The sequence below is a fragment of the Lutjanus erythropterus genome, chromosome 22 (assembly GCF_056507025.1).
Source record: "Lutjanus erythropterus isolate fLutEry1 chromosome 22, fLutEry1.hap2, whole genome shotgun sequence".
In the NCBI taxonomy this organism is placed as follows: Eukaryota; Metazoa; Chordata; class Actinopteri; order Lutjaniformes; family Lutjanidae; genus Lutjanus; species Lutjanus erythropterus.
The window spans coordinates 16,360,179-16,419,500 of record NC_139338.1 but is presented as its reverse complement, the minus strand read 5'-3'; the positions used below and the strand labels follow the sequence as shown (position 1 = coordinate 16,419,500).

General features: G+C 38.9%; 1 protein-coding gene across 3 annotated transcripts; it reads right to left on the bottom strand.

Moving 5' to 3' along the window:
* Positions 1-1,708: 1,708 nt before the first annotated feature.
* Positions 1,709-59,086, bottom strand: ptpn12 (protein tyrosine phosphatase non-receptor type 12). 3 transcript variants are annotated; one of them, XM_084710582.1, is made up of 18 exons: positions 58,299-59,086; positions 36,445-36,553; positions 33,842-33,918; positions 33,013-33,108; positions 31,479-31,517; positions 30,077-30,148; positions 29,866-29,925; positions 29,217-29,359; positions 27,262-27,328; positions 27,068-27,145; positions 25,524-25,622; positions 21,238-21,323; positions 14,093-14,267; positions 12,060-13,023; positions 6,974-7,045; positions 4,789-4,845; positions 2,653-2,736; positions 1,709-2,286 (listed from the first exon to the last, which is right to left on the bottom strand). In XM_084710582.1, the coding sequence occupies exons 1-18, from the start codon at positions 58,398-58,400 to the stop codon at positions 2,225-2,227; spliced, it is 2,442 nt and encodes an 813-aa protein (XP_084566708.1). In that variant the 5' UTR covers positions 58,401-59,086; the 3' UTR covers positions 1,709-2,224. The 3 variants fall into 3 exon arrangements, with proteins under 3 accessions (XP_084566708.1, XP_084566709.1, XP_084566710.1); XM_084710583.1 differs by having other exon boundaries at positions 2,649-2,736; positions 58,299-59,085; XM_084710584.1 differs by lacking the exon at positions 6,974-7,045 and having other exon boundaries at positions 58,299-59,084.
* Between the last annotated feature and the right edge of the window lie 236 nt (positions 59,087-59,322).

Below are 59,322 nucleotides of genomic sequence, written 5' to 3'. Positions count from 1 at the left end.
CTGATGAGTTTGGCCATTGCTGATGTGTTTTCCGGGTAATTTTAACTCTGGAAATAGCAGAATTCTCACTTTAAATGTTGTATAATGCAGGTGTCTGACACAGTTTCTGCTTTTTTCTAACTAACCTTTGCTTTTCATTGTGAAACACTTACAGTACTAACACTAGAGAACAACACTCTTTGGCAAATCACAGCCATATGCAACCCGTGGCAAGTTGAGATGGCTTCGCTTTAACAGGCCTGCTATAAGCAGCCACTTCAAATCTTTATTCGTCCCCTGTGGGAGCAATCAACACAGACCGTTTTGCTTAATTCAGTCAATCAATAAAATCCTATTACAACTGCTTACACCCTCTCACCACATTTCATCATCTACTGAACTCCTTGAACTACTTCACAATCATTTAATGAACTCCCTAGTTTCAACTTTCAGTATATCTGCGTTCAGCTTTGCTTTCTAAAGATGTCAACATGATTATTAATGTCCACTCCACAGAATGGACAAATATTTAAATTGACAGTTTGACATTTCGGGAAACAAGCTTGTTTGATTTTTTTTGCTGGAAAGTTAGATGAGAATATTGATACTACTCTCATGTCTGTGCAGTGAATTTGAAGGTGCTGCAAGCAGCTAGTTATCTTAGCTTAGCATAAAAACTGTAAACAGCTAAGCTAAACAGCTTTAGGCCCCATCTCCATATTTATCTCACAGTCACAAGAGTAGTTTGAAACATCTTGTCTAACTCTCGACAAGAAAATTAGTAAGATTATTTCCCACAAATGACAAACAATATCTTAAACTTAGCTTTGCATGAAGACTGGAAATAGGGGAAACCGCTAGCCCAGCTCTGTCCAAAGGCAATAAACTCCACCTACAACTCACTAATTCAGTGCAAAAAACAAGTGTAAAAATAAAACTTTTTGAGGCATTATGAGCCAAACTATTTTATGAGGAAGTCACTGCTCCCTGCTAAGAAATAGTCCAGCCTATAATCCAGCATAAAACCAAAACCTGTGGTTTTTACTTTTTGTTTTTTGTGAAGATTTAACAAATGAGACACATTTGGTGAGCTTTAGAGGTGCTGGTAGGCAGATGTTGTTACCTTTCCATAGAGCTGGGCTATCAGCTCCCAGCCTTTACGCTAAGATAAGCTAAATAGCTTCAGGCTCCAGCTCCAGACATGTGAGTGGTTTGAAACTTTCCCTGTAACTTGCAACAGAAAGTGTTAAACAGTACCTTAAACATCTAAATGCTCTTACTGACCAGTGCAATGACCAAACTACATCAGTCTATGACTCTGGTAAACAGGGAGGTCAGCGTAGAAATATAAAGCACTAGGGCTGACATTACTGCAGCTAACAGGATGGTAACAGTCAGCTCGAGTGCTTCTGTTTCTATGTTGATCCTTTGTAATGTAGCACCAGCACACAGAAAGAGGGAGAGAAAGAGAGAGACAGAGAAACAGAGAGAGAGAGCACCCTGGCAACCTGTACATACCCAACAGAAAAGGTTGCATCATGGGTAACAGATTATCTAGCTTTGAAGATTGTTGTTCATTCAGTAGGAGGAAGCAGACACCGTCTGGGAGTTCAGTTAAACCTCAGGAATCAGCTTCCAACAGTAGCTTTTTTTCTGATTAAAGATAATTCCTGATTTATGATGAAAAAACATTTTGTCTCATTTGGTTTTAAAGAAAATGTTCTTCCTGTTAATTTAACACTTTTTATTTAACATTTACACCTACATCCGTCTTCATTTAGCCTCAGAATGGACAAATATCCATGATGTGTCTACAGCTCAGAGAGGAAAAAAAAATCTGAATCTACTATCAAGTCACCAAAAACAAGGGGAAAAAAACAGGAATTATCCTTTAATCATTAACAGGAAAAATAACCAGACGAGAAGTCAAAACCTCTAACATCAGCAAGCTGAGCAGGAAAACGTGGGCTTTGTTCTAAAATGGACAAGCCACTTGACCGGTAAGTGTTCTTCTGCTTTGCACAGTGGCACTTTGAAGGAAGGAGGAAGGGGGAGAGGGAGGAGGAGGAGGAGCTCAGTCTGGAGGAGGTGTCGGCACAGAGTTACACAGAAGGTGTTTCTATGTAAAATTGTGCTGTCTGTCTGTGTAGCATCTATCAACTTGGTTTTTGGACCAGCCAGGTGAGATCGGTAGAGTCCATCTCCTGACAACACTGTTGGTGGACGGGGCAGATGGATCGTTCCATCATGTCCACTCCAGGGGGGGTTCCCGAGGGCCTTTGGGCTGAATGCAGCGGTTACCGAACCCTGAGAGAAGGGGGGGAAAGATGCTTTCAGCTGGGTTTATTTTGCTTTTGAATGAATGAAAAGCACATACAGAAATTTATTTCCCTCGGAGGGAAATGTGCCTTTAATTCTTGCCTGGTTATAAAAAAAAAAAAACATCAAACATTTTCTGCACATGTAGCCCAAAGGTAGGTTTCCAATCAGCAAAAGCAATGCCACACAGAAAAAAAAAATGATGACATTAATAGAAACTATGTTTGTCAGCAAAGTTTTCTGCTCAAAAATCATTACGTGTGCAAATAATATTTGTTGTCTGGTGGAAACCTGTACAGCGTCCAGTCACAGAGGCATGTACTGAACAAGAGGGATGACAGCAGACTTACCCACCCAGGTCTGCCTTGCTGTCTGTTGCCGTGGTGCCAGCAGATGCAGGGTCAGCTGGAGATGTCTTCTTAACACACTCTGACACATCTACACACACAGGCAAATACACACACAGATTAATGGGGTGGAAGTATTGTGTGAATATCAGTGGTGTTGTGTAACAGTTATAGTGATGTAAGACCTATTCAAACTGCAATGATGTCACTGAGGGAGGTCGTATATCTGTTAAAATTTTAATTATTACTTTAATTTTATTATTACTATTGTTTCTATTTTAATATGAGCATTTAAAGGGAGAGTTCAGATTATTTCAAGTAGATTTTTATGACGTACAGCAGTAAGGCTGGGGTCATTTGTCAACGTAATCAACATACTCTTTTACAGAAATACATCAATTTGCATAACATGCGTCACAATAACTGCGTCTTGTCAAAGCATGAATTCCCCCACAGAGCAAGCAGCAGCTAACAGACCTCAGCCATGATTATCTGTGTGAATATTTTAGACAGGGACCAAACGATGTGGTGCTCTGAAAGCTCTGCAAATTGGGCATGGCTTAACATTATCCCAGCAGCAGGCTACAACTGCTCTGCAAGAACACTTAAAAGCACTGGAGGACTTTGTAAAGACAGGAGCGGCAAGACAGCACCTTCCTGTGAACTTTTTGTCCCCAACCACGCATGATATATTAGGATTATATTAGGATTAACACACTTCAAGTTTTAAGTCAAATACTGGTTGTCAGACAAAGCATTGACACAGTAATTAAACTGATCGGCGTGTGTCACCACAATCTGTTTGAATTTGAGGTCCGGTATATTTCTGATCAGGCAGCTGAAAAACAGGGTCTATAAAATAGGGTGGAAATTAGATTTATATTAAAATATGCCCTGGAAAAATCTTTACAATAATAGATAAATATGATGATTAATTAACTAATTGAAAAAATAATTATTAGATTAATCAATTTAAAAATGTCGTTAGGTGCAGCACCTAGTCAGCCCATCTAAAAAAAATCAGCATCAGTTTACTTGTCCCATTGCCAGTGGAGTCTGGTTGAGCGGGAGAGAGCAATATCTGGCTTACATAATGTTCTCATGGGAAGAGGCTGTCTGACGGCAAGATAAAGCGCTGAAAATATTCTTAAAATGGGCCTTTTTTCAAGTGGCTGAAAAATGTTTTGCTGCTGACCGTGTCCACAGCAGTACAGTACTTAGCTTTCATGCTGGCACTCCTGTCTGCTTCTCTAACCTGGGGGCATGTCAGACACCATCTGCTACTGACTGACCGGTAAGTACCTCCCCGCTTCAAATAATCTGAACTATCCCTTTAATTTCAATATAATTTGTAATGACACTAGTAAATGTTGGATCAAACCCATTTCCTACTCATATGTCATTTAATAATCATGTTTGACTTGATATCTCTTTATCTGTGATACATTTTTGGCAGCTGGTTGGTTTCACACATGTTGGCCTCAGGCTACACTAGCCACATTACACCCACATGTAAGAGGAATATACACATTGATATGTGTGAAATTACTATCAAAAAATAAATTCTGCCAAGAAACTGGCATTGCACATTCATGACATTTAAAGGCTGTCTATCAGCAGGAACTTGAATGAAACCACAGCCTGTTTTATTCTATATAAATGCTCCTATTGAGTTATATTCAGTGCTGGTAAAAAAAAAATCATTACAGAATTCAAGTTAAGCAGTTATTCCCTTTCGATTATTCTGTCTCTGTCACACATACACACGCAGTAAAACTACTGAGGCAGTAAATTGGCAGTAACCATCACCACTCAGCATGGATAAGCATATGCACACTTTTCATTTTCACCTCTCTATAGACATGTTTTTTATCATTTTTCCCCTTTTCTCTCTCTTTCTGTATCTCTTTCTCTCTCGTTATTACTCGCTCTCTCGCTCTCACAGCTGCCCTTTTGACAAACGCTGTCAGTCTTATCGTGAGCAGGCTAATTTGTAAAACACTGAAGGTCTGTTTCCTGCTCTGCTCTGCTGACTAACTACCTTGAAGATGCATAAGCACGGAAACTGAAGAAAAGAAAGAGACTCCTCTCTGCACACAGATAACACAAACAGGCAGTTAGGTAGGATGCGTATGTTTCATACCTTTACTATGTGAACTGCTCCATTCAGCTGAGGCTGACGTTTTCAGCTCCAGAGGGTCTGACAGAGAGGGAGCAACAGAACGAGTGAGTTTAACAGCTGATGACAAATTAAGAAAAAGTTACAGACATGAAGCAGAAATCCACTCACATTCACACACTTCATATCGTCCACAGTATCTCACCATTCCTCTTCCTCATTCAGTCGCCACCATTAAACCACCTTTTACCTCCACACTTCAGCCTCACAGTGGGGACACTTACTTACTTAACTAAAGTCTTACGCACACGTGTATTTTAAATTAAGCCAATACACACAAGTGAGAGTTAAGACACTTCTTTGATCACATCAAATCATAAACAGCAGATTATGACAATGAGGAAACAGGTTAAGAAATTATACTGAAGTGCCAAGACACAGTATTCAGTTCCTCTTTTGTTGCAGAGCCCTTATTACATTTCTCTATCTGTGTGAATACGTTTCTGAGCCACTACAAAAACAACAAAAAGATTTCTGTGTCCCAATTCACACAACACACCAACTGTGTATAGTGTGTACCAGAGGTGGGGACCTGAGTCAGGAATTTCTCAACTTGACAAAACTAAAAAAGACTTGCAACTCGACTTGGACTTAAACATCAACGACTCATGTCTTCATGTGGACTTTAGCCTTTTGACTTGAAAATACTTGATACCTTCCCCCAAAAAGTGTACCACATATCTATTCATTCCCCTTCTTTTGCTTCAATAATTTGTTGTATAATTTTGTTAGGATACAAAAACTACAATGCAGTCAACAAGAACTGAACTGCAGTATGCAAAACATGCAAGCTTAAAATTACAGACAACTCTAGAAACTCATGTTTCTAGTACACTTTTTTCAGTTAGTATAGAAGAAATCAACAAATTACACTGTTTTATATCATGAGGAAATGAATGAATACATGCCAGTGACAATACAGTTTCATATTTTCTGAGGTGTTTCTGAAATTGTTTCACCACCATCCAGTTAGTTGTTTTTTTTTCTGCTGTGAGCAGCTCCTCAATTTCCTGTGTGCATTGCATTGTGGGAGAATAGTGTCAATCAACAGCACACAATAAGATTGAGGAGGCTATTTAGTATGCATACTGTCTGGTTTTGAGAGTACTTTTCAAACTGAGACTGAAACCACATATCCAAATGTCCACGGTCGTGAATCACAATTCCTGTCTTCCATATTACAGCATCCCACCGATATACGGTCTATATTATCCACTAGATTGGTTTTAGGAGTGTTTTTATTTGTATTCTTAAGTACACTGGTGGTATTGTCTTCAGCAACGTTTATTACTAGTTAATTTATATGAAGTTAATTATTAAATTAATCTACCTTGATGGTGTTCTTGATATTCTAAACTGTGGTTGATTTAATAAAAACAAGAATAATTTTCCACATTTTGTTTGATTCAAAACTTGAAAACTGTGGCTCCTAAATCAAGGTCTGAACTGAACTGTGGATGTGGAGAATCGTTGAAACTCCATTATGTATGTGGTATGGAATGAGACACAGCTTGAGACTGACCATATTCTCTTTCAGAGATGGTATCTACAAAAGCACTACAGGGCTGAAATACTGCCAATGTCGCCCCCTAGTGTTGTTAAACTGATAAAGCCTCTCACAAAACAAATGTTCTCCCTTTAGACAAAACAGTGAACACGTTTTAACTCCTTTTCATCTCATGTGCTGTGATGTGGTCGACTATTTTAACGCTCCGTTCTTCCGATATCAGAGCACCACGCAGGAGAAAAAGGGAAACGGCAGAAGGCAGCGGGGTGGCCGAGCTATTTAAGAGACCATCCTGTGTAAGAGAGACCAGATACCTGCAATATGTGAGTCCATCTGTCTGTTTGAAGTCAGGATGAGAGAGAATGAGGCTCTACCTGTTCACACACTGTGAGCAAGCAGATAAAATAGGAATAGAAAATCATATTCCTCCTTTTTCAGGTCATATCAGAGGCTGCAGACTTTAGCAAACAACTGCTGCTGCTGGTTTCAATCACACGACTACACACAATTACCCACAGATCCATCCACCTTCTTCACCAGCCATGAATAAATAAAAACACCAGAGGATGTCTCCAGGAGGTGACCCAGTGAATCCACAGCGACCGGAAACACACCTGTGAATCTTGACCAATGCAAACGCACCTGTGGCCAGTATGAAGGACTCGGGGGTTCTCGCAGGGAGGGGGGGAGGGGAGTCGTCACTGTCCCAGCAGTCTGGGTTAAAAAGGTCAGAGGTCAAAATGAGAAGCAACGTTAATAACCAATGGGATTCATTTTTTTTTTAGAGGTGAATTATTGTTGTTTCAGAAATCATCAAAGTACTGAGCACCTCATGAAGTGGCTTATCCAATGCATGGTACTGATTTGAGTACCTACTAATTATATTGTGTAGAGTTTCCATCAGTAAATCATGAAAAACATGTTGATGTTTTTCTTATTGCTTAAAATAAGAGCTCCAGTGATTAATCAATTAGTTGCCAACTATTACAATAATCAGCAACTGTTCTGATAATCTGTTTGAAAAACTATTTTCTGGTTTCTTTACTCTTCTATGACATTGAAGTGAATATCTTTGGGTTGTGGTGAAAACAAGACATTAGAGTACGCCTTTTTTTTTTTTTTTTTTTTTTTTTACCATTTTCTGTTATTTCATAGACCAAACAAGTATTCAATTAATTGAGAAAATAATCGACAGAGTAATAGACAAAAAATGTTAGTTGCAGCACTACCCAAGATATATATTTACTTATTTGTTACTTTCTTATTTTTTATTGATGTTTGTGTTCTTTGGTAAGTTTGGTAAGTCTGTTTTTAACAAGTTAAAGCTGCTGTTGCACTTAAGTTTTAAAAGTAAGCTACTCAATTTTCAAACTTGCTAAATATTACATACATGTACTGTGTTTTCCCCTCTTTTATTCTTTGCTTTGGCGGCACTGTATCTGAATCTGGTCATACCAACAAAGTTCTTTGAATTTTAAAAGATGACATGAAGCATGATAATCTGCATTTCCTTCATCTTTCTCCTTTTCTTTTGATCTGTGAGGTACAAGAGATACTCATTTCCTCAGTGGAAGATGTTTATTACCCATAACCACATGTAATTAAAGGTATTGGTCATGGTGTCTGCCACAAACACAAACGGATTTGTATATGCTGAACACTGAGAGATGCATCAACACCGATGCAAACTACGGCGGTTTAACTCTGTTAGTTTCAGGACTAAATCTGACATGTAACTGCTGTGAACGGAAATCTCTACATTATGTAATCATAGATAAGTCATTCACATGGCGTGAAAGAACTGAGCAGCCTTGCTTCTCACACTCCTCAGGTACTGCTAATATAAATTTGTCCTTTCATTCTGAGCCTTTTACTGGCTGATATTAAATGTGCAGTCTGATTTAGTAACTGTCATGGCAGACTGAGTTGCAACTTAAGTCAGACATGCTCTGGAGAGTCATGATCGTATTTCCTTACATTCTCCTGATCTTATCCTCCTCAGATTAAGCAGTATTTGACAAGATCCACCTCTGATCGCCCATGGGTCATTATCCATTAGGATTAGGATTAAGATTAGGGTGTATGATGAAAGGGGAGATGTAGTAAGGAAAAGATGATTCTTGTTTTGACTTCCACCTGGTTCACTGACTGTGACTATTCAACTAAAGCAATTCAATAATTGTCTAGTTTTTTTTACAGACCAATTCACAGAACCTGTTCTCCTCAATAGAAAGCTACCTTTAATCCACCGTACAGCTAAAATAAATGTAAATGTTTTAATTCAAGGACAATATTCAATAAGTCATTTTGTATTAATAACCTTATTATAGAGCATAACTGTGTCTGTCTCTTTCTTGCTGACCTCTTAATTTTATTTTCTCCCAGTTTCTGCTTACAATACTATATGATAGTGAAAAACCTGTCAGTGTAACACAATATAGTTCAACAGGACCACAAACTGCAGCCTCCAAAATGATTATTACATTAAAAAAAAGAGTTTCAACAAAAACTGAACATTATAACCTTTATGATGATACAATTTACTGCAGGACTGACATTAAATTTGGTCAGGTGTACCTAATTAACTGGCATCTGAGTGTGTATATTATCTATGACTGACTTGGTTTCACCTTACCATGACTGTGTCTTATTTAATGGCTTTAGCTGAACTCTACCAACTCATATTGCTAGAAATTCTCTACCCCAACGGCTACCCATTTTTATTAAACCATTTTTAAATCCATGTCCAAAGAAGTCCGAACCACTGGGAATTACTCATTTGAAGCTGAGTGTTCTTCCTACTGCATTTAAGAGTGCCTTAGGAAAGCCCATAAATCAGCCCAGATTAGTGTAAAATTAGTCTTAATGAAGGCTGGAGTTAGATGCTAGTTCATCTTTTCATTCCACCACGTTCAGGAAACCATTCGGTGATTGGACAGCAGGTTAATGTCAACATAAATGATGAGGACAACGTGATGTTGCTGTTCCTGATTTAACTTACGTGTTGTTTTACAATGCAATTATAAACTCCAGCTTCAAAAAACAAAGATAATAGAGTAAAATGATGGGTTAAGGCTGTTAATCACTTATGGTCAGTGCTGCTGTTACTTATAGAGGAAATGTTCAGTCCACTTGCTTCTGCTGTGATTTTTGTTGTCTTTCAACCAAAAGGAACTGAATTATCTTAACAGGTTTCCCCAATATGGCAACAGTGGTACGATTAATGTGTTCAGCTCATAACAATAATAATGATAATAACTGAATACTGATTATTAAAACATCAATTACATTAACAGCAAAGCATACCTTTTGATTGAGATTTTCAATATCTATTTAATTGTTGTATTTATTTTGTATCCTTTATCATTATTAGATTTTTCAATTAGGAGAGGGAGAACTTAATTTATCCTGAAATTTTAATCTTGTAGTTGTATATATTTGTAATAATTTATATAGATAATTCTAGCATTTACCTCAAATTTTGCATGCATTGGTTCCCCACTGTTCTAATTAGTTTGCCACTGACTGATAAAGTCTTTTGAACCTATGTAAAATGTGCAGTGTACTTCGAGTTTGATTGATCCACTGATCAATGCAGCCAACCAGCAGAACAGGCAGCCACCAGCGTCCTCTCGACCAACCACAAAGCAGCAATTTGCTCAGTGCAACTCATCAACAAGCAGTTGTTAGATTCTTGCAACCAATCAAACAGCAGCCATCAGCATTTCATCACCGATTACAAAGCGCCACCACAGCCCAAGTAAATGATGTGCCAGAAAGCCAAGCAGACCAACAGCCCACTTCAAGACTGTAAGGCAAATATTCCTGCATTTAGTTTAAAATATTGGAAATACTTCAGGAGTGCATGATGTATAATGGGAGATGTTTAAATAGCTACCATAAAGTTTTGAATGAAACAGTGTCTCAAACTATGTTTGTCTTGTGGCTTTTTGTGTTCCTTTGTATAAATGAGGACCACAAACAGCGTCATGTCAATTTAATGCTCTTCCTTCTCTATGGTTACTGAAGTAAGCAAGACATCACAAAATGCTGACCACTAGAATTCAAAATAAAATCTCTACATCTGAATTAACTTACTAGATTAAGGTAATCAGCCATATAAAGTATCCTAATTTAAAGTCAGATAATGCTGTGTGTGGGACACTGAACGAGACTGCAGACAGAGGCAGCAGCATCACAGCCAAAAGAGAATATTATTCAATTAATTTTTTAATTAACAAGTTCATAATCGGTCTGTTCAGTCATTCAAAAGAATTCTACTGCTAATTGATTCACATTATGCACCCTTACAGTTAAATCCAAATATTTAAAAATGCAGTTAAGTCTTATTTCATCAAGCTTTAAATCCATTCAGTATCCAAACCGTTCCAGCCAAAGTCCAGTCCAAACCAGTCCACATCAGCTCAAATCACAGCAAGAATCAGATTTCAGAATCTCGTGATTTTGAAATCAACAAAGAAGGAGCGATCTCAGTCCCAACCTCATCGCTGCAATCATGACAGTGAGGCCATACCGATGCACAAACAAGTGTGACGCTGCTCTGTTCAACCCAACGTGCACAGAGTTGACGAACGTGTATTTATCTGTATCATGCAGTGTTGATCCTCCACCATCCAACATGCACAAACAGCTCTCTGCAAACACTCACACACACATAATTGCGCTGAAACAAAAACACACAAAAACAGGATTTCATTCGCCCTTCCTCCCATTCGCAAAATTCACTCACTTAGACAAACATACACAAGCTGAAAGAGAGAGAGCTGAGTTGTTTTGACAGATGTTTGCCTGTTAACATTTGCAGCATTCCTCACAAACCAATTAGTCATACAGCCATGCTTCATATGAAACTAAAACTATCTCAGTTTGTTTGCTTATTTTCATCGTCTTCCATTCTTTCTCATCTCCTGTTTTTGACTCCTCGTCTCTGTCTTTACCCAGCAGTGACAACAGTATAATACACTGTGCGTGTGGTGACAGATACAACATGTCATTAACATGTGGTCTGTCTGAGACCTGTGTCCTTACTGACCTGAAAATGACTCTACCATGTGGTTTCCCTGAGCATGTGTGTATGTGAGTAGATTAAAAAAAATAAAAGACAGGTTGGAGTATTAGGCTGGCCTGGGTTGCACCAAAAAGGATTAATTTTTAAACTTAAATTAATTTTTCAGCAAGCTAGAAAACACTGACATTTTGTTAAGGAACAGTTTCCCCTCTGTTATACTTACTAGGTCCAGGCAGCACTCACATTTATTTATTTATTTTTTATTTATTACTTTGGGTAAGCAGGTGCCTCCATACTGATGAAATTCAATTCTGGTTTATATCAGTGAACCTGGATTTACTTCATGTAAATTAGTTTTTAAATTGTGCAGCAGAGCTATGCTTAATTTTAAATCTGGATTAATTCATTTTAAACCTAGTTTTGCTAAAGTCTGATCAGAACTAATCTTTTATTTAATTAATCTTTGTTGGGGCAACCCAGTGTCAGCGAAAAGAACTTAACTAAACTCCTCAAAATTGAGCTGAAATGACCTTCAGTGTTTAGTTAATTAAGTGACGTCTAAACCTGATTTATTTAGCTAATCCAGACGTCTATTTATCTGACTTCCTTTATAGTTGTTAATTGCTTCTGTCAGAAAAGCAGCCAGTTAGTTAAAAGAATTAGATTCACTCATTAAATAAAAGCAGCTGATTGACATACTTGCTGTGGTTGCCGAAGGTGACGGAGAGCTCTGCCCTGCGATTGACATGGGCAACACCTTCCGGACAGGCTGCTGGTCTCCATGGTGAGGGGATGTGGTTACCATGGCCGTCGCTGTGGATACATTAGTACGATAGCCCTCCTTTCCTCCAGACATCTCTCCGTCCCCCTCCTCGTCCGAGTTGTCAGAGTGCAGGGGGTTGGTGAAACTCAGGGCAGTCCTTACAGGGGTGGACGAGGAGGAGGAAGAGGAGGAGGACAGGTGGGAGGAGGAGGAGGAAGATGGAGCGACACGGTCTGAGGAGGAAGAAGAGGAGGAGGTTTTGGGGAACTGTTTTTCCGGGCTGTTGCAGGCCTGAGCCCACGCTGCGTGGCCAGCCTTCGCCTCCACTCGCTCCCCTCCTGGCGTCTCCCCCTTCTCATTCTTCACAGGGAGGTGGTTCGGTCTGGCTAGGACGCCTCCATCTGCGTGACTCTCCCCACATCCGCCCGCACCTCCTCCACCCTCCGTGCCCGAGTCCTCCGACAGCGAGGAGCTAGATGTCAGCAGGGATTGGCCAGTACGGGCTTTGAAGGCATGGCTTCTTTGCAGAATTCCTGCGCTATTGGCTGAACTACTGCTGATCCCGCCTGCTACTCCCATGGAGGAGGAAGTGTCAAAACTACGAGGTCCTTCCTGTAACGGCACCTTTTTAATCTCAATGCTCAGCTTCCTCTCAATCCGAGGAGCACCAGAACATTCAACGACAGGTGAGAGGGGCGACGTGGGAGTCTGGCTTTGGCCTGATTCTGATTTTGTCGACGCTGAAGATAATTTGTTGTTGTAGTTCTCGTTGAGATCCAGATTTGAGACCTGAGTCTGCTGCACTTTACTTAGTAGATCTTGGTCTTTCTGCTCTGAGGGACTCGTCTGCTTGTTTGGGCTGGTTTCTGACTGGTTCTGCTGCTTATCTGCTTCTTTATTCTGAAAGGAAAAGGAAATGAAAAGATGACACATCACCTAGAAAACAACAGAAATCTTCCATGTGTCTGACAGGGAGTCAGAGTCAGTATTTAGACCAAGTTGATTCAGCAGTTTCTTCCCCCCAAATAATAAAATTCCCAGAAAATTCAGCCTCCTGGAACATATTTCCACACAGGGCCAGGAAACCAATCACAATATTTCATTTTAAGACAGTGTTACTCAACTTAAGGCTGGTGATAGGGTGCTGGGTAGCCACTGATCTTTTTAGTACTCATAATTCAAATAATTGGATTCACACTGGTAATATTTTTGTTCACATCAAATGGCAAATGTTCAAAAATGTCCCCTGGCTGTTGCTTGGGAATTTGGATATTAGCCTACACACACACGAAAAAGAGCTTAAAATAGTAGAATAAGTATGATTTTTTTGTTGCTGTCTGTAAATGGCAGATCCAGAAAAACAGTCAATTGTTGAGTCTCATCCCCATGACATCAAATACCAACAGTTTGGGTTGGTAAAGTGTCCTGAGCACAGCCAAACAGGTATGGGTGGAGGGCAGCAGGCACCACTACACACTTCAGGTGGGTTGGTGAGTTAGGATAAAGAAGGGTTATTTTTGTATGAGTCTATACATTGTTTTTTAGGGGAGAAATCCTGCGTATTTTGGCTTTAAATGTGCTATTTATTCCAACATTTCAATAAAATTGTATGATGGAAGACGTTCCAGTTATGTTTTCTGTTGTATAGACTCTTTCAGGGGGTGTTTGTCTTTTTCTGTTGTCATAGTCATTCTAATATTATTTATCTATTTTGGAAAGTCTTTATTTTAGGACAGAAGGTTAGATTACAAACTATATATCAGCACAAGAGCAGTATCATTACCTCTGCCTCTGTATTTTGTTTTTTAAATGGCATTGTTGAAAAACGCTGAATATAGAATAGTTGTGCTCTGCCTGTGTTTTTACCAATAAATAAATATAAAAATATTTCGGGTTGTCCCTGAAAAAAAGGCACATGCAGATCCAAACTATTTCTAATCCAAACCAACTATCTGCTCCAGCTCCTCACCTGTGTGGTAGCCAGGACGTGTATGACAGGTTTGGGGTGGTAGCGGTCGTTGTCCTGCCGTACGTTGGTGACAGTGGGGAAGGCTGAAGGCGGAGACGGGGTCAGAATGGGGGGCACGGGGTGAGGCTCTGGGGGCTGGAGTATCTCCTCCTTCACATCACCTTCTGCCTGGGAACTTAAGACAGACAGAGAGAGAGAGAGAGTGGGGTCGGTTACCAGCAAAAAAGAGACAACTTTGATGTTCTTTAATGTGACATCTCCATCCCACAGAACTCAAAATGTTACAGAGACACTATGATTAAAACACCAAATTCAAAGCCAGATAGACTGAGAGGTAAAATTTGGTTTCACACGCCAACACATTTGGCTTTTTATGCTATAGAACAAGTTGTTTGAATGTCAATGTAAAAACCTATTTGCTTTAGATATAAAGACACAGGATTGAAGGTGCCTTTGAGTGAAGTTTTGAAGACTGTGGTGGTTCAAATGATGAAAAGGGAAGAATTTCATCATACTGGTCAGACAACTTCCAGACATTTGAACATCCAAGTTTAAATTATTCTCTAACAAGAAATGATGAAAGTAAGATGATGAAATGAACTTACACTAAATTCACTTTAAGAAAACTAAAAGGAAGTTTCAGTTCATCTTGTGAAGCCTTGTTTTCCACCACTAGGTGGCGGAATTTTAAAGAAATCTAGCAACATGCTCCCTGTATGTGACATAAATTGCATGTCCTCAGGTCTCATTGTAGGTTTCCCTCTGCACATACTTGGTAGATTTAAGGTGGACAAGATGTGTTGATGTTAAGCAAACTGAAAACAGACTGAATCACCCCTACAGAGTTTAACCTTCTGAATATATTGTGCTTTGTGTCTAACAAAATATTAAAGTGTTGTACTCTTTTCTATGACGCTAATGAACAATTTTTGAATATGTCACATTAATCTAAGGAACTTCTCGCCAGCTTGACTGTTCACAAGACCCCCCAGGCATTATACAAGCACACACTGTAGCAGAAACTCTTTCAACTGTTCTAGTCTCATAAATATATTATTATAACATATCAAAAGTTTTAAGAAATCCAAGTGGGGAAAAGTATTGAAAAATATTGGAATTTGCAATGCCATAATTTCCCATTGCTGCTCCGTGTTATAAAATGATTCATGCTTGTCATCTTTGAAGCGTCCAAACAAAAAATTCAGTTCTGTCCACAATCAACCAGAAACTGTCTTTAACATGAGGCATAGAGTTGAATGCAGTACAGTGAATGTGCACAAGGAAATTCTTAACTTTTAGATGCAAAGGTGAGTTTGTTTTCTTGCAAAATCTTGGCAGTGAAATCAAGTTTTACTTAAAAGGTAAAAGGTAAACAAGCTTTGTGCATAATTGCCAGCATTTATGTTGATTAATGCTAATTTGGCAGACATGTCTATTTTAGAAGTAACATAAAACTGTTATTTTAAAGTTCCCAAATTTCATTTATGTTCCCAAATTTCATTTATGTGCCACAGGCTTTCTTGAGTTTACTCGGTCAATATTCCACAAACTAAGCTAATTTTTTAAAAAATAAGCTACATATTTCTGGTGGTGAACAAATGTTTGCATAGGTCTATTTTTTTTTCTATATTTTTCTACACTGTGCAGCAGTCTACTGAGGGCAGTGTTGGTCCATAGCAAAGTGTTTAAAAAATACAACACATTTAAAAGTCTTGTCAGACACCAAAGACAAGATCTATCAGTTATTTCACTGTACAGTTGTGTTAGTGATAATATCTACATTCCTACATGAAGTGTGATTTCTGTTGTACTTAATGTTCTTAGTGTTCAAGTCTCCCACATGTACAGAACTGTGTGCTCTGGTAACATTCATATAAACTTCATATAAACATATAAACCAACCTATAGATAAATTCAGTGTATGTGCGTGAATTACATACAGGATGCTGAGGTTGTAATAAAACCAGCCACACAGTGATAGAAAGTAAACAAATAAAGGTTTTGTTCCACTCTACAGACCATACATTTACATATGCATGCAAATATATACACACAGAGAGAAAACTGTGAAAGGATGTGGTGTCGCGCTAAATTAAGTGCATATGACTGAAGCTGAGCTGACATAGGACTGCACATGATGCTCTGACTGTGTGAGGGCACAAAGCGAAGTTGCAAGTTAGAAATACTGGGGATTTCCTTTTCTTGATCAACTTTGGAGTTGCAGTCACAGACTAGAAGGCTTCCTCATAAAGCCTCGGCATCGCAGTATAACTTCAACTGGCTGACAACATAAAGTTGTTTCTTAAAGGGCACTTATTGATCATTTCTGGCCTCCAGGTTAAACATTATCTAAACAAGAACATTATTATTCCTTTGAAACTTTCTTTTATGAAGACATACATTACCCATGAGGATTTCATCTTCTACATTTCTTCATTGCCTAAGCAAGCACAAAATGTATTTAATAATAACACAATGATTCCCACTGGTGCTGACTGTTTCCATGGGGATATGAATCATTCAGAGTTTATTCAGGCCCTCTAAGATAAGATAAGATGAAACTTAAATGATCCTAAGGGGGAGCAGAGCTATCACAGGAGCAAACACTAATAAGTCAAAGAAAAACAAATAAGCGGGAAAGAGATAAGGAGGAAATTGAGGTTACAGGCACAAATTTATGAAAAATGCAACCATGTTATTAAGATAAGATGAGGGTTTACATCATGTGAATAAGCAAGAAGTAGCAGCAGTGCTTAGCTTTCACTAACAAGCAAAAGAAAGCTCTTGAACTGTGGAAAAACTTGCAGAATAACTACACTCAACTTCCTTTAACTTTTGCCAAAAATGTCCGTTCATTTACAAACAGAAACTGACAAACCCTACTGATTCTACCTTTAACTGATTCCCTTGACTTTTATAAACCAAGAGATGTGATACAAGATGTAAACTCTTTTTACATCTATTTTAGGTGTAAAATGTTTATATTTATTGCTTCCTGTAGGTAAAAAGACAGAAATATTTCAGTAACACTTTCTACTGTAGTTTTGAGGAGATATTAAGGTTTCTTAATGTATTTGTCAACAACTAAACAAGTCCTGCGGGAACCAATATGTGGCTCTGAATGGGCATTATTAAATGTTTCTTCTTAAATATGATGAATAGTTGGACTTAAAGTGCTGCCTGATGTTTTTGCAGTTTGCGTCAGATTTATTCTGATTCACTGTGAACGACTTGTGCACATAAAAGACACGTTCTCTAAGAATCTCCAACTGTTTTGAAAATCCTAAATTTTAAAGAGCATCGTACACAGCTAACCATGTACTAAATCGTTCCACTTTTGCCCTGAAGCATAAAAACACTACAACCTCCATACTGCTTTAGCATGCTGGTGACACAGTTAAGAGCGAACCTTGGCCACACAAACATTATGCACCCATATACGCACGCACATACAACCTACACACAAACACACCCTCATAAGAACTTGGAATTTATGCACTAACGCCACCCACATGCACATAAATGCACACACACAGAGAAAGCTCGCTATGCCCTCTGCACGTATGAACTCCAGAGGGAAGATGCTGCATTTTTAATCAGAGAGTTGCTTCACAGCGGCAGGATGCTCTAGTCTAGAAAGTGATAAAGCTTAAAGAGACACTTCCTGGTTTCAGGTTGTGCTGAGGATAGACTGATTCAGACAGCCAAGAAAAGTAACAAAGGACACACGCTCAGACCACACAGATTTAGATCACTGATAAAACAAGCGTGGCAGATTGGATGATTATCAGTTCGACTGTTTCCAAATGACGAGAATTAACAACCTCAAAATGACAAGCAATGGAAAGTTGCCACGGGAGAAATGTACAGGGTTCTCACACCTTTGCCGAAGTCAAATTCAGGCACTTTTCAGGCATTTTCAAGGTTTCAAGGTGGACATTGATTGACAAAACAAGGCAATAAAGGCAAAAAATATTGGAAAAATAGTTCCATATGTTTGAACCTATTTTTCAAGTGACAATGACTCATTAATCAATTAATTGCTTTGAGTCATTTTTTAAGAAAAAAAGACCAAATTCCCTACTCCTACTTAAATGTGAATATTTTCTGTTTTCTTTACTCCTCTCTGACAGTAAACTGAATATCTCTGGCTTGTGGAGAAAACAAGACATTTGAGAATGTGATCTTGTATTTTAGGAAACACTGATCAACATTTTGTACCATTTTCTGTCATTTAATAGACCAAACAACTGACTGATTAATCAAGAAAATAATCAACAGATTAATTGACAATGAAAATAATCACTAGTTGCAGCCCTACATCCTATATAACCTGCAGAGCCAATATAAAACAATCAAAAAAAGCGTGACTAGTCAAATAAATTCAATTTCAATAACAATGCTTTCCTTTCTTTCTTTTTTTTAATTTTAAAGCAAACACTCATTGAAACCGCGACCTCCTGGCATGTTTCAAGCACAAGCACTTTTCAAATCTTGAAAACATTACATTCAAATTCAAGGATTTTAAAGGACTTCCGGCACCTGTGTGAACCCTGAATGTACAGGTATATATACAAATGAATGTATATTTTTAAGTATTTAATTAAAATAATACATACTACCATACACTAAAGTAGCGTAAAATAAAATGTATAAAGCAGTCTGTCACATCATGCATCACTTTCCTCCTCTGTTTCATTTATATATGCAAGGAAGGTGCACTGCTGACAGTTCAATTGTGTGCACAGTTGCCAAAGAAATGCAGTCAGCCATGTTTTTTGTTTATGTTTGGCATCATCGAAAAATTAGAACTGGGAATTTCTGAACTCTGACTTTCACTGGAGAGCAGCATAAGAATCTGACAAAGCCTGAAATGCCACCCACCTTTTAGAAATGGGCAGTTTTCATTATTTGAGATGCTACACACAGGATATGAGTCTTCAGGGCGTGGCAGTGAATACATGTGTATGTATGTAAGACCCATGACTCAGACAGTGTCTGTAACCTTGATGCCAACCTCGATGGCGTTCAGCACTGTGTTTCTTTCTCTAACACACACACACACAACAAAAATTCCCCCACACACACCACATTTACACTCTTGAAGTGACCCACGGGGAGTGTGGCCAGCAGAATGTGGACTATGTTGGTAAAAATAGCTCCTACCATCACTAGAATACTCTCAGGCTTAATCTAGGCCTTGACTTATTTTTCTTGTAGGAAACTGAGGGATGACACAGAGAGAGAAAGATACATACTGAGAAACCCACATATTTCTGACAGTCGGGCTCTGTCCCACTTCCAGGAAAGCTTCCTATTTTGGCAGCAGATCAAATTTGTAGCAGGAAAGAAACTTTTCAGTAAACAGATCACTTGCAGCAACATCCCAAAATTAGGCCCTCTGAAAAATGTTTGCTTTCCCATGAAACCGGCTGGTGCAGGAGACAAATTAAGCATGGCAAGAGCACGATAATTTTAGCAGTGAGAGAACAAAACAAAGGTCACATTGGCTCAGAAAAACAGGTTTTTCTCTGGTGGTACAAAGGTTTAGAATTGGTCATCAAATTAAAGGGATGGTTCAGATTATTTGACGTAGGGCTGTAAGAAGTATTTATCATGGGAGGTCCAGGTCTACTTCCGCCTTGATTTGTTTGTGTGTCTGTGTTATTGTGTCACTTTGGTGTTTTAAAAAGCTATTTCAGATTTGCAAAAGTCACAGAATAACACAAACAAACTAACAGATTGAGGCAGCGGCAGAGCAGGAATTGCTGTGTTTTGTGAGGTAAAATGACTGTTTTGCCTATGGAGTTTGGTTGGTTTCCCACCAGAAATGACCGTCTGTGAAAATATTTTCAATATACATACATATACATACAATATGCACACTTAAAGTGATACTGATGTTTTTGCAAGGATCTTTTTTAAAGTGGCTAAAATACCTTTTGTGGCTGACCCTGTCCACAGGAGTTCATTTCTTAGAGCCCATGCTGGTACTCCTGTCTGCTTCTCCAAACTGGGGGCATGTCAACCAGCATCTACTGTACCTCTTACAACCCTCTCAAATAATCTGATCTATCCCTTTAAAATAAAGAGTAAAGAATGAAAATGTCTAAATTAAATCACTAGGATAAGAACGGAGCAAATGATTCACACGCAGGCGCACAAAATGCTGTCAAACTGGACATTTTTAGACAATGCTTCTAGCAACAGGTAATTAAGTGAAACAGTCTCCTGGCAACAAGACGTCCTCTGTGACATTACAGCAACAGTAGCAAGGCAGCCTCTGTCTTGTTGGCTTGTTTTAAAAGTTGCACCTCCAGCCTTGTGTGGATAAATCATAAGAAGAGGGACTGAAGATAAACTGGCTGAGGGAAAATGGAGCACAACCCCTGCTGGGCAGCAAAAAACTAAAATCTGAGAGGAGAAGGAAGATAAGCGAATGAAGCTTTGCAGTTGTAGAGGAAAAGAGAGAGGGGCCATCTATGTGTATTTATGCATTTGACAGATACAAGATTGTTTGAAACCCTGGAAGTGTAAAAAAGCGCATATTTGTTCTCAAAGAAGAGGGAGATAAAAGATATAGCAGTTCTACTTCAGCTAGCCCTCGGGTTGTGGCGCATGCAAGATTGTGTAGTGTTGCAGAGTATTGGTTAAGTGTTGCAAAATGATCTATAAATGCAGCTCCTCCTCAGGCCACAACAGTTTGTTAACAGCCAAACAGAAGTTAACTTCAGTGAAGTGGAGGCCGGGTGCATCTGTGGGCTGACAAGGGAACATAAGTGTCAGAAAAGCCGCAGTTCGTTTGAGGTGAAAACGACGCCCGCTGCCTCTGTTTGGTCAGTTTAATATGTTTTCATTGTGCGCTTCATACAAACTGTTGTGCTTTTTGAGTTCCTCCTACCAAACACAACACCCACTGCGCTCAGTGACGGGCCACTTCACACCTACTGCTCACTTCTGTGTGAGCTTGTTCATTCATCCGAGTGGAGGATGAGTTATTTTATTCCCCTGCTACATCCATTTGTCAAACGTTTTGTGAACTTTAAGAAAGCGGAAAAGAACAGATGAGCACAATTGAGTATTTACGCTGCAAAGCTAAAAACTCTACAAAAGGTCAAACTGTCCAAACATAAATTATGTCTTACCTGCGTATGCGGGGAGGTTTTGGAGGTGGCGTGTCCCATCTCTCATCGTCTGACGGGTGGCCTGCTTTATCTGGACTGCTTTCATCCTGCACGCACAAACAAAAATATACACACACACTTTTGAGTTTAATGTGTAGCTCAGGTTTTCATACACAAAGAGCCAGAACGGCTACACTGCTCAGCTCAGCCACTAAGGAAAAAAATTTAAGTATAGAAATACCAAACATATGTCTATGGTCATTTTTAAATTCAAACAGTTTCTTCATTACATAATTTGTCCTCCAGAGAGCACTGACAGGCTTATGTTTCAACTTTAAAATGTCTCACTCAGTACATATCTTAGTCATAATTATTTAATAACCAAATTTAAGGGATTCAAAAAGAAAAGGTAGCACTTTACAATAAGACTACCGTTGTAAATGATTTAGAAATGTTTAACATGCAGATTATTAATTAGGTTGTACACCAGATATCATTATACAAATCATGATAAATAAATAAATAAAGACCAAGTTATAACAGTTTTCACACATCGATGTGGGCTCACTATTTGGCAAGATCCAGTTACTACTTACTGCTAATTAAACTTATTAACGAGTTACTGATATTTATTAACGACAAACAGAGCCTTATTGTAAAGTGTAAAATATATGACCACTCATTCATCATAATTATTAATGAATGATGTCATAACACCTGTGATAATGAGGAACACTGACAATAATATGCCGAAAATGTCAAGGTAAACAATATGGTCAAAGCCTTAGTGTATGATGGAGAAGACAACAAAGCTAAGTAAGCAATGAGATCTGAGGCTCAACAGTACAGAAAAATGTGGGCTCACATTTCGAAAAAGAAAAAAAACAAAACAGGTCACTGTTGCCCTTTTTATCCAATGTGATGTAACAGCTTATTAATGATTTATAGTCTTTACAATGTAATTATAAACCATTTATGAATCATTCATAAGGGTAGTCTTACAATAAAGTCGTACCGAAGAGGAATGTTTATGTTATATGTTTATGTACAGACCATGCATGCATTGTTACCTGATTCAGTCAGGCTCTACTGTTCAGCACTAACTGAGGTAATGAAACAAAACAATATTTATTGCACAATAAATGAAATTGAGTTTGACAGGTTCTCACGGGTAAAATGGCTTTTTAATTACCTAAAAGTAGCCTGATGTCTTGCTACTCTGCAGTGGGCACCCAATGGCCACCTAAATTATTAAAATTTCAACACAGACTTCAGCTCCTGATTACACTATTGCTCAGGTCAGGAAAATGCTTTGTGTTTACTTGTTGTTTAGAGGTACTTTTGAGCTTGCTCCTGCTTAGCCATGAAAACAACATATTTTTGACAGCTTAAACAAACACATCTGAACAACAATGAGTCTACTGGTATTTTCAGTCTAACAACATTCTAAACAGGATTTTGTTTTTCCATCTACTGCTAACCTCGCAAGCTTTATGTGTTCTGTGTATAATAAAAGAGAAACATGCACAAACATGCTCAGTGGAACTGACCTTGATGTCATCTATGTAACGTCACTATACACATTATTTTGTGGATGCATTCATGATCAGCACGTCATCAGCATCGTCAGATAAAGGCTTTAAGAGGAAATATCATATTGGATAAAAATGCAGATATTTCTGACAGTATGATGATGCTTCAATTTTGTGTTATATGTTAAAAATGTTATATTTTATGTTGAAAAGCATTGTATTTTATTTTGAAAATCACTGTATTATATTTTGAAAAACCGCTGTATTTTATGTCTGCATCTGCCAGTGGGCCAAGAAGTTAAGAGGAGGGAAAAAAATATGTTAATTCTAGAAGAGACTTAATAATAAAAATATGTGCATACATCAGTATTGGCAATGGCCAGTGTAAGTTGGAAAACATCTGTATCAGATATCGGCAAAAAATCCAATCTTGCGCATCTCTAATTATTTTGAAATAGCTTGTTTTGTGAGACTGCATTATCCAAAATCCAATTTCAGCTAACACTGCAACAGCAGTTTTTATAATTGCTGCTGAAGTTTAAAGCTCTTCTCTCTTCTTCTCCTCTACATGTTTCTGTATCAGAGGTAGAAAGTTGCTACAAAATTGCCTCACTTGAAGGATCAAAATTGCTTCTGAAAGAACACTCTCCTCCTCCCGACTAACACTCTTTCTCTTCTTCTCAGCTCTCATCTTCCTCCTCCTCTCCTCACTTCCCCCGTGACTCATTAATCTGACTCTCTCTCAACTCTGATAATGAGACGATGACAGGACGACTTCAGTAAACTCAAAGACGGGGGGGCAAATCAGGCCACTTCTGCTCTGTATGAACATGAGCACATTCAGCGTACATGAAGAAGTAAAGACACAGGTCCTGATTACATCTCCTTCGACTGTATACGTGTGAGTTGTGTGAATCGGTTTGGGTAGCAATACTTCCTGCGAACAATGGCGCCTGCGTGCAAGCAGAAAAACGTGTGTGGGATGTGTGCATGTGTAGGCTTATTGTTCGTACTGCCATTGAGAGCACCTATGTGGGTGTTTTAGTCACTAACAATGGCTGACTGGACATGAGTCAATGTGTGTATGGACTGAGTCAGTACACTGATAATGTTTTGCTTACCAACCTTGTGTATATACGTGTGTGTGTGTGTGTGTGTGTGTGTATATGTGAGTGCAGTGTACTCTTGGACTTGTAACTTTCGTAAGATAATGACAAGGTTATAATCAGTAGCAACAAACTTGTGCTGGAGTTGTTGTCTTCCTCCACACACGCCACACCTACGCTTAACATATGACTAATAGTACAAAGTTTGTAAGAGTACAGTACTAGAGACACCGAAAGCTATTTTAGAATTTCAGCTTTCGAAAGTGTGTCACAGTGTTTTCTGATGTAAACATGGTTGCGTGTGTTCGTGTGACCGCCTCTTGCCAGGGTCTCCCTTTCCCAACGGATGTCTATTCTCAGACTCAAAGTGCATTATGGGACAGGGCTGATGTCATCAGAGCTTCCTAAGCAGGAAGTCAACTCCTGGATCGCTGCCAGCGCACTCTCTCATCGTCTCTCCATGTCCTCTGTGTCTTTAGGTTTATCACTGTTGCACACTGTCTCATTGATCTGTCTTCCCCCTGGCTTTCTCCCTGCACATACTGAATCTGCATAACAGTGTTTGGGAGTAAACTAGTTTAACTACATTTTCCAGGAGGAGTTGGGTAGAGCAGTTATTTTTATAATCATCTAACCTTTCCAGGAGAGACCCATTTCTTTTTTCACTAAGTAGCAGTAGAGGGGTAACACAGCCAAATGCAACTGCATGCTATTTTGTTTTTCCTTTAACATTTAAAAGCTCAGAATCTATTGAAATTTAGCGCAACTACCATCGTCTTATGTTTCAGGCAAGAATCAATCAAGTGGACTCCCAAAAGAAGTAGGGTGCTCCCTCACTCTGCCTCATTTTATCCACAAAAGTATTAACACTAAAACAATAATAATGCATTTGTTTATTACTTTAATCAACAGCGGATGCTTGTTACAACACTTGAAGTGAAATAGCTGCAGTGTCTGAAGCTACTTGTTCGTAGTGGCTTGTCGTAGGAATGCACACGATTGGTCAACTAAACAATTAAATGTCCATGACATTAGCTACACTTTCAAAGGAGTTTCCCCAAGACTGCTACATAATGATGTAGGATGCAGGAGCTATGGATTGGATTTCAAAAAACATAATGATCAACATTTGTTAGCCTGGGGGAGCACTGTACTTAAAACCTAAAGTAAGCCACCGAGTTTTAGTGCTTATTTGATTTTCTAAATATATTATTTTTGCAATAAAAGTTAACTTTTTGGTACTACTTCTCGTGCAATTGGAGGAGGAACAGGGACAATTAAGGACACCTCATATATTGTGTGTTTGTTGGTGTGCGTGTTTGGGGGCAATGGAGGACAGTGTGGAGGAAATCAGAATGAGGGCAGTGGTGACTGACAGAGCTCTTTTAAATAGGTCTGACTATATTCAGTCCTCTGAGACGACCCTGTAGAGGAGAGATCTTTGTCTTTCTGGCACCAACTCTGTAACTGTCTGTGTAAAGAGCAAAGTTTTCTGAAGGCCTCTCTTCCCCTCTCCTCTCCCCTCTTCTCCTCCTCCTACCCTCTCCCTCCCCTGTGACTAATTATTTGTGTTTTTTTTCCCCACTCCGACTGTGTTACTCAGCGACATCCTGTCTTTCTCTAACACCAGACAGCATGCACAATATATGTGTGTGTCTGTGTGTCATACCATGCCATCGTGTATCTGCGTGTTGGTGGGGCTCTCCAGTAGCTGCAGTTGTTTCTCAAAGAGCTGAGCGATGGCTCGGTGAACTAACTCATACTGCTCCTGTAGAAAGAGAGAGACAGAGAGAGGAGAAATGAGGTGAAGGAGAGGGAAAAACAACCAGTATAAAAGCAAAATGTTCTCTTTTCTATATTCAAAAACATCCATTTACAAGGCATTTACAACCTGTGTGAAAACAACAGGAGGACCTTCACTAATGCACACTGATTTAATCTCATTACTTTCCAGGTAAAGCAGTAAGTGTGTTGCACCACATTTTCAGAGATGATATTACAGTTACGGCTTCTAGCACAACTGTGCTCTGAAACACTGAATTCAAACCTGTGTTAGTGTGTATCAGTGTAATTCTATAATTCATCTAACAGGGCTCATTTTCCCTCTCAGAGGCAGGACACACGTGTGGGAGGAAACATGATAAATAAGGTACAAAACGAGAGAGGACACTGTGCTCTATGAAACCAAGACGCTCTCATTATTTTGAATGTGTGCTACTTAAAAGTACAAGTAAGGCTGGAAAATGTTAAGTTACATCCAGCTGAGAATCACCTGTCCACAGCAGTGAATGACACAACAAACATATAAGCACACACACCCATGACAAAATTGCAGCAGGACAACCTCAACCAGTCACAAATGGTGGAAATGTGACAACCTCTGCTAAACCGGCTAAGATTAATTTTCAGCCAGGCGTGTAGCAATTAACACAGGTTGTGTGATGGAGGAAATTCTGCAAACAGAATATCTGTCACTCATAAAAATTCTGAACAACATAAAGAGATGTCACTAAAACCTTTGGTAACTTTTTGTATATAACTTCTAAAATACTGACAGTTTACAAGTTTATAAGTAGATGTTCATGTTTAAAAACGTTAATTTCCTACCCTGCATTTGACAACCACAGCAACACAGATGTCCAACAGTCACATGTCAAAAGTTCAACTCAGAAACTCAGAAGCGGGCTTCTTATTATTAGCTCAAGCTGTCCTGGCAAATAAAGGCTGAAAGCCCAAAAAACAACCTTAAAAGAATCCTTCCAAAAAGCTGAAAATAACTGAAATATTTGATTACATGTTATGCATGGTGCAGCTAGATGTGTATTGCTTTTCATGCAGTATATGGAACGTCCGTACAGGTTTAGTATTACTTACACATACTTACATCATTACCAAAACCAGAGTTGCAACCTCTGAGAGAACTCAAACACTCAAACAACCAGCTGAGTCACTTCCAGCTGGGAATCTATTCATCTGACTACCAAATATCACATTATGTTGACCTCTTGTGTGAAGCCATGGGAAAATCTGGCTGCAGCAGCACTTCTGGGTAGCTATATACATTAGAATCCAATCACTAATAAACATTTTTTTATATATTTTGCATACTGACAGCTTTGTATTAAATAACACATTTCAGACCTCAAAAGCAGCAGGAATGCAAAGTACCATCCTGTATCTATAACGAAAGACAAATTAAAACCAAAGACAAACCTTGGTCTGAACAGCAGAGTGTCGTTGCGTCCTCATCTCTTGGATCAACCGAAAAACATTAAAATCTTCTGGTATTTTCTTGAAAGGCACAAAACACAACAAATGGGTTAATTCTCACTTAAAATTTAGTGTGTAAAGTGTGTGCTTATGCAGGTATGTTTTAGGTATGTGTGGGAGAGTGTGTGTTCACATACCCCAGCTTTGAGGAGGTTCCATGTGTAGTCGATAGCACAGATAGCACCCGTCCTCCCACAGCCCGCACTGTACAGTCACAGTCAGACAGATTAGATTCAGATTAGATTCAACGGAAAACTCAGACACACACATCTTCATCACAAGTATCAACTCTGGATTTCTATTCTTGAGGTGAAAAACACTTAATCATGCACGCATTTGTGTGCAACAACACCATACCCAGACAGGATGGAGACAGGAGCTACACAGACACTAAGACTGGGGCATCACATCTGACACATCAAATCATAAAACTTCATCTCACGCTGTCGGAGAGCCTCTGTTACTCTAACAAGCACAGCTACTCCACACACATACAGTACAGTGAACATCAGCCTACACACGGCATCTTTACAGGCGCAGAGACACAGCTTTAAGTCCTGCTGTGTTACAGAGGAACCAGGAAATGTCCTCAGGCTGCTCATTATACCTGATTACACACACATGGAGACAGTGAGTGTGTACTGTGTGTATACCCAGGCATGTGTGCAGCAGAGGACCCGAATCTAGCCTCATGAATCAGTGTTGTTTGTTTTCTTGTTAACTGCTTCATCATTTTAAGTGTTTTATTGGAGGAAATGGTGCAGTCATCTCTGAGACAGATAACATTTAAATTCTCACCCTACAGCAAGATTATCTAATCACTACAGCTGTAATAAGATATAGGTTATATCATGATTACACTATAATGATACATCACCATACAGAGGTTCTATTTTGGCCTGTTGTTGTCAGAATGCTGGCAACATTCGGAGGAAAATTACTGATGCAAGAGAGAGCCCGGGTTCCTGTGGCTGTGTCTTAAGCCGGGCTCAGACTACAGGAGTTTTAAAATCCTACCTGATTTTGAAATCGGGTTGCATCACACGCGAGGTGAAAGGTGAGGGCGACTTCACAGATTTTTTTTCTCTAATCTCAAACATGCACACACTACATGATTTAAAAATAATGGTGCATCACACACTACAGGATATTATTGTGCCAGAGGGAGCACAAGCTCATGTGATCTCATGGGGAAGCAGATGTGAACAAAACGGAGACTGACGTGGTGCAACAACCTGCTGTGGCGATGCTTTGCAGTGAGAAATAACAAAAGCTGGAGCCTAAACAAGTCTGGATGAGAAAATGTTTGGGGAGATGTCAACATGGGTTGTCTATACTTCAGCATTAGAGGAAGAGATTTTAATGGTCAGTTCTCTTTCAAACTTTGCTCAGTATCTCAATATGGGAGGCGCCTCCTGGCATGACCAATCCAAAGGGGTTATTTTGGGAGTCATCATAGTGACATACCTCACTCAGAGATCCAGGGGTATCCTGGTAAGTAGGGTGGGGTTTAAGTGCTCAGTACCTTTAAGGTATCAATTGAAGTAACCCAGTACCAAGTATTATCAAAACATCTCCAGTCAAATGATACCTGATTCAGTCCTTTCTAGAGATCTAGAAGTCTGAGCCCGGTTTCAAGTACTTAATGCACTTATCAATTATCAACAAGGCTGGTCAAATGACACAATATAATGCTGAATAAAACAAGTCATCCAAATCTACAGTACACAGAAGCTGAATTTTATACAGAAAATCTGGCTATAGCCAGGCACAGATGACATGTGTATCTGTGCAGAGTTTAGTTATTACTGCAACATTTCTCTGCTGTGGTGAAACTTGATTTCAAAACACACAAACCCATGCTGGCCACCTGTTGCACATTCTTCCTGCCTGCTCACAAAAAAACAATCCCATGAATCATTCAAATTGAGAGCCAAAAACAGCTGATTCTAGGGTTCATTTTATGCATACACTGTACATTACTTGATCTTATCGTCTCTTTTTCTACATGTTGCCTTAGTTACAGTACTTGCATACATGGGTGGATTTGTGTTGGTGTTCTGTACAGTACATCTATACTGTCTGTACCTACCTGCAGTGCACACATATAGGGACATCATCATTCTCTTGGTATTCTCTCATCAGTCCAATCATGTCCAGTATGGAGTCAAACGATGAGGGGACATCATGATCTGGCCAGTTCATATAATGGAAGTGTGTTATCCTCCGAGTTTCCTGCAGGGACACACATGGGCTGTATTTTTAAATACATTTTTAAATGAGCTAATTCATTAAAAAATTAATAAATACAGTATTGGAAAATTAAATAAAAAAGGGTTATTAATATAGAGGTAAATAAATACAGACGTAAATATCAATTTATGTAACATTTTATAAATTAATTAATGCTCGCATGTATTTTTAATAATTTGTTGGTGTGTTTAATGGCATATTAAATTATTTATGGAGTTATTTATTTATTTATTTTGGCAAATGTGGAAACGTGGCAGTTGATGTTCTTGTTTTTTATAGGCAAATAGTTTTGGTTTTTCCTAAAATCGTATTATCGCTTTAGACATCAATGTGATTTTTATGTGACTTTGCATATGTTTGCCATTGTGGGAGATAAATATGAGAAATTTACCACTATTACCATCACAATACTGAATTTGATTAGTGATCTGACCAAAGAAACAAGCTTAATAAACCTGATTTTATAGATAAAATAAGTCAGAACTTACATTATCATACTCAACCATCAAAGTCCTGATGAAGTAGTCTGTTCTGGCCTGCTCGGATTCCTAGAAAACAGAGAACATTTATACAGTCCTTGACTAAAACGGTCATTAGAACAAAATGTGAGAAATGCAGGGGTCCAACACCCCCCCCCATCATCTCCTTACACACTCTTTACACACACACAGCTGTGATATTAGAGATCTGTCTACTTACACAGGAGATTCTGAAGGGGCCAAAACTGATGGGCTCCTCCCCGAGCTGCGGGAAATACCGCTCACACTTTTTCTAAACAGAGAAGAAGAGAACAGGAGTTAGCTTTGGCTGAGAACGAAATACCAGACAAATACCACAGCTTCCTGTGCACACACACTTTCTGGCTTCAAATAAGCAATTAACGTGACATGTAGAACATCAACAACCACATTTACAGAGAAAGAATGACTTAGATACATAAATATGTAGTATGCTTTTCAGACCTATGTGTGCAAAACACACATTTATAGAAGCATATTATATGAGTTACCAGTCACACGTAATTATTACAGTAATTCAAATTGACTGGAGGTTTTGGTTGGTGCCTTTTTTGACCTTACAGTCTTTTCACAAATATGTCTCACGAAATAGATGTGCGCAGTGTTTTTTTGTTCCTAATGTATGAATAAGTACATTTATTGTTAGGTTCGTCTAGCAATGTGACCCGTTTATTATGTTCATTTATGTATGTGCATTCACACTGCATGAATTTTTTTGAAGCCTTGATGGCTACTATCACTACTCATTTTCACTTTTTTCTTGAGTTTAAGTTTCCTTATTCAACAAACAGTTATGCCAGACAACACAATATCAAATGGGACAAATTACTGCCATTTCTAGACTATTGACTAATTATCGATTAATACATTTTTAACTGGTTATATATTATATTTATATATATATATATATATTATATTTTGTTTGTGCATTTGTACTCTGTAAAGTACTTTGAGTATGAAATGTGCTATATAAAGAAATGTTATTTATATTTTTTAAGAATGCAGTTTAACCATTTACCTATTTAATGTAAGCATTTTGTGGATACATTTACAATTGTAATTGTAGTGCTTTATTATTTTTCTAGCTCTGATTTAGATATTGTAGGGTGTCTAAGAGTTAAAATGTTATGTCTTCCATTTGTATGTGGGGAATGTGATTGGTTTCAATCACTTTCTATTTAAGATGGCTTCACATTGTCACAAGCTGCTTGTCTGATGAGGGTCTATTACTGTAAATACATGTATTATTGCAAGTGTGTGGGAGTTCATTTGTAACAAACACAAATATGCAAGCATACTTACATAGGCAATAAAAACAAAGAATACTACAAATGCCTCCACCAAGTCCAGACAATCCTCTAAATTTGTTGTTTTACATGTCAAACTAAGGAATCAAAGAAAGAATTCATTGAACAAAAACATTCTTAGGGCACAAACAGGCTGAGAACATTCTGTAACCTTGGCGGAGATAATAAAACACAGATGTGTGTATGTACATGGACATACACATATATACACTCGCATGCATGCACTGACGCGAACACACAAACATACACGAGGAGAATTAAATATCACAGCCTTACCCTTCCCATCTCAAACTCTCGACAAGCCATTACAATAACCTGCAGAGACACAAACAGGAAGGATTACAATCAATATTTACACTCACAGCTAAATCTGTCATTTCCAAACATATTCATTCCTATATGCTCTATTTATGTAACGCTGTAGCTGCCAAAATGAGGTCCAGAGACTCCGAGGAGGAGTACCCTGCAGAGTACAAAAAAACTTGAGAATGACTCAGATCCTTTTTGATCATGTTTCACTCTTACATCGATACCTCGTATCATTCTCTTTGATCCTACGGGAGTAATTATCAAAGCTGCAACCTCAAGCTTTCCAGAGTGATAGTTAAACCTAATCACAACTCCCTCTCTCTCCCTCCCCTTCATACTCTGTCCATCTGGTTCAAGCATAAGCACTCCCCATCTGTCTTTTAATTCCTGACAACCATATTAAATATTTATTTCAATTACTTTAATTACTACACCCACTTTCGTGAAAATGCTTAAGTAACAGCAGCTTTCTGTTCCCATTCAGTAGTGGTGTAACAGAACGTACTTGATCCATGCTGATCCCAACCAAACACTTCAGCACAAATGTGAACCGCAGATTAATTGCAAAATTTAACCATCAAATGTGAAATATGGTTTTACTGCCACTGTTGTTTTCAAAAGTAATACTTCCCTGCATTACAACGCACAGTTGCAGTGAAACGACAAGACAGAGGCACACTGGGTTTCACTCAGAAGCGCAATGGTTGAGTAAAGAAAGAGTGACGGATATAAAGTCGTCTCTTTTATCTCCGCTGAGTGAAAGATTGTGACTTTGTGCATTTTCAGTGGTGTAACTGGGAGACATGACATCCTTGTCGATACAGAAGTAGGTTATAGGATTGTGATGTTAATTGCAACTTCAGCAACATCTGCTGCTTCCCTTTAAAGTCCTGTACTGGGCCAGGTGCCAGCCCAGGTAACTCATGATTCATTATCCTCCAAATACACGATTTGATTCAATTTTGATTTTAAGGTCACAATTCATTTAAATTCTCTGTTTCAAATGTTTTTTAGCACTAATGCCTATGCTACTGTTACACTATAATTACTGACAAAGAAAACTCATTCTGATTGATTTTCTATTTAATATTGAAATTGTGACACCCCTAGTAAAGGGTAAAAATATGTAAAATGGGTGATATCAAGGTGAAAGTCGGTGAAGAATATTAAATTGTAGACAATACATTGTTGAAGGACAAGTTGGAAATTTGCTGCTCTCAGAAACTGTGAGAATAGCGGTCAGTGGCTTAGCTGCTTGTAAAAAGTGCCAAAAAGTATTAGCTTTTGATAGCCATAAGCTAGCAAGACTGGCGCTGAGGAAACACATCAACAGCTGCAGGAGCACAGGTTCTGCACCAACTGAGAACGCCAAGTGAGTGACAAGTGAGTGACTGTATATGTGTGTTGAATCACAGGGAACCTCGAGTATGTCGTTTTTACTCTCCAGCCTCTATCAATCTGTTTCTCCCATTTTTCCACCTTCCCAATTAGCCATACTCACAGCAACGTTGTACTCCCAGTTCATCCTCCAGAAGTCGATGACAGTGTTTGGCAGTGGGCCCTGAGTTGCAATATAGGCCTCTGGGCCATCCATACCCTGAGAGGAGACATGAAGGAAAAAAGGAGACAAAACAAGATCACAAATCCACATAGCTGTTTAAAATATATATTCTATAAAGGCACTTCAAAGGGCCTCCACAGTGGATGTCACTATGATTCCAGGGCTGTACTGAATGACATTTCATGCTTCTATTAAGGTTTTCAAATGCAGCCTTAAATGTCTGTCATCAAATTTTAAGATATGATCACCATAAAAAAATATTTAAAGTCCTCAAACAAGATCCTCAATTTAAATGGAGAATTATAAAATTAATTTAGTTAGTACTTTTTATTGAATCAACTCTTCAGTTTTCTTAACATAAATAATTGTTATTTATGGATCTTGTTAGACTGCTGTCAGGCAGCCCCATCAATTCATGTGCATGCCAGTTTTGACCACACTGATGTTGTTCTTAAAAAGCTAAACGCCAATAAATATGGATTGAAGCATAATATTACATTAGATAATAACATATTGCGAATTTTGGAAATGTTTATCTTTTACATTTGTCAATTATGTTTGACTTCTGGACTTAACAACCCTCTGGAGTTATGGGAGTAGGACTGGATTGGTTTGGATCGCACATGTCAGAAACAACCCTACACAGCCACCACTGGAGTCTAATTCTACACAGAGTATAATACTAATAATATAAGTGTAGCCTAATCTGTATCTGCAACTGTGCAGAAATACCAGGTTTAAACAGAACAGGATTTCAGCAGGTTTTTACCTTGATGAAGTTAGCATTGACGTAATCTGTGTCCTGATTGGTCGTTTTTAACCCCAGCTTCACCCTGCTGTGATCAACTAGGGAGAAAAAAAAAACATTAATCAAGTTACATCTGAATTATTTGCTTATTGCAAGAACAAATGGGAGAAACAGAAAAGAGGAACTAGTGGATGAAAAGACGGACAACTTTACAGAATGGGATATTGTGAGAGATAAAGAGAGCAAACAAGGACAAACTAGAGAGAAATGGGATGTAAAGAGGTTAATGGACAAACAGCAATATCCTCATTCCTACGAGCAGGGTGTGCATGTGTAAGTACACATCTATTACGGATGAACCAGTTCTTCTTTTGTCTTATCAGCAGCTCATTCACTAAAAGCCTTAATACATGAATGAATGGATAAATGAATGGATGGATGGACAAAAGAGTAAAAGAGGATAAAGGTATAAAAAAAGGTAGGGCAGATGCTGGGTCAGGGAAGCTTCACTTGAGGTCATTAAGTGCAGTGAGAGCTCAGAGACCATTACATGCCCTGTTACAACACACTGGATATCTGTATTTGCTCTAAATGTTATATGTGGTATGTTGTGTACACATATTCTGTCATTCCCTGTCTATCTCTACTCAACAGACTCCTCTTCATATGCTATTTTTTTTCTCTATTTCCCTTTATGTAATCAGATAATCAAAAGGAATTTTTACCTCAATTACACAGTGGTAGGCAATATCATTAAAAAGTCATGTTTTTGACATTTTACAAATGACATTTCTCATGATGTTGACAACATTTTCCACCTTTGATTGATTTTTCTGGCACACAAAGTACCTTATCTTTAAAGCTAAAGATATACTGTACATACGTGATGCTTTAAGGCTGCTGTCATGCAGGACAAAAGCTTTCATACAGATTATATCAGTCACGCATTTGCATTAGAATTGCATATTAAACTTAGTAGAATTAAAGTGCTATAGTTATTAATGGAAGCACAGAAAGGTTATCACTGTGAATCAGCAGCAGGCGTGTGAGCAGATAGTTACTGAGGGCAAAGTGGTTGCTTGATAACATTGCTTGATAAAGGTTTGTTGCTGTAGGATCATCTTGATACATTGGGAGGTAGATGACAGAAGATAAACAAAATAGTAACAGAAAATGGGAGTGAAACAAGCCACTGATATAGTCAGCCATGATGGCATTTCAAACATTTGTAATCACTGCATGTAATGTGATGTTGTTCACGCCAACAGTTCCGTTTCATGCTCCGTCAGTCAAGCAGTAAAAAAGGGTACAGATACCTTGCTTTTAAAATGTGCTTTAGCATAGTGTACGGATAAGCTTGCATGAAATAACAGTGTGCAAGTTCTAGCGACTAATATGAATGTAGCTAAGACTAAGGCAGTCGTATAGAACAATCCTGCAATGAAATTTACAGCTTTGACAGTTATAGTGTAAAGTCTGATGCTGAAACTATTAAAAAACTGCTATGACTGAAATACACGTCTGCTGCCCATTCTAATCACCTGGTGCTGCTATACCGACCGCAGAAGCCACATGCACCTGCATGGGCATCACACTGCTTAACTATTTTTACACAGCTGGAATGTTTTTTTTTTCTTTACGTGTGGTTATGCAGCCCGTCAAAAGATAGAAACTACACAGAACTGTCTCAAAAACAAGTACAGTCTGTTCAAAAAATGATGAAAATTAAAACCAATGTGATGCAGCAGAGCAACCTTGAGGGCTTTATATTGTAAATCAATAAAATTAATTTGTATCCAGGATGTGTAGTTAAAATAGTCTAGTTAATTCACTACCAGCTAATATAGCCTACTCTTCCAAACTCTGCATAACCACACAAATAACACACAACTCAATACGCACACAGTGAAGCTGATCATCTACCCTCCTTTAAATTTCCTCAGAAAACACAACTGGCACATAACCAAACTCTATAAAGGAAGACTCTGTGGAGCAGGTAAAAAAAAGCCTATAACCCTAACCCCTACATAAAACAAATAAAAAGCAACAGCACCACAAACTACACCTCTATACACCTCCAAAATTAACCTTAAGATTAATGGCACCTCTTGAAAATAATTAAATCATGCATGTATGATCTCTTGCAATACTGTTGAATTAGACTTAAGACTAGACTGACTTGATTAGTGTTAGTGTAGGGTAGGTATACCTAATAAACTTGTAACTGCATGTATTTTTTGCCTGCAACTGAAGTTTGAAATAAGCTCGTGCCTCAAATGTGCCGATCCGGTAAGAGCCGGGTTTGATGTGGAACCTATTACATAAAGTATGCTGTAATTTGCATAAAAAATAACACTGCACCTTAAAGTCTCTCTCCTTGTCTTTCCGTCTGACAGATCAGACAGATCAGTATTTATATGAACGGATTTTCTCCCATTTTAACAGCAGAAAAAGCACAGGTGTCGCTAATCATTAATGATGGCTCCATTAAATTTAGGTTTGCAAGGAGACCATAAAAGTAAGCAAGCATGCACATCTAAATGTAAATGCAGACATTATTTGTTATTAGATACACCTGTGTATGATAAATCAAAATGTCATCATCTGCGCAGTGTGGGACTTACATGGCAGTATGTCTTTATATCTGTTCTTCTTGACATTCTCCTCCCTCTCTCCTACGTTGGTGGGGTAGATCTTCTCCGTCCGGTATTTGGTTGATAACCGCCGTAACCTCTGGAATAAACAACATGACAAGAGAAATGTTTATGTTAATGATATGGACCTACAAACATGGGTTACACTCTGTCACTACTTTTATTTAACAGAACACAGGAAAAGAGAAAAAGGAAAACACATATATTACCAATTCTAAAACATTCACACGGCCGCTAATACCACAACACTCCAATCAGACACTGTTCCTCTTTGAGTGACAGCACATAAAGTTCACTGTAACACCATCACTTTTGACTGAGATATAAAATAGCAGTTACGAGGAAAGACGATCATGTGACCAACAATCTAACGGGAAACAAAAAGGTCACCACGAACCACTTAAGTCATCACTGAGTGTTAATTTTTTTCATCAGTGTCCACAGTGACGGTCTTCTTAAATGTGAGAGTGAAAGGTGTGACTTTTTTGAGATCAGCAACACGTTTGAGTTTGTGTGGTTCAGATTTCTATGGTATTTGGTGTGTGTTGAGTTCATAATATTCAATGGAAGAGGTTTCATTTCAACTTCACAGGCATCCTCTATGAGAAGAAAGAGGCCTCAGCTTCAGCCATTGATCACAGTTGGAGTGCTGAAAATGTTTTGGTCATCAAATACCGTCCACACTGCTAAATGTTACCATCACGACTTAAAAGAGCTGGGCTGATGTCCCTCCTCTTATTTTTCACATTAGACCAGTGATTCCCCAAACAGTGTTTTGTGCCACAATGGCATACAATAAGAACTGTACAAAAAGTTCTGAATTATTAAATAACTTACTATATCAGTCCTTTGTTTGTTCTCATTTCCCAATACAGAGGCATTATCCCAAAAAAATTCCTTTAAAAAAAAACTTTTGTCGAAGCGTACCCCAGTTTTCAGCATTTGTGCAGTTGCCAGATGGCATCATCCCGCCACAGGCAGCCAAGGAGCTTGCTGTATTTTCAGAACAACTTCACACATTGAAAGAAATGTTTAAGCACTCCTTTCCATTGGTGGCCAATGTCAAGTTCTATGATTGGATTTGAGACTCATGTAATCAAGAATTAACAACAATAAAACTCTAACTCAGTCCTAATTTTTAATTTTGCGACATGATTGGTGCACATGGGTGAGTGCTGATGTAAATTTATAGTTTCAAAGTAATTCTTGAATTAGTTTGTTACAAAATAAATAACTAGTAATATGGTTGTTTGTCAAATTTTATTTGACATTATTGAATAAAAATAAATGTTTACAGAGTCATAAGATTGGTCACATGTGCTTCCCTATTTAGTACGGATATGAATACTGCTGCACCTTGAGATTTCCAGTTTCCCTTTGCTGTGCCTTAGGCACAAAATGTTTGAAAATCACTGCATTGTATATTAAAGTCTTTAAATTTTAAGGCTTTACTTTGGACCTGAGCGAACCCTTTAAAACACCAAAGTCAAACAATAACAGAAACAAACTAGCCGATTGAGGGAGCAGCAGACCTGTAACTCTTGTGTCCTGTGAAGTAAAATTACCGTTTCTGTGAAAGGAGTCTAATAGCTTTGAAGAGAGTATAAATGGATATAATGGCTTCAGTTCCCTGCCAGAAAAGGCTGCCTGACAGCAAGGTAAAGCAGTGAAAATATTCTAGTGTACACTTAAACTGATATTTTGAGTGGCTAAAATACATTTTGCTGCTGACCCTGTCCACAGTTGTACACTGCTTAGCTTCTGTGCCAGTACTCATGCCCGCTTCTCCAAACTGTGGCATGCCAACCTCCATCTACTACACTGACTATGAGTAAGTAGCTCATAAAACCCCACTTCAAAAATCTGAACTATCTCTTCGAGACACTGACTGGTCTGAGAGTAGGAGCTCAACTACAAATAAGGGGACTTTCTGAAACTTCCAGTAAATTTCATTGTGTGATTCTTCTTCATTCATGACTTCACTGTGGCCTCGAGTGTCACAGCCAAACTTTTGAAGAAACTTCAAACGAACAGCGAGACTTTTGTACCATAAAAAAAACTCCTGCTGCTCCACTCTGATAGCATTCACATGATATCGCTCTCAAGAGCCATTTTTTATGATTCTCTCAGTTGGTTCAATCACTTTCCACTCTCTGTCTGAGACAGTGAGGAAATTAGACATCACTCCACTTTTTCTGCCTCCCTCTGACTCCCCCCTTTCTCTCTCGCACTGACTCTGAGAAAGTCAGCGTGGGCGTTCGGCTGCTGGAGCCTCGTGTGAAAAATGGTCCCACCTCTTCTCTCTGGCACTGACTGCAGGCTTTCCTCGTGTTACTGTGACAGGGACACATACTGTACATCCTGATTTCCTGAGACTCTCAAACATCAAGACTTTTTATCCTGTCCTTGTTTCTCTTCTCACTTTTGTCACAACATCACTTTCATGCTACTGCAGAGACATTTACAACAACTGAACGGTGTCTTTTTGATACAGCACTTCAGTACTTTGCTGCTGTGCTCACTGAATACACTCCTGACACACACACACATAAACAGTTTAGACTGGCGGCACAGAGGCACCCTAAAGACATAATGAGTTTTTCACCTTTCATTTTGCATCACTCATCTTTGTAAACCACAAAGACAGACAGAAACCGAGGGAGAGGAAACAAGGGAGAGAAAAGGAGGTACACGCAGAGACTGTGGGCGGCAACACAGCTGTGCTTGTGCGTCTTCATTTGTGTCTGCGTGTGTGTGTGTGTATTTGTGTGTGTGTGGTAATAGCATTAGAGCTCCTCCAGCCTCATGTGAATTACATTTCCAACAGAGGTCTGCTTCTGTGCTGGGCCAGAGCCCGGGAAGACACACACACACAAACACATACACACACGCTTAGACACACAATGAGGAGAGAAGGCAGGCAATAGTGATTTGTGATTCCCTTAACCCACAAAACACATTATGTGGAAACAAACATGCACACAACTGTGCCCTCAAACACTGTAATGATGATAAGTATTTTCCCTTTGTAGCCCATTTCACTTCATTTACAGCAAACTGGGGATGCACTAGTCGATTCTCCCATTAAAGCCAATGAAAGTTAACATTCTCCATCACCTCATCAATGATTTCATGACTGAATGTCAGCTGGCAGCTAGGAAAAGATTTCATGTTTTTACAAGGTCATAACTTGTATAATTATGAGGTCAAATTGCAAAGAATTAGCCACACAAAAAAACCTGAAGATAACATCTTATGTACCGTGCTCAAGACATTTCAGCACTTGTAATTCCAGGTTTACCCCACCCTCCAGTCTCAATTCAAACAGATTAAACAAATGCATCTTGATTGTGGAAGAGGTATTTTGGTGTATTTTTAGGAGTATGTTGCAACTGTCCAAATTTCTATATCCATCAGATACAGAGTACAGAGGCTGTTTTAAAACAAAAATTGTGAAAAGCTTGGCGTGTTTTGTCTCCATTTGCACTTATGAAAACTGCAGGAATAAGGTGACACAAGATTAGTATTTGTTTCAGTAAATGCATCAGTGCAACCTTATGGTTATAGCAAAGCAGAGAGAATGGGATCATGATGTGAATGGCAGTGAGAAAAGCAACGCATTGTAGGATTTTAGTGAACCAAGGATAGAGTTGTAGTAGAGTTGTGATAGAGTTGTGAGCGTTTGCTTTATTATCAATTTTCATAACCATTCTCACGACCACCAAGGGAAAATGAATTGCTAATAGGGTGCACCTTAACTCGCTGAGTTAACAAAGAAGCGTTGCATTTGTTAAGATGAAGAAACATCACCGTCAGCAACATTTCCTGAGACATTTGAGTGTCTGGAGCATTTTCACACAGACAAGTTATAGATCAAAACACATTTAACTATTGTGTGTTATTCCGCTAATGCCGCATACATCCTAAAGAAGGACAAGGACATGGTTTTCCTTGACAAGACTGTGTCTGTGTACTGTTAAAAAACCATCTAGTTAAACTGACTGACACCTTGGACATAAACTCCCTTGTGATGTAGACTGCATTAACAGCTCTATTCATTTTACGTATATTCATATAATATATTCATATATTCAATCATTTCCATATCATGTGTTAGCATTTTAAATTACTCCAATTCTGAATGTCTTTATTTGTGTAACATGATGGGTTAGCGATAGCTTGCTGTAACTTAAGCTCCTTTAGATCAGCATATCCCTTTTTTTGCTTGTATGAATCAATCTTGTTAATTCCCTTCATTTTCTCAAAGTAGCACTCCTTATATATCCAATCCAATATATCCCTGTAAACATTATAGATTGGACCTTTAAATGTGGATTGGTTGTTTTTTTTGAGGCTGGGCAAACAGATGTTTACCGGCATCAGTTCAAAGCACCTTTTATAGTAGAATTCAACCACTCATCATGCTGATAACATATTAGTGCCCATAAAAATACACATCTAACATATATAAAAGCAATATTGTACTCAAATTTCAGCTTTTATAATTGGATGGAGACCCAGCTACTGTCTGTCTCGCCCTTTTTCTCTTTACTTTCCATTGTCCCACAGACAGACCCTGTTTCTAATTACTCTTATTTCCCCTCTTACGTAAAACACACACACACAAAAAGACACATACAAACATGTGTGTGCTCTCTCACAAATAATGGTTAAGCCTGGAGGATACAAGGGAAAGAAAGCAGAAGGAGAGCAGAGTCCTAGCATGCTGCACTGTCGTCTACCAAGCAAACTGACAAGGGAGGTGGGGTGTAAAGAGAAAAAGAGATGAAAGAAGTGGAGGAGAGGGGATGTGGCTGTTTTAGATAAAGGGGAGAAAATGGGTGATTTGGAGAGAGAGGGGAAAAGAGGGGGAAAAAGCAAAGGGGAGGTAACAAGGGAGGAAGGAGGGAGAGAGAAAAGGGGAGCTCAGGAAAGAGGGAGAGCCAAGGCTTTTAAGAGGCTCTTGGTAACTAAGCTAATGGGTTCTTTTATTCCTTGTTTCTGTCGTTCATTCACACGCTCCCTTTACACACTCTGTCGCTTCGCACTAGCTTCTGTTCTGAATGGAGGGGGGGTGCAGAAAAAGAGGGCAAAGAAAAGTAAATACCCTTGCTTGTTTCTATCACTTCTCAAGTGCACTCCTCTATTTAATTCTTAACTGTCACGCAACAATTTGTGGTGTATCAATATCTCCAAAATGACAATGAATCTTCAACTATTCTCATAATAAATTGACTGTTTAAGTAATTGTTTTCAAGCAATAATGCCAAATATTTGGTGACTCTAGCTTGTCAAATGTGTGAATTTGATGTTTTTATTTATCATGTGTGACTGTAAACTGAATGTCTTACTTTCAGATTGTTACTCGCACAAAACAATCTATTTTAATGTATTGCCTTGGCTCGGGGAAATTGTGACAATTGTGACATTTTCAGTTTTCAATCAATGAAATAATATTACTATAAAAATAAAAGTCCCCTTCCTTGACATCTTCATGTTGACGATTTTATTTGATAGATGTAACATATTAGTTAATTACAATCCCATAGATATCACAGAGAAATAGGTCAAATCCTCACATTTGTGAAGCTGGAACTGCTCACTTTAAACATTCCTGTTTAAATATGAATTTAACAATTAACCAGTAGTCAAAATGGTCTCTAAGTAGCTATTTTTTCATGGACTGTTTGTATTCTCATTTAATTGGTTGGCAGGAATGTACCAATAAAGGTCCAATAATACAACATTTATAATTTATAATAATTTATAATATAAAGCTTAAAAATATGTACGCAATTATGCATGTAATGTTATCTTGACTTTTTTTTATCACAGCATTCAATCTATTGTTACATTCCTATTTATTAAGATTTTCCAGAGCCAAAGGTGGCATCACAAAATGTCTTGATTTGTCAGTGTGAAACCAAATATATTTAAATTTTATTTATACAAGAAGATACATTTGAGAAGCTGAAACCACTTAAAGTTATTCAGTTCTGGTTAATTGTATCAGTAACTATACAGAAAAGCTGGAAAAGATTTGTTAAATTTTTAACAACTGAGCATAACGATACAAGTGCAGTCAGTTTTTGTTTTACCCCCATCACTTGTACCTTTTTGTTACACACAAAAGCATAAGTACAAAACATCACAGGAAACACTCCTCTTCACAGGAAAGGGAAGTTACTGAAAGATTAGAAAACTCTCAAAAGGTTTTCTATGGTTTTCACACATCTGAAGACATGAATGCAGTGAAACACCTACGCTGCACTGTTGTGGTTGTGTCTGCAAAATGTGTGAAAAATTTTACTTTTAATAGCTGATGGACATCTGTTAATAAGTGTTCACTTGCACGTTCATCATGTTCAACTAGTGTCAACTTTTCATACTGATAAACGTGTTGTATTTTCATGCAGGTCTTCCACCCACACTGGTTTTATTAAATTACACTCGATTTTATTCGTTTTGGATGAAACACAAATGCCTTCCTTTACTTACTTACTGTATAGTACCTCACTCACTCCTACGGCTGCAACAATACATTTATCTTCCAATTCAAGACAATCATGATTCTTCCATATTACATATTATTGCGATTTCTGTTTACTTTTGTAACACTAGACCATGGGAAAAAATTTAATCATACACATCTGAAGGCTGTATATCATAAGTCTAAAAACAATGCTCAATACATGTCAGTCAGTCTCTTTTCAGCATCATTGCTATAATGTATATAAAAATAGTAAATAAACTGCTTTTCTAGTAAACTGTACTAAGTTGTTCCTGCTCATAAATATAGTACCATAAGAAATTAATAAATATAAGATAAGATGTTAGAGAACCTGAAAGCACACTAAACAAAAAGCCTTAAAATTAACATTCCTTCACGTATGATTTTGAGTTTGAGTGTTTGACCCTTTGAGGTTGCTGCAGATCTTAAATGTGGAGTGTTGAGATCAGAGTAATAGATTCAGCAATGGGAAATCTGGAGTTATATGTTCATTTCCATAGACTATATGAAATATATACCTGAAAGTGTGAGCTTAGATGTCGTTTTATGTGTGAAGCATTTTGTAAAGATATTACCACGATCATGATTCTTATTTCTATTAGCACAGTAATGGCAAGCCCATTATGTGTTAGTGGTAGTTAATTATATATGTGTGTTCAGCATTTTAAAAATCTATTCAGGAATCTTAAAAAAAAAATCATAATACTTAAGTGAATTGTTTTTTTCTTGCACCCTTACTTACAATAGTGTTTTTAGAAAAAACTTTCTCACATCACTCATGTTCCTTCCACATTATTTTCTACCATTCTATTCCCTTCTGTTTCTTACTTCCTATCAGTCAGGAGTAAAACGGCATGACTGAGTTGGCCAGTTTCCTGTGAACGCTCGACTTCCACTGCCACACAGGGCGTTGCCCCCTAAAAGCCCAGTGCCGACTTCACAGACCCCCTTCAGGGTGCAAACGAGTCATGTGTGCTCACAGACACATTTCCTCAGAATGACTTGACTTGGCCTAAAATGACTCCAGGATGCCGGGGCAGTTACTGCGCAGACAGAGAGACAGATGGAGAGACAATGAAAGAGAAGATTAGAAAGAGAGAAGAAAAAGAGAGTAAAAAAAGGAGATATAAAGAGGGCTAGCGAGGTATATGTGGGTAGAGAGGGAGGTAAAAAGCAAGCGATGGAGTTGTTAGTGGGTCTAACCTACTTTCTGTCTCCTGGCTGAATAAGTCAGCATCGCTGTACTTCCCTGGCACACTGAATAATTCACACACATACACAAATACACACATCGAGAGAAACACATTCTCTTTCTTTAACTCAGCACTGATTGGCAGAAAATATGCCCTTCCTGCAGAAGCAGTGGGAAAAAGGTATTAGTGTGTGTGTGTGTGTGTGTGTGTGTGTGTGTGTGTGTGTGGCCAGGAAGTGGGGGTGTCGAGCACTAGTGGCAGAGAGGCTGTACTGACGGTCACCTTCCATGCAGACACACACACACACACAAGCTAAAATAGGTCACCCCTTACAATGCTCTCAGAAAAATCCATCTCCCGCGCTGCGAGCATGCGGGGAAAAAAGATGCACTGCTACAGCACAGAGACTAAAAGGGTCTGTACGAGTCTGACGCTCTGTTTCTCTCCCTCTGTTGATTCAATAAGCCTGATTGACGCCCTCGCCGCCTCTCCTTCTCTCTGTGTGGCATCGGAGTCCCAAATCAGCAAAAAAAAAGCTGCAAAGTCATATTTAGTTCTACAGAAAAAACATGACTGCACCAAATGTGCTGAATGCATTATATATTGATCAAATTAATAAAAAAATGTGTACTAGCTCTATCTCACACCTTTATAGGATTAATATGCAGGTGGATCAACCAGCCAATTAGCTTAACTTAGCATAAACATTGTACACCAGTGGAGACTCCACAAAGTTACTGCTGCGGGCTGAGAAATACTCTGACATTAATGACTTAGTAAGAAAGCAAATTATCATTTTAAAACTTCAGTTTTTGTACAAATCACCATGGTTACATGACTTGCCCATTGCCCCACCATTGTTTTGCTTTTTATAAATAGAAATAAAACTCATTCAGTTAATTTTCGAGTATCAGTGCCCATGTTCATCAAATAAAAAAAAACATTTGTAAAATACCGGATACTTAGACAAATGGCAGAAGCTACAATTCAGAGCTGAAAATGTTGCTCAATACGGTGGCAGAGTAGTAAGCGGTACAGAGTAGCAGGAGTCAGATTTGGTTTCTCACGTGATGAAAGTGAGGAGAGTTGACTGACAGACGATAGCAAAGGCTTTGGTGTCAATGTGAAAAGCAAAAGCGCCTATTTGGCAATATTTGTAATTTAAACTCAATGCTAATAGGGACTAGGGAACCTGATAACCTTACAACAACACCTCTAATCTACACACAAACTGTCAAGTGCACCACAAGAGTGTGACTTCCGAAATGGAGTTTGCAGGAAAGCTTGTCCAGAGTTATCAAAGTGGTCTACAGATACTGAGCGTCATTGACAAATATTTTTGTCATATTGCAAAACGTCTGAGTAATCATTTATCAGTGTCATGACAAGTTTATTAACCGGTGGAGAAATTTCCTCACTGTGGCATCCCAACTTTGGATGCTAGCTGCATCACCCTTTTTCTAGTCCTCATGCTAAGCTAAACCTAGCAGCTACTGGCTGTAGCTTCACATTTACTGTACGGATGTGACGCTCTTATCTATCTATCTCTGCAAGAAAGTAAAACCACGTAATTCCCAAAATGTTGAGCTATTCCAGTAATTGATTTGTTGACAAAGTAAAAAAAGAAAAACAATCACATTTCTCTGAGAACAGGTCACCACGTCAGGTGTCCAATGTTAGTTTAACAGAGCTAATCAAGCACAATCACTAAGGAAATAATATGAAACCGCACCCTGACCAATAGCATGAGTCAGGGGTCCGGACTGTGTGTGTGCCAGACCTCCTCATTAGCTAAAGATCTTCACAACGATAATGTCTAACGATCAGCATCAGTCAAGCTGTATACACACATGCAAAGATGCACACACACATGCATTGTGCAGTCATTTCCACTTTATGGCTACTGGCGAGTGTAGTGTAGGTCAGTGGAGCACTGATAGCATGACTGGCATGAACACACAAACATGTAGGGCTCATCAGCAACAGCCCATCGTTCACTGGCTCAAAGCAGAATGAGCTCTACAGTAATTAGCCATCAGCCTTCCCTTTCTCTCTGTCAGTCACTCTGTCATTTTCAATTCTTGAACGATCTGATTAAATTATTCTGTTATGCAAGATACACTTGCAGCACTTAAACATGTGAATATGACGACACTAAAAGCAGACCATAACATTAAAAATAGGGACACCCAGGAGAAATTAAAAAGAAGTAATCATCCCCCAAAAATAAAGAAGAATTGCATCTGTTAATGACTGCACACACACACGTCTAATGTGTAATGTGGTCGGCGATTTGATCACATAGACCCCAGGAAACACCTGGCCTGAGCTGACAGCACCCGGTTCAACCAGCCATTTAAAACCGCCGTCAATTTTGGGTTCCCACTTCCGTTTTGTCACCCAAAATCTCAGCTCAGTACAGTACACAGACCTATGTAGTAAGCTGTCGACTTAGAAAGACGGACAAAGAAAACTCACTCATACGCTTCCTTTAAATAATGAGTCAGTGTGTTTGTGTCTTTATAGAAGACAAAACAAAGTGGACAGAGGAAATAAAAGCAGGAGGAAGTGGGGGAAAGAGATGGAGAGACAGTTGGAGAAACAGTTGAAAGTAGAACTTGGAGATGTGGAAAAAAGTAGACATTAACTAGAAGACTGTCTTCAGGGTCAAGTATCAGCATAGAGAGTAGAGTTTAGTTTTAAATTTCTCTGTGAAAATCAGTGCATTTCCCCCACATGTTTCTATGCACATTTTCATAATGAAAACCTGAGCGGAAGCTTTATTAATTTGAATGCAGTAAAGAGAGACTTCCTGAACAAGTCGTGACGTACAAGATCCATAAAACAACAACTCCAACATTGCATCCAGTCTTTGGGAGAGGCAGTCCAAAGAGAAGAGCTTCTAAATATTCAAAAGATGCCATACAAAATGTGCAACAAAAATACAAAAACACATTATACATACATGTTGACCATTATATGTGGAGCTATCCACTGTGCAGCTGACCACCGTGTGATTTTCCCAGTGAAGATCAGAATGACATAATTTCACAGCATGACCTGCCCTCTCTCCTCACTATCATTAGCATCTCTGAAATGAGCTTGAAACCATAAACACCCTCTAAAACTCCCTGCGTACGCTCAAAAATCTATGGACATCATCGACAGGAAAATCCTTACAAAAAGCACTGAGAGCCGGCCACATTTCTGGAGCACAGCTCAACCTGAGAAGTTTGACATGTTTGCATTTCAGTTAAAATTGTTGACTTCACTGCCATACGAACTAAGCAAACACAGTTCACATTTACTGGTATTTGCCTGGTGGTAATTTCCAGTTCTGGATCAAGGCCTGCAGCAGGAAGCAGATGTGGACAAACTGCATATAATCCCAATCATCTGGGACAGGAGCTCATTGTGTGTTTAGTGTGTGCTAAGTAGTGTAGCGTGTGTGTATTAATCACTTCTCAGCTCGTATTTGGGGTCAAACTGGTGACCCATGTAATTTTATACATTTTGTACTCTTACTTGACCCCTAATCTGGACATGTTTGTGCTTGTTTACTGGTTTTATAATAATTTAATACTATACTTGAGCCCAAGAGAGATTATGTTCTTCCTTGTAATACCCTGTCCACCTCAAGGACGTCCCAGCAGGGCGGATGCTGTTAACAGGTTTGTGTGTGTGTGCGTTACTGTGTGTGTGATGTGTATGGGCTGCCATGGCGAGTATGACTCCTCCATGTAGCCATTTCCTCTCACCTTAGTCACAGATTACACACACAGGGGGCATTACTCCATAATTTCCTGAGTGTTTGAGCGTGTGGTCTCCTTATCTTGATCAATAAACTTTTTCGGCCTTGTTGGTGTGTCAGCTAGCTTTCATCATGTAAGGCCTCATGCACACACACACAGACACACACAGACACACACACACACACACACACACACACACACATATGGTAGCTTCAGAGCGGAAATATTGTGTTGCATCTCTTCTGAGAAACACCCGGTTTAGGGGCAGGAGGCTGGTTTCTGGGTTAAACCGTGGGAGGGGGCGGGTGAGAAACAAGGAGGCTTGTGACACCAAAAGAAATTGGGAAGTCTTGTTACAGTAACATGAGGCAGGCTTACAGAGGTTGCCACACACACACACACACACACACATACTATTACAAAAACAGCAGCCGACCCCTGCAGTGTACCCCCCTGCACCCACGCACACAAACAAGTTAATAAAAGCACAGAGCCACAAAAAAAAAACACACATACCCCACTTCTTATTTTTCAAGCCAGAGATGGAGGATGGTGGTGAAGACAACAATGAACGCAGAATGTAACAGCTTATACACCCCAATAAAAAAAAAAACTAGTGTACTTTTATTAGTAGTTGCTTTGTTGTTGCCAATGTCAACCAAGCCCATAGATCTTTTTTCTTTAAATTTGTGCATGTTAAATAAATAAAAACAGACCAAAACACACCGTAAATAATGGCACAGCATCCAGCCATGTGATTAAGAAAATGGTCGGTTTATGCTGGCAGTTCTGTCGATTGAGAACACAAGAAAAACTGTAAGACCCATTCCACTCTTTTGATGCTCAAATGAATAAAGGAATGAAAATAATTTACTTGATAAATTTACTGAAACCAAAGCCCCAGACATCAGAACTCGCCAATAGCCCGGGCTGAGCTTCCCAGAGCCCCTCAAGCTCATTTTTAACCCACTGACAGACTGATGAGTTTGAAATTTAGATGAAGTGGTGTATTATTTCATGAAATGAGAGATAACCTAAAGTGTTCACTTCCACACTGGATCACCTGAAACTAGAGTCTTTTACATTTTCCAAAATACATCTAAAAGGGTGGATCCATTAGCCTATTTTGGGTTTTAGGTATTTATGTAATTCTGCAGCTTTCCAGTAGTGTATTCTGTATGTTTTCAAAATCAGAGTGAAAAATTAACTTTTAAAAATGTGGACATCTACCAACCACTGACAGATAAATATTCAAATTCACCAGCCACCCAATAGAAGCAAAATCATTATTTTGTTTATGAAATCTACCACCCACTTTCCTATTTTACCAGCTTTTGAATGGTGGCTGGTGCTAATTTTCCACCCAGGTCAAAATGCTAGTTTCCTAAACTTAATGCATGTGATCTTACGTAGGTTTCTGCATCATGTTATTGCTACATATAAAAGTAAGTTGAAGGAGGGGAGGGAAGGTCATTGTACAAGCACTGTAATCTACTGTATGTCACTGCTTTTTGCTAACGGCTGTGTGAGTTTCAATTTGAAAAGCCCGCCTAAAAGTGCAGAAGGAGTCACCCTGTAACCATGCAGCATCACTGGTTATATAGAAAAAAGGCTACATGCATCCAGTGCAAATTACTATACTCTAGGCTCAGTCTTAAAACCTGGGTTGCCTTTTCATCATTTTTGCAATCATGCATTAGGGCTGCATGATTGATTGGAATATTATTGAAATTGCTATATGGCCAAGTGCAATATGCAAAATCAAAGAAGCTGCATTTTTTTTTTTTTTTTTTTGATAAGGGAAAGTGTGAGACAAAACAGCATTACAGCAGTGCTGCAGCGATGGACTGGACATCAAATCTTTTTCTCCAGATGTAAGAAAACATGTTTGTTTGGTACAGACTAGAACAAATGTCACATCATCATGATTTCAAAGCAGTAGCCTTAACCTACCATGCTGTTAAACACAAACAGGCTCCTTGCATCCTTGTCCAGTGAGGTGTGTGTGTGTGTGGGCTTGTGTAATACACAGGCTATAAAGGCTTCCAGATCATGTGCTGCAGGCTCGGATGTGTGTGCAGGCACTTAATATGCACACACACACAAACACAACTCAAAAAGGAGAGGGGAAAGCCCCCTGGTGACAGTGGAAATTGTGTTATTGTGAGTGTGTGTTTTGTGTGTAGTAACACACACACACACAAACACACACACACACAAGCATGTTAGGCATTGTCACATCTCATTTTCTTGCCTCCCCTCCGAGTGTTTTATGTCTGCCCGACAGGACACATGTTTAGAGAAGCATGTGTGTTTGCACTTTTTCGCCTTCTTTGATGTGCTGCTTGGGAGTAATCTACTTGCAAAGGTGGGGCAGAAGCATACACACACACACACACACACACACACACACACAGCCTGATCTCCCATGTCTAAACCCTGTCTAGACTACAATACTGAGCCTAGTGCTCCAAAAAAACAGGTACAGAAACACTACAGAAGATGGATACACAGGTAACACCACAGATCTTTCTTTTTGTTTCCGGCCGTGTGGTTTATTTCCTGTCTTTACATCATGCTTCATTTCCAACTTGAACCACTGTCTATCTACATTCACTGAACCTGTGAAATGATTTTTACACCTCTATAAAGTGTCTCATCCTACCTCATATCTGTTCATATACAGACGTCTGTTCATGTGCCACACGGAGGCACCTGGCATATTAGTGGACGCCAAAAATGCAATGTGTTTAAAAGAAATTTGTACTCAGCTCCAACTTGGAGCTCAGACAGCAAGTATGATTTTGCATAAGTTAAATTTTATGTCTTCTGTAACACTACTACCACACTGCCAGGGTTTGGATAATCACTGCTACTAGATATAACTCTCCAAAAATGAATTTACACAACACTGTGTTGGCATTTTGGGTAAAAGTCATCTGTAAAACCATTTTTCTTTCAGGCAGCATGGTGGCCTACTAACTATAGAAGGTTTCCTATAGAACACAGTGGTCAAAGGCTCAATCCCTGAAGCCTGTATGTCGATCACCAGCTGTGTGTTCAATCAACCTGATCTTGAGCTCAATTCTATACTCCTATCACCTCATTCAATGCACTGAGATTACAACTGTCACCGAAATACTATTTATGCATGCTTTTTATGTAATCATGATTCCTAATGAAATGGAGGTGAGTCTGCATAAATCAAAGAAACTTTGTTCTCTCTCTTTGCCCAAATGAAAGTCCGTGTCGAATACAAACACTCTTTCTGCCCACAGGAAGTGACACATCACAACTGAAGTGCAAAATACTGTCTCAGAGACAGCAGGCAGTCAGTGCTCCGCCCGTACAACAGTGAAGCTTGTTTCAGAAAGCCAGATTTGTGAGTCAGCAATATAACTTTTGAAGGGTCTTGTCACCACAAAATTTCACACCTTCTTCAATTAATTTGAATGGAAATGTCAAGAGCAAATGATTTGCTCATCGCAGGAAAGTTAACGAGCGTCAAGCTTCCACGTCTAGTTCAACTTAAATGAATTTAACAAATGCAAATCCATGCTGTCACACTGCTAAAGCCTTGCAGGATGGTCTGCAGTCAGTCAAGATAAATTTCACTTGCCCATTCTCCATACACATGTGCTAGCTTGGCTTCACTTGGTTTGACTCCACAGCACGGCAGGGATTTGCATGTCCATCACAACAGGGCTGCCCTCTTAAAGGTGCGTCTTTTAAGTGAGGACATGCTTTTTTTGAGTCAAGCAGCTATAATACAGTGGATAAACACATTTAATTTCCCATAAATTCTTCACAGTGAAAGTCCATATTATTTTGCTATTTAAAAGCTTTTATTGAGATGCAGCAAAATTGGGAAATTGTTGAATTGTTTGATTTTCATCTAGGGTTGGGAAATATGTTAAAATTTCCCAACTGGCCATATATTTGCAGATGTGTGTGTTGTCGCTGTCACTCATTTAGACCATCCGTATATTCCGTCTTTATACAGATCTAATTTATCTTTTAGATGACTTACTTTGCCAGTTTTAGTGTTCTAGTTGTGGGTTTTAACTGATACTGTTTCTTTTTATCTACTGACTCATATTACATCTGGCACTGCAATGAGCAAATGTTCTCCAAATGTTACATCTTCTTTTAAAATCTTCTCTGAATGTGTCCACAGTGTTGCCTCTGTAACTGGCTATTTGTTAAAAAACTCTGGCTCTCTTACATAAGCGCTCTAATAGCCGGTTTGGAAAGTCGTGGGTTGACAGAGCCCGTTGATAACCACCCTTGTGAAACAAGTAAGATTGCCATTGTTTGGTTTTTGTGGAACCAGTGACTGCACAGATGCCCCCAATTTTGCAGGACATGCGTCATGAGACAGCCTCCAGGACTCAACAGTAGATATTTTGCCTTTCATTCCATTTGTATCCCTTTGAATTAAGTCATTATCATCAGACCAAAATGGCTAAAATGATTATACTGTGTGCCTTTTACTGATGACACGCTGCATGATATCACTGCTGAAGCTTAAATCTTTTCAATAATTATTAGCATTCTGGCTGCCGTTTGGAGCCACCGACATACAAAGCTGTTAATTCAACTTAAAAATAAAACACACAGTCATGTACTCACAAGAAAATGCAGAGGGTCAGGAAAGAAATTAAAGGCACATACTAATTTCAGCACTGAATGTTTGTGAGAATATATAGCAGCATGTAATTTATCTCTTAGCACAGGATTATGACAAAAATGTGTCCAATTTACACCTTTAACTCCAGCCTCGGGACTGTTTGGCTCTGTCTCCTTGCACTTCATGGGAGGCCATGATGTACTCGCACCATATGCACCAGTATGGGCCATGTAATTAGATCAGTTGTTGATGTGTCTCTATACAAATGCCATTTAACAATATTCTTAAAATTAAAGATGTCCTGTACTAAATCAGACAGCCAAAATGGGTCACCAAAATGTTTCACACATGACAACATCATGACTGAATACCAGAACAAGACAATTCTCACATTTGGGAAAATTTCAAGTGCTCCTGTACCATCGAAATGCTGAAAAAGAGAACCGAACGAAGCATGTAATCGCTGACTCGTTGCCCTACTGGAGCACTGTAATTATGCCTATAAAACACATTCTATATATAAACAACAATAGGCAGTTAAAGTGGGTGTTATGTCAGGGTGTTCTGGTGACTCAGTGTGCAGAGGAGCACACCCCATGCGCTTGTGGTATTGTGAATTCGACTCCAGCAATTGGAAGCTTCATGAGAGGTTCAAAACTGGTACGACAGACAAGCAGCAACCAACTAAAGCACTTACTTACATGTTGGCTGTGGCTGATGAGTCTTAATTGTGCTTGGTACACTGGCACACAGCCCAACTGTGCTCAATCTGAACAAGTTTTCTTGTCCACAAGCCGGTGCGTCTGCTGAATAATTTAGGTGAAACTCTTCATTCAATGCATGATGCTGCCAGCAAATTTAGCATGAAGCCCCATTTACACAAATGCCATAAAGATGATATTAAGCAAGTCTGCATGATTACTGCAAATTACCAGAATAAAGAAATCATTCAAATCAAACCACTTACGTGGCCTAGACATGACGTTTATATGAGACATTTAATAGTCAAGTTACTGTCTGGAGGGATGCGTGGTAGCCAAAAGGCTAACAGGAAATATGTTTCACTGAGAAATGAATTATTGTTTTTTCATGCCAATAAAGCTCATTTAAAAGGAAGCTGAACAGATATCACATTAAGTATCAAGGCACAACAAGCATTCAGTGATGTCCTGTAAGTTCGAAAAGGGGGTTTCTGCATAAAAGGCTGCCATTTTCTGTAGACATAAGGCCTGGAGGAACACTTTGTTGAGAAAATAGGAACAGGAACACTCTTTTGTGGGGATGACATAATTCTCCAAATCCATGGTTCAATTTGATTTTGGATTTTAAGGTCACAATTCAATTTGAACATTGGACTATCAAGTATTGCTTTGTAAAGCTCAACAGATCATTGCTTGTATGCCCTAACTGTAATTTACATTTTCATATTCTCAGTGCCAGGGTTAGATAATGTCTAATTAACTTATTTTAGCCAGCCTGTGACTTATTTTTTCTAACCATGGTGAAAAGCAAAACATTTCTGTGGGATGGCAATTTACCACAAATGCCCAAACAATTATGTTTTGTTGGACTTTACTGAAGCATTCTGTCATTAGTTTAGCATAGCCACTTTAAGGAAAAAGGCAGCGCACAATGTATGTGCGGTGCGCAAGTGAGGTAGAACAAGCAGCAGATGAGTGACGGTGCTGCTGGCAGAGCAGAAACTTAAACTTAGCCATGAGTTTCAATCTGACAGTAAATGTACAGTAAAGGTTAGTACGTTAATAAACGCTGCTGTTTCTCAAGACCAAGAAAAGTCTTGTCTGTTGATCCCAGCTGCTAGAAAAGTGAATGGGTAGCCTGGAAGTAAGCCGAGGAGGAAAGGCTAACATTAAGCTAATGCTAAGGCTAGTGTTGTACCATTGCAATGTTGCCCCGCTGCAATCGTATCTCGTTTAAAAGCTTTGTAATCCAGCCTTGAACCACATGGTCTATTCTGGAGACTTTGTAAAATAAATCCATAATGATAAATCCAACGCTAAATGTCTTTAATGATTATTCATGTAATTTTCCATGTTGTAAACAGGTGTTGTAATTGTTAGCATGTTGTTAGCCATCCACTGACAACAGTTGTGTCTTTCAACAAATCATAAGATGTGCTCCGGATTTGTCAACCAATCAGAGGCTGCATTCCTGACTAGTCGTGAGAGACGGCGCTGATCCATAGATGTATTAACAGCTCTATGCTCTGATCTCAAATGCACTGCACAATAAAATAACATGAGATTAACCCTTTAAAATACAATATGCAGTGATGACTGTGATGAGCTCAACTGCACGGAAGCATCACATGACTGCAGCTTTGTGGTTATTTTCAAAGCCCTAGGCTAGATAAACATATAATAGAAATTGCTGAAAGGCTGTGTGTCATGTTACGGCCTTCAGTGGAGAAATTAAAAATCTGTTTGCAACATTACTACGGCATCCTCCTGCATTTTCAGCAGAGTTGTGTGAAATGCTACTACACATGGATAAATGTTACCAGTGGAAACACAGAGCTAGCTGCTAGATAACCACACTGATGGTGAACAGTGAGGGTCAATCGAAGAATTGTAGTTTTTTTTTTTGACTAGTCTTGTATGCACGCAAGTAGGTGGGGGTACAGAGAAAAAAAATACTAGAATACTAGAACGCCTCTGATTTTAATTCCCATTATTGAAAATTAAAGCTCATTTGATCAATTTTTGATTCAATATTGAAATTGTGACACCCCAACTCTTTTCTAGACTGACAACAAGCTCCCCTACAGATCCTACAAATGTACAGCAGCAGAGGACTGTGGCTGTAGTAGGCAATTTGACAAGGTGTGGATGTGTGTAAAGTTCTGAATGAGAAGTGTGGTGGTGCTAAAAGAAGAACCTACATTTACCCAGTCAACTCTGCATAGAGAAACCAGCAGCCAATAAAAAAATATTTTTGAAAAGTATAAATTTTACTTGGCAATTTTTCCAACCTGTCTTCTTAGTTTTGATCACAAGCATTATGAAATGAATAGCAAGTAAATAAACTAAAAGACTAGTCCTAGCTCCTTTTGCTCATCCATAAAGAACTTATGTGCCTCTCACACAGCCCAACGCCCCTTGTAGACTGTTTTTTGCGCAACATCCTCTACGTCCCTGTTCTCTGAAACACACACTCGAAGAACAGGACGGGCCAAGTCATCAGCAAACAAATGGACACATACACAGAGTTTTCCTTGTTTCAGAATTTGCGCTGTACCTAATTTCAGCAAGAGAGGCCTGTCAAATTGTGTTGCTTTTATCCAAAGTGTGCCCAGGAGTTGATAAAGCTCCGGCTTTAAAGCCAGAACAAAATGTTATGAAATGGGCCAAGAAAGAATGTTGCAAGCTCCAGCAAGCAGCTTGCATGAGGTAGGGAAGTAAGGAGGAGAATAGAGTGTGTGTATGTGTGTGTTTGCAACTGTAGGCAAAAGTAGAAAAACTTCACCGCCCTGACACCGATCAGCCTTTTCCTAAACAATCAAACTTACAGTATAATAAAACAAATCAAAACAAAACACTTAACTTCCCTGACACATAAAGTGAATCATAAAGAAAACCCAAACCCAACTTCTGCTGTTACAACCAGTTAAACTGTAACTGAGGCCTGTTTTATCTGGATCATTTGGCTTTATAGTTACATTAATTTAAACTTACAATTAAAATGTGCATGTCTCTTCAAGTTAACAGTGCATTTCCCAATGTATCTTAATCACAGCTATTAAACTAAAATGACCACATAATGACCCAAGTGGTATTAAAGAAGTGCCATTCCTGTTGTGGCTATTTCAGCTATTTCACAAGCCTGGGACAAGTCCTATTTTGAGTCTGGAGTTGCAACACAATAACATCCAGTGATGCAGCAACAGTGTGTGGGCAAACTTATGACGGCAGGTGGGTCAGCGTTCATCGTGAGGCAAACGAAATATGTTACTTTGGCAATTTACAACACAAAACACCCTTTGAGCATGAAAGAAAGCTGGGTAAAAATTAACTTTTTCTTCCACCAGCCAAACGGCTAGTGAGTGTTTTTTTTAACAAATACTTTTTAAAAAAATCAATCTCAGATAACCCAGGCAAAAATCTTGTTCATAGATGAAGTGATGTATTAAAGTCTATCTTTAGTAATTCCCTCCACACTCTGACGTATCCAATGTATTCCGTGTTTTCCTTGGAAATTACAGCAACTAGAGTAGGGAATGCACTATTACCCCGAATGAGATAATGTATTTCTCTGGGTTTGAACATTGTTGAAAAAATTGGGGATAATGTAAGTGCACAACTCAGCAAAATGTATAACACAGCTCTAGGCCTTCCAACATGTTAATGTCAAAATGGTATATATTATCATAGCTTTAAATGGTTTTGTTCAATTTCATTTTGAAGTTTTCATGTTGGTTTATGGTCCTATTGAATTCCACTGCATTACACTGTGTTCACCTTATTTAGCCTACAGTATATCAGTAAGGGTGGGATAAACTATAACTACTGGTTGGTGGGAAATGCACTGTTCAATCGTTTTTCTAGCAAAAATGTCAAACATTTGCTGGTTCAAGCCACTTAAACGCGAGGAATTGCTGCTTTTGTTTGTCATTTATGATAGCAAATGAAGAGTCTTTCAGTGCTGGATTGTTGGTTGGACAAAAGAAACAATTCGAAGACGTCACTTTGGGCTCTGGAAAATTGTGATGGGCATCTTTCACAATACACATTTTATGGGCTAAACAATCACTTAATCATGAAAATGACTGGCAGATTAATTAGAAATAATGTGAAAGATTATTGTGTCTGTTCCCCAGTGTCATTTGGGGCAATAAAGTTTATTGTTAAACCTAAAATATCCTGCCTCCATTACATATCTTTGTCACAAGTGTTTGATTAAGACGTTTGAGAGATAATTGAAAAAAATATGCGTTTATGTATATATTAGGCTGATATATTGCTATCAGATTTTTTTATTCTCTAATACTGATACAGGCATCAGCCACAAAATCCAGTATCTGTCGAGCTATGATTAAAGCTGAGTCTCTAATATTTTGTCTTATATCAATAAGGGTAGAATAACTTGTGCGCTTTGAGTGTTTTCAGCAAACTGTATTCAGCAAAGAAAGGTATGTCCTAACTGTCTTTAAAAGGGTTTATCATCCACTACAGTACACATCCATCCAAAACCATTACTTTAAAAGAGATTTCTAGCAATGGATTATAACAAAACCATGCACAGCAATACTACAGATACACCACAGGAGCTCAGGTTGGTTAGTGGATATTCATTGCTTATTGACTATGAGAGAGGACAATGAATCATAGCACTGTATCCTTACAGTCAGGCATGGTTACCAGACAGTAAGCCACCATAACACAGCACTGTAGCCCTACAAGCTAAGCTATCCCAACAACAGCTATGTAAAAAATTAGCCCAAGGCTGGAAAGTGACGTGAATGTGTCTTCATGTTGTGTTGTTCATTATTTTAAAGAAACAGGAGCCGGTGATGTTTCTGTGGTTTGGGGAGAGACAATGCTAGGCCGCCATGTAAAGCCTGGAAATGGGAGGAAAAGGAAGAGGGCAGTGTGGCCGCCCCTGCCTCACCTCCTGGGGGATACAGCCAGGGAACCAGGAGGGAGGAGGGTGGGATATGGAGGGAGGAAAAGGTGGAAATTATGAATGTAGATGCAAGGTAAAGGTACATTTTGACCCACCATAAAGTCGCTGCCGAAGTTGTCCTCTCCCCTCTCCTCGTCCCCCTCGCTCATGGCCTTCACCCCCTGGATAAACTTTCTCAGGATGCCGGCTTGGTCCATCCTTCAGTCCTCTCTTGTTGCCTTTTTTCCTTTTAAAAAAGCCTCCCAAAGTGGCGAGGAGGGAGAAAATGTAGAAATAAAACAAAAAAAGGGGACACAAGGGAAAGGGAAGAGGGGGAATAAATAAAAATAAATAAGCTTCACGGATCCTCCCAGAGAGTCATCGTCGGTTCACAACACCTTCTTTTTTATTATCGCCCCATGTTGTTTCCTTCTTTCTTCTTCTGGGCTGTTTTCACAACGATAACCGTTAGTCCCAAAGAAAAGCAGCGGCCGCCCGGTTTTCTGCTCTACAAACAAGTTCACCACCGTGCCGGAACATAGACTATAAACACTTGGTTCTGTTAGAAAAAAAAAATAAAGACAAAAGACAAAAAGCCCTAGTCTGGTCAGTCTATCTACCCCTCCCTGTCTACCTCGGTTGCCACATTCACACACTGCTGCTCGTTATTCGCTACTGGGGAACATCCGGACTGGGCAAAGCCAAGGGAAAGAACGGCCCGCCTCTTCCATGAGATTGCCGCCTCTGATTGGGCATTTGATACTAGATATTAGAATCTCATTGGCTAACGTGGATGCAGCTCTAAAAAGAGCCAACTCTGGTTGGATGAAATGTGTGTCTGTCGTTTTGACGCTGTTAGTCGTCGTCACTGGTATCATGAATGACAAAATCACTGTTAAAAAAAAAAAAAATCAATGTAACAATTACCTTTTAAAGAAAAAAAAGTTCCAAGGGGCCGGACATTTTCATTCCCTATGTGTGGCATGTAAAGTTAAGAATTTCAATGTGTAAAACAATGCCCCTTTTTTTTTTACTCCACTTTTTTAGTTTTCACAATTGGAAAAGAAATATTACATACAAAAATACAGGAAAGAAACCTAGATTATAAGTAGCTTGTTGTAGTAAACACAATGTTGCATT

Bases quoted from the DNA above. Each gene is read 5' to 3' on its own strand.
- ptpn12 (XM_084710582.1), bottom strand. From the start codon at position 58,400: ATGGACCAAGCCGGCATCCTGAGAAAGTTTATCCAGGGGGTGAAGGCC. The intron at 27,329-29,216 runs GTAGGTACAGAC...GTGACTGTACAG, and splicing joins CCTATATGTGTGCACTGCAG to TGCGGGCTGTGGGAGGACGG. The intron at 14,268-21,237 runs GTAAGACATAAT...GTCTGTCTTAAG, and splicing joins AAACCTCCCCGCATACGCAG to TTCCCAGGCAGAAGGTGATG.